This window comes from Sciurus vulgaris (assembly GCF_902686455.1).
Source record: "Sciurus vulgaris genome assembly, chromosome: 14".
NCBI lineage: Eukaryota > Metazoa > Chordata > Mammalia > Rodentia > Sciuridae > Sciurus > Sciurus vulgaris.
Window position 1 is genome coordinate 32,044,507 of NC_136475.1, and position 59,512 is coordinate 32,104,018.

The 59,512-nt window shown below is 35.1% G+C and overlaps 1 protein-coding gene across 1 annotated transcript; it reads right to left on the bottom strand.

The window, feature by feature from the left end:
* Positions 1-4,397: 4,397 nt before the first annotated feature.
* Positions 4,398-47,869, bottom strand: GCFC2 (GC-rich sequence DNA-binding factor 2). Its single transcript, XM_079109579.1, is given in 25 exon segments — positions 4,398-7,786; positions 9,615-9,739; positions 13,451-13,597; positions 15,642-15,708; positions 17,104-17,180; positions 19,835-19,956; positions 22,083-22,233; positions 23,869-24,068; positions 24,799-24,911; positions 25,446-25,527; positions 26,408-26,531; positions 29,689-29,875; positions 33,855-33,970; positions 39,432-39,460; positions 39,463-39,531; positions 40,241-40,271; positions 40,273-40,310; positions 40,313-40,325; positions 40,327-40,356; positions 40,359-40,435; positions 40,438-40,467; positions 43,919-44,047; positions 47,529-47,662; positions 47,664-47,704; positions 47,707-47,869. Coding segments are annotated over 25 exon segments (2,340 nt in total). The 5' UTR covers positions 47,797-47,869; the 3' UTR covers positions 4,398-7,668.
* Between the last annotated feature and the right edge of the window lie 11,643 nt (positions 47,870-59,512).

The following is a 59,512-nucleotide window of genomic DNA, read 5'->3' on the forward strand; positions in this document are numbered from 1 at the left end:
CTGGTATCCACACCTACTACAGTGTAAATGCTATGAAAATAATTGTTATGTCATACTTAGGGAATAATGCAAGGAAAAACAAGTGTACATGTTTAAAACAGATGCTCGCTTATTTATATATTTACTTATGGCACTGGGGATTGAATTCAGGGTGCTCTGAGAAGACCCCAAGCTCTTTTTAAAACACGTTAAAAATTTTGTTCTTTTTAGATATATGTGACGGTGGAGTGTATTTTGACATATTATACATACATGGAGTATAACTTTCCATTCTTGAGGTACATGATGTGGAGTTATACTGGTCGTGTGTTCATAGACGAACATAGGAAAGTTATGTCACATTCATTCTGTCTTTCCTATTCTCATCCCCCTCCCCTTCATTCCTCTTTGTTTAATCCAATGAACTTCTATTCTTCCCTCCCCCCACCCCCCCTTATTGTGTGTTAGCATACACGTACCAGAACATTTGGCCTTTGGTTTGTTGGGGTTGGCTTATTTCACTAGCATGATAGTCTCCACTTTTATCCATTTACCATATACTGATTTTAAGTTCTTTGTGTATATCAAGGAGTGGGATAACTGGGTCAAATGTGGTTCTATTCCAAGTTTTCTGAGGAATCTCCATACTGCTTTCCAGAGTGGTTGCACCAATTTGCAGTCCCACCAACAATGTATGGGTGTACCTTTTCCCCCACATCCTCACTAAAATTTATTGTTACTTGTATTCTTGATAATTGCCATTCTGATTGGAGTAAGATGGAATCTCAGTGTAGTTTTAATTTGCATTTCTCTAATTGCTAGAGATATTGAACATTTTTTCATATATTGACCATTTGTATTCTGTGAAGTGCCTGTTCAGTTCCTTTGCCTATTTATTGATTAGGTTATTTGGTTTTTGGTGTTAAATTTTTTGAGTTCCTTATGTATCCTGGAAATTAATGCTCTATTAGATGCAGGTAGAAGAGATTTTTCTCCCATTCTCTTCACATTCTTGATTGCTTCCTTTGCTGTGAAGATTTTCAGTTTGAATTCATCCTGTTTGTTGACTCTTGATTTTACTTCTTGTGCTTTAGGAATCTTGTTGAGGAAGTCAGTTCCTAAGCTGACACGATGGAAAGTTGGGCCTTCATTTTTTAGTAGGTGCAGGGTCTATGGTCTAATGCCTAGGGCCTTGATCCACTTGAGTTTTGTGCATTGAGGTTTAATTTCATTCTGCTACATATAGATTTACAGTTTTCTCAGTACCTTTGTCTAATATGAGATAACTATATTTATGTGGGTTTGTTTTTGTGTCTTCATTGGTCACATCTGTTTTGGTGCCAATACCAGGCCATTTTTGTTATTATAGCTCTGTAGTATAATATAAGGTCTGGAATTGTGATGCCTTCTGTTTTACTTTTTGTGCTAATGATTACTCTGGCTATTCTGGGCCTCTTATTTTTCCAAATGAATTTTGTGACTGCTTTTTGTGTTTCTGTGAATAACGTCATTGGAATTTTAATAGGAATTACATTAAATCTGTATAACACTTTTGGTAGTATGGCCATTTTGACAATACTAATTTTGCCTATTCAAGAGTGTGGAAGCTCTTCTAAGGTATTCTTCAATTACTTTCTTTAATGTTCTGTAGTTTTTATCATAGAGGTCTTTCACCTATTTTGTTAGATTGATTCCCAAATATTTTATTTTTTTGAGGCTATTGTGAATGGGATAGTTTTCCTAATTTCATTCATTTGAGTCATCATTGACGTAAACAATTGATTTATGGGTGTTAATTTTGTATCCTGCTACTTTGCTGAATTCATTTATGAGTTCTAGGAGTTTTTCTGGTGGAGTTTTTTTGGGTCTTCTAACTATAGAATCATGTTGATGGCAAAGAGGGATAGTTTGAGTTCTTTTCCTATTCATATCCTTTTATTTATTTATTTATTTTTTGCCTAACTGCTCTGGTTTATCTTCTGCTTTTTTTTTTTTTTTTTAAACTTTGAAACAAGGTCTTCCTAAGTTCCAGAAGCTAGCCTTGAATTTGTGATCTTCCTGTCTCAGCCTCCTCAGGATGATTTCTTAAAGAAATTTTTCTGATCTGTCGTTGGTTGAAACCATGGGTAGTAGAACCTGTGGATATAGAGGGCTGAGCACATCTAAATTTTAATTTTTTAGGAATAGGCTCTTTTAAGCCCACTTAGCAAGGCGTCTTTGTGCTGGACACTGCAAGGCATTTCATGTCTCAATGTTTACAACTTGTGAGATAGGTGAGTTATTTACAGTTGTTAGCTTTAAAGAGCACATCTAAAATAAAACTCAGAAATATCTGAGAACTCTTTAAAAACCATTTTTAAAAAAGTGTTGAGATTAATTATATCAGAATCTATGGGAAGATGCAAGTGGGTATTGATATTTTTGAAAGTTCTTCATGTGATTGTAATGTTCTGCTAGGTTTGAGAGCCACTGCACTTAAACATCCCGCCTGCTGTATAAACAGCAGAATGGAAGCTAAGTTCAAGGTTGGTCATTTTGCTCCATGTTAGTTAATTGACCAAAACGCCCAGGGAATGTATTCAACCAAGGCATCAGTGACCAATTGTTGGGGGCTGTGCCATGTGGGCTGCGCCGGGATGGCGCCTGGCAGCCAGCCGCAGGTTGCTTTGATAACATTGGCAGTGAGGAGGTTGAGTAACATAAGCACACCCCGGTGATTTATCATTGGCCGTATTCAATTAAGTCCATGCACACAACGCGTGTACAGGTGTTCCCAAGTGCTCTTGCTCTGGCCTGCTCGTTTTGACCTTTGCCTGTGATGGGGCAGCTGGCTCCTCACCTGATCTCAACTGGTGTGGCCCCACCCTCTGCCTCCTGGAGGGAATATAAGCGGGCAGTAGGCAGAGGGCAAAAAGCAGCAGCTAGCAGGGAAAAGAAGCAGCAAGCAGTAAGCAGCAGGCAGTGGCAGAAGACAGATCGTAGAGCGGAGAACTTAGAACACACCTTTAGGTCATAGATCACAGATAGATAGCACCTCCTTCACAGGATGCGGGACCTACCTCTAAGAAGCAGCAGCAGAACTCTAAGAAGAAATAGATCTCTGATAAGTGTAGAAGCCTCTCTCTCTAAAAACTTCCTTAAAAGCAAAGTCTCTCTTCCTCTAAGCAGTCTCTCTTCCTCTCAAAGCCTCTTTTCATCTCAAATCAAGCAAGCTTTTCTTCCTCAATAAGCTAGGGAATGAGCAAGCAAGCAAGAAAGTAGCACAGGAATAGAAGTAGTTTATTTCTAGTCCACCTCCAAAAAATACCCGCGCAATTGTTGCTGCAGGGGGTATCTGTGGAATTGTTCCCACGGGCAGTGACAACCAACTTTACCTGCTTTACCCAGGACCTTCCCAGTTTTAGCACTGGAGGTTCTTTGTCTTAGGAAATCCCTCAGTCCTGGTTGAACCAGGATGGCTGCTGGGACTACAAAGCAGTTTTTTGTGGAATTTATCTGTTACAACGTTTGACTCTTTAAACATCCTAAATGTGCTTCTAAAAATTAGAGCACAACAGAGGTTTAATGTGCATTTAATGACCTATTTTCAAGTTTGCTTATTTTTTTCATGCAATTCAAATATACTAAGAACTCTACTTGTTTTCATTTCAGCTATTGTAGTTAACTCCTACACTTCTGTTTTGTTCCTTTTTAAAAAACAATTTCTCATTGTTAATACAAAGAGATAATGTTTCTCTTTGTTCTCTATTTGATACAATGCTATTATCTTCCTTTCTTAATCTGAGTTTCATTTAGTTCTGTGAATGTTTGCAACAGTCAGTCTTTTTCTGATACATCTGTCCGGGTTGCTCTGACAGGTCTTTGTGGTGCCTGCTTTTCTACTGGCATTTGGGTCATATTTTCCTGTTTCTTTCCATGCCTCTTTGTATGGCAAGTCAAGGTTTAACCTCAATAAGAACTGATGATTTATCTTCCAAAGTAGTTACTCCATTTTTCACTTTGTCAATATATGTGGCGGGCGAGACCCGGGGCCCAGGGTTATGCCACGTGCATCTAAAGATGGCGACTGGCAGAGCGCAAAAGGCGTCCTGATTATGCCTGGAGAGAGGCAGGAAGCGTTTACAGTTGGCTGTATGATAATCAGTTCAGCGTGGACAGATATACTTTACATGTATGCTTGAGCGAGTGATCGCTTGACCTTTAACAGGATTGGATGGACATATCTGGTTACAATTGCTTATATATTGAAGGTGTTATCTGAATAAAGTGGAAGCTGCTTCATGAACTTCTGAAGAGTACGTGTCTTTTGTCCCGCTGGTCGGGCAGAAAGAGCAAGAAGCGGCTCCAGCGGCTTGAAGCAACCCAGGCTAAGAAGCGGCAGTTTTCGGTAAATATATGAGTTCACATTGTCTTTTTTCAATATTATAGTAGATATGAATATGGTTTATTACTATGGTTTTCATTTTTTCCCCCAGAGATCCTAAGATGCTATAGTTTTGTGAAAATTTCTAATTTTGATGAAGTGTAATTCTTTTTTTAATTTTCCTTTCATGGTAAATTCTTTCTGTGACATGACCAAGAAATTTTTACCTGCTCCCAAATCAAAGATTTGTCTCCTGTTTTTTTTCTAGAAGTCTGTTTCTTAGTTACATTTAGATCTATGGCCCATCTCTATTTTTATGGGGTGTATGTAGGTGTGTGTGTGTGTGTGTGTGTGTGTGTGTAGATGAAAAGGAGTCAAGGCTTTTTTTAGATAGCTAGTTATTCCACCAATATGGGTATGTTTTCCCCATGGAATTCACTTGGCCCCTTACTCAAAAGCTGTGTAAATGCAGGTCTTTTTCCTAGACTCTTTATTCTAGTCTATTGGCATATTCATCTATTCTTATTCTAATACCATAGTGTCTTGATTATTATAGTTTTGTAGAGTCTTGAAAATCAAATATTGCAAATTTTTCACTGTTCAAGATTGCTTACGCTACGCTATTTTAAGGTCTTTGTACTTTGAAACATTAAAATCAACTAGTGTTTCTTTCCTTCTTCCTTTTTACTCCTTCAAAAAAAAAAAAAAAAAAAAGCCTAGCGAGGGCTGGGGATGTGGCTCAGTGGTAGAGTGCTTGCCTAGTATGTGCAAGGCCCTGAGCTCACTTTAAAAAAAAAAAAAAAAAAAGGCTAGTGAAATTTTGGTAGTTAATGCATTAAATATACCAATCAATTTAAGAAGAACAAAAATCTTAAACTAAATGAAGTTTTCCAATTCATGAACATGCTGTATCTCTCCCTCTAGTTTGGCCTTTTGCAAAGTGAAATTTTAAAAACGGCAGGGTACGTAGCTCAGAGGTAGAACACTCCTGGGTTCAATTCCCAGTACTACACATGCATACACACACACACAAATTATTTCAAATTAGATCACTAGTTTCTAATCAAATCACTAGCATGCCCTAGCTTTGATTCTTATAATGATCTTGCTAAATTCACTTTTTAGTTTGGTTGATCTTGTTAAATTCATTTTTAAATTTTTCTTTTCCTCCTTTTTTTTCTTCCTACATAAGATCTTCTACATAAATGGTCATATTGTTTATAAATAATAACTATCATGGCTCCTTTCAATGCAAGTTTCTTTTTCTTGATTGATGGGCTAGAATCTCAATGCTGAACAGAAATGCTGAAAGCAGACATCTTACTTTGTTTATTTTCTTACCATTGTGTTTTTAATGAATGGCCTTTACCAGACCATGTGATTTTTATTTTGAGTTGGCTGAGAGGTTTTTGTATTGTAAGGGGGTGCTGAATTTGTCAGATGATTCTATAATCGAGATGATTAGATCTGTAGTCATCTAGATATGGTTTTTCTCCTTCATTCTGCTTATGGGTTAACTGCACAGATTGGCTCTAAATTTTTTATTTTTTAAAATTGTTTTAGTACTAGGGATGGAACCTAGGAATGGCTCTACCACTGAGTATGTCCTCAACCTTTTATTTTTTTTTTTTTAATTTGATACAGGTTCTCACTAAATTGCCCACATCTTGCCTCAGACTCCCAAGTAGCTGGGATCATAAGGCATGGGGTCTCAATGTTAAATCAAACTTGACTTACTGAAATGAAGTCTGTTTAGCCATGGTGTATTACTTTTATATACACACTGTTAGGATGAGTTTGCTAAGGACTTTTTTCCTGTGTTTAAAAATAAAGTCCTTGATAAATGTTTAATGACTTTACTCGTGATGGATGGATATATTGGACTGATATGTTCTATCTTTCTCAAGTTCTGTATCACATGATATTTCTTAATAAGTCATCTACATACCTAAGTAACATTTTGTCAAGGGCCTAAGAAATGCAAAAATCAATTGTGTTGAGGTGGTTTTTTCATCATGATAAACATAAAAGTCATTTGTCTAACCTACAAAAATTTCACATTCTTTTATTTTTTGCAGTGCTAGGGATTAAACCCAGGGTCTCACACATGCTAGGCAAGTGCTCTACCATTCAGTTACATCCCTCTTCATATTCTTTAAGTGAACAGAAAGCTGTAAAAACCCAGGAAAAGAATTAAGATATGAGATGATTATTCAAATTCATGCCAGTTGTATCCTCTCCATTCCAACCATTTCACAGGAATAGGAAGAAAAAAAAAAAAAAAAAAAAAAACCAGAAGTTTACACTAATGATTAGGTAAGTTCCACAAAAATTTATGAATTACATGATAGATAAAACTTTGAAGTTCAACTCTAGGCATAATGATATTTACTTAAAGACTTAGAATAGTTGAAAGTTCTAATGTATTTCATTCTATGAAAAGCAAGAGAAGTATTTATAATTAAAAATCTTAAGGGAACACATTCAAAATACTTCTAGTTAAAAATACAAAAGTCAGGCTAATTTCCAAATGTACACTTTAATAATAAAAAATTTACACATTTCAAATGCAAAAAAGTCTCTGTCACTTATGCAAAAACAAAACTTTACGTACCTACACATACTTTTATAAGTAGAGAAAAATGTCTGAAAGGATAACATTAAGATGAAAACAGCATTTATTGCTGGGGATAGTCATTGTGTGAGAATGCTAAGTGCTTTTTAGCAATGGTCTGGAAAAAAAAAAAAAAAAAGAGCAGCAACTTGCTAAAAAGAAATGACTTAGCATATCTACCAAAAAACAACTTACACAAAATTAAAAGAAAAGTGACACTTAAAAAAAAAAATCAGTATTTTTTTTTACAACATAAAGGCCTTGAAGCCCATAAGAAAAAAATGAATGGGTATTTCAAAAAGAATTACGAATAGTCAAACCCAACACACGTTCACTCTCTTAACATCTAAAATAAAATAATTACAATTCTTTCTACCTGTCAAATATGCAGTGAATTTAAAAAACATAGTAACTTTCTGCTGTGGAGTCAGTGAAACTCTTATGCTTATTTGGTCTTGGTACAAGAAACTGGTACAAATCTGTGAAGGACATTCTAACTATTAGTTAACCCATAATTCATTCTAATTAAGATTTCCTTTATTATTTATAAACAGGAGTAGTTAAAATAAGTACAATTTAAACACATTACCCTCCATTAGGAGGAATAAAAAGGCACTGGGCTTTTGTTTTTTTCCCAAGCAAAGGAAAAGGAACTGAGTGTACTATATTTTAATATATAAATCTTATTTTAGTATTTTTCTATAAAGCTTACTCAAACTTCTTTAATTAGAGATTTAAGATGGTCTAGGTGATATTCTTCTATGAGGGATTCTGCTTGATTCAAAGCTTTTATTTTCACCAGAATAAGAATTATTTCCTTGACTTCATTCCTGAAAAACAAAACAAACATGGCCCTCTTTAAAAATGTGTCAGGGCTGGGAATGTAGCTCACTGGCAGACTATGCTTAGCCTGCACAAGGTCCTTGTTTCAACTCCCTGAGCAGCACCACGACTACTACCAAAACTACCAAAAAGTGATGTATGAAGGCCCAGTGATCAACTCAGGACCCACTTATTAGTCATTACTCCAAAACAAAAACTTAACCTTAAGTCAATACCTAATACAGCATGAAATACAGAGATGTTGCCTTTTTTGCCTACAGCCATAAACTGCATAATATTTTGATCAATGACAACCTGCTGAAAATTCCATTGCTGAGTGACATTACAGTCATCATAACATCATATTTCAATGCATTACTCGCATGTTTGTGGGGATGCTGGTGTAAACAAACCTGCTGCACTGCTAGTTGTATAAAGTATAGTACATACAATTATGTCGTACACCCGATGATAAACAACTGTTAGTGATTTACGTACTTACTACAATATATACATATTTTTTTTTTAATAGCACTAGGGATTGAACCTAGGGATGCACATTCTTAGCCCTTTCTAAACTTTTTAAAAATTTTGAGAAGGGTCTGGCTGAGTTGCCCAGTTTGGCTTCAAACTCGTGATTCTTCTATTTCAGGCTCCTGAGTGGCTAGGATTATAATAGGCACCATCACATCTGGCCTACTATACTTTTTAGTCATTATATAAGAGTGTATCCCTACCCATTTTTTTTTAAGTTTACAACAAAACAGTATGCTGTTATGCCAGCAACAGCCTCAGACATCTAGTGCTTATTCCATCTCTTGATTGCATCATTTTCTCTGTGCTTAGTCTTATGTTGCTTAGTTTATCGGCTCAAGGAGTGATAAACCATAAAACACACACACACACACACACACACACACACACCATACAGCCCAGGTGTGTAGCAGCTAAAGCATCTATATTTATGCAAATACACTCTATAATGTTTTCACAACAAAATTTCAATGATTCATTTTATAATGAATCTGTCATTAAAAATGTGTAACATTATGGTTCAAATATAGACAAACAGTGGGTGTATTCTGAGAAATTTCAATGTGGATGACTACAAAAAGTAGAAAAGCACAGAAAAAGTTTATCAAACATCTTAGTAGCGCTGAGCAGCCCTGCTATCAAGCTTGTGTGGGCCATTATGGTCGAAGCCACAATGGGAATATTTATTCCAGGCATCAGCAAATATTTCAAATTTGGCTTATTTCATTTAAATATTTTCAAGAGGCAGTTTACCAAAACACTACTATATTTAATTCTGTAAACATCTGATGCTGTGACTGAGACATTCAGAACAGAGATCTAGCAACTGCTGGGTAAACAACAGGATGCACACTTGTACTGAGTGTTGAATTTTTAAAACTGGTCAAGAAAATTAAAAATACATACAAATTGTTTTTCAGGGCTAGAGATCAAATCCACAGTTCCTTGTGTGGTAGGCAAGCAATCTACCACTGAGCTATTTCCCGAGCCCTCATTTAAAATGTTTAATAAGAGGTTTTTGATTTAGAGTTTTGATTCTAAATTCCCATATGTATTTTTTGGAAGTGTTATTTTGGAAGAGATTTTGCATTTAAAAATATGAATATGCATGAGGTGTGACTATAGTGAGCCATTTCAAAGGTAACCATAAAAATATCTACTAATTTTACCATCTTAACAGACTTTTAAAAAGTACAGTAAAAGTACAAATCTTTCTAAAAACTAAAAAATTTCTAAGACTTGCTGAGATCATACGAAATTCTCAAACTATGCTTATAGAAGTTAAAATGAAACGTGACTTACCTGAATTCATCCTTAGACAATTTATGTGCAGACTGCAATAAAAACTGAATGAAATTTTCTAGTTCGGGAATAGATGTCCTCGTAGCACAATTTTTGAACCATTTTTCTGGTAGACATGCTGCTACCTGTTAATCAAAACACATGGCTGGTTTACAATAATGGTAATTATCTAAGGACTCTTGCTAACAATCTCACAGTGATTATGCAAGTTGAGTATTATTCTCCTCATATTATAGTTTATGATTTAATAAAAATTATGAAAAATTTCCCCTCTTTTGTGAAAGGTTATATATATCATTTTAAAAATTCATTCTTTATTACTACAAGTTTGAAACAGACTACTTTTATGAACGTTCTCTAGTAGTGCTTGTAATTCTATCTTGTATATTCCTGGGCCATAGAATAAGAATAAAACATGACTTGTAACTAACAACCATAATGCCTAGAAATAAAATACTTTCAGTCAACCAAACTATATTTCACCTAGTAGTACATGACCTACACAAACAAATTAGAGTTAAGGAATCAAGTGCATGATTCTAAGATACACAGGGTGAAAGAAAAATTGTTCTGATAGTCTACCAATTTCATACATTGCTTTAAATGTCCAAGGAAGTTGGGCTGGGGATATATAGTTCAGTTGGTAGAGTGCCTGCCTCGCATGCACAAGGCCCTAGGTTCAATCCTCAACACCACCACCAAAAAAAAAAAAGACAAGTCCAGGGAAGCAAAATGAGTCAACACAGTGCACTTGATTGTTCTTTTGGAATAAAACAAAACAAAAACAAAAACAAATAGCATTTTATAATCATCCTTCTAAAGATAAAGCATGATTTGGGGGAAAGTTTTAGTGAAGTCAGAAAAATGTTTAAAAAATAAAATGATTCAGGTGTGGCTCAATGGTACAGGCTTGCTTAGCATGAATGAGAAACATCTGAGACTCATAGTAAAAAAGGAATGTATCGAAAACACGTTATGCTACACTTAGGACTGAGATCAATATTTATTGAAAAAAGAAAATTGGGAGAAAAACTAAAGTGAATCAAATATTATAAAATACCTTCAATAAAAATCCCAAAAAGTACTATCTAAAAATAAATATGGTTGGTCAGCATTAAAAACAGTTAAACAAAACAGGTATGTGTGTGCTGAGGGTATAGCTCAGTGGTAGAACACATGCTTCATCAGTGTGAGGCCCTGGGTTTGAATCCCAGGAGCAGCAAAAGTAACAAAAAAAACCAAAAAACTAAAAAACTATGGTTGAGCTAGTAATCTAAAAAAGTATGGTTATAGTCATAATGACCTTCTTTAAATAATTAGAAAAAAAGGAAAACTGTTTGGGATTGAAAAAGGCCGAAGGTCCTATAAAATTTGTTATGCAAACTACCTCTTTTCAAAAGTTTCAAAATCAGCCTTTACTGGTTTGAGATTTAATGTCATTTGTATTTGCTTTCCCCATATCTTGTACCACAAGTATCAACAAAATTCTCATGTAATCAAGAAGTGTGTACATAAATGAGATCAGAACTTGAACACACATTTCATTGGTCTGCTTTTCTAGTCACATATTGTGGAAAGAATGTTTTATAAACATTTCATCTTCTCTACTTCACAATCTTGATAGTTAAAGGGGACTCACTAAACCTGAAACACAGCACAGATGACACTTCAAGTTTTTGATAAGAAATGTCCAAATCTGTATACAATATGAAAACTACAGTCAGAAAAATGATGGTTGGCTAGAAAATGATACATAATTTCACATGCTTTTTTTTTTTTTTTTAGAAAGTACAAAGTATATATTTTCTCATACACTTGAAAATTCTTCAACTACATGACTTTTCTTTTTGGACAGACCAAGAGGTTTTTTGGGACATTTAGGTAGTTTCTGACTATCTTCTACTATAAATAATGCTATAACAACATCCTTTACATTTAAAATCTTTATGTACATCTCTGATTTTTTATTTACGATAAATTCTTAGAAGTCAAAATGTATGACCTTTAAAAGTTTTGAACCCTTCATGCCAAAATATTCCCCATAGGGCTGTGTACCTCCTCCCACCAGTGTGGGAACCTTATAGAACCACTGTGCTGTTCACTCTTGTTATAGTACTTTTGTGTGCTAGCACCATTGCTTCCCACACTTATGCCAACTGGGAATTACAGACAAAATAGAAACAGCAAAAACATGTATCTCCACACTTTTTTTCTTCTTCTTCTTCTTTTTGCAGTACTGGCAACTGTTTCATGCATGTGAGCAAGTGCTCCATCATTGAACTACAACTCTAGTCATTTCTAAAATAATTTGAGACATTTTCTCCCTGAATTGCCCAGGCTGGCCTTGAATTTGTGATCCTCCTGCCTCAGCTTCTAAAGCAGTTGAGATTACAGGTGCACACCACTGAACCTGACTCTAAACAACTTTTACAATAACTGTCTATACAATAATTTTTACTGTTAATCTTTCTCACATATTTGTTGGTTATTTTTACATATCTCTTGGTAAATTGCATATTATTGGGTCATTTTTAATAAGAACATTTGAATTGTTTATTGATTTGCAAAGGGATTTTAAAAAATTAATACAGATCTTAATCCTTGTTATGTGTTACAACTTCTTTCCTACTTTTTTGATTCCCTTTCTTCAAAAATAAACAGGGATATGCACAGCTTTTAATTTTTCAAATGGAGTTTGATTTACCATTATCACAGGAAATGTTTCCATTCACAAAAATCCAGCTAGCTACTTTGACAAAGAGATAGGATAATAGGATACACTAACCACAATTTTGCACAGCTCCTTGCCATTAAACTGAATCAAAATTCATTTTTTCTGGCTGAATAACAAGTTTAGACACACAAGTGCCTGTGTGATGCCTCCCTGACCCCTATGAGTTTGTACATATGAAAGGTAACTCTTTTACTGGCATAGCTTCACAGAGCAAAGTTTAGGGGGGTGGTGGAAAGCTTAAAACATTTCAGTGAAGTTAGAAAGCTGACATAGACTGTTAACAGAAATATTTGTCACTTTTGCTACCCCAAAACAGCCTGAGAACTGACCCCCTATGTCTGGGCCCTTTCTCTGGATATAGGATGTTTGCTGTATTTATAGACTCCTAAGATTTTGAAATCCAGCATCAGGGAGAGAATTAGAATACTGATTGGTGAAATAAAAAAGTTTAGGCATTGTTAAAAATAAACAAACAAACAAACAAACAGGAGAAAGAACAGGGAATGAACATATTCCCCAGTTTTTACAATTATCAATTAATCTCAATGTATTTTCTTATCCACTGAAGTTTTATAATTTTGTCAAATTTATTGCTTTTTCTTGTTTCTTCATTTACCTTTAAGTTTAGAAAGGACTCTCTCACTCTTGATAGTCATTTACCTCTATAGCATATTTTACAATTCCATTTTTTACATTTAATTTTTTATTTCAACTGAAGTTTACTTATTAACTGATCAAGGTACTGGGAATTGAACAAGGCCCTGAATGTGCTAGGCAAATACTCTACCAATGAGCTATACCCCTAGTCCTTGCATGAAATTTTTATTGGTATATAGTGAGAGGTGAGAACCTAGCATTCTTTGTGTAAAGAGCCAGTTGTCCCAAAATTATTTATTAAGAAATTTTCCCTTATTGGTGATATTTCAAACCAGTATACTAATTCTTAAATAAAGAGGGGCTGCTTCTGGGTGTTTACTATTTAATTAATTTACTGATTTATCTATTTTTTTCTGAGCATCACAATTTTATTTATTTTGATACAATTTTAATAGCTATATTTTTTAAAAAATGATAAAATCATAATTGTTCCTACACAACTTACCTGGCTGCACTTTTTCACAACATCTGGTCCAGGTACAGCATTTAGAAGAGCTATAATAAGGTAGCGATTTAGCAGCTTCCCTAGTCCTATCTCTTGCAAGGTTTCATCTGAAAGAAGTTCATTCCAAAGAAGAATATTGCGGAAGAGCTAAAATAAAACATCAAATATCAAATGAATATGCAAGTGTTTTCCTTTTATTTTTTTGGTACCAGAGATTGAACTCAGGGGCACTCAGCCACTGAGTCACATCTCTAGCCCTTTTCAGGTTTTATTTTGAGACAGGGTCTCACTAAGTTGCTTAGAGCCTTTCCAAGTTGCTGAGGCTGGCTTCAAACTTGCAATCCTCCTGCCTCAAACTCCCAAGTCACTGGGATTACAGGTGTGTGCCACTGTACCTGGCTTATGCGTGTTTTTTCTAAGTCTCTGACAAACAAAGTGTCAAACTAACTCTCACTGCAATAATCCTCAGTTACCTCTATTTGTTCATCCCGTTTTCATTTTCTAGTATAATCACCCCAAATCTGTTTCAAATAACTTCAGTAGGGCCTTTCCAGATCACCAATCTCCCTCCTCAATATATCCTATCAGAGCCCAGGGCACTGCATACAAGGCTGCAGGATTCCAGGATTCATAAAGGACCATTGTTAAAGCCCTAGCCACTGTTGCCAAGATGTGACCTTAAGAAGTCATTCAAAGCTGAGAGCTTCAATGCTGATATATAAAGAAAAAAGTAACAACCTGGGCATTTGGTGAAGTTCCCAACACTATAAAATAAATACTAGCTATCTTTCTCTTCTTTAAATCCAGATCATTCTGTGAATTTTATGGCATGCCCCACTATCTTTCCAGTATTTTATTTACTACTCTGAGTGTTGAATGACATGCAGTTTTACTACTGTCATGCTTTCCATCATGACTGATGTTGTATCCTTGACTAGAAAGTCCCTTCTGACTCAACCACATGACAAACATTATTTCACTATTGAAACTATGCTGAAGTGATCTATGTCTTTTTAATTGTTAAATCGAATAAACACTATCAGTCTCTTTCCTAATTTTTCTGGTGGCATTTAACACTCTGGTCTTTCACTTTCATTCTTTTTTTATTTTTGGTAACAGGTATTGAACACAGAAGTGCTTAACCACTGAGCGACAGCCTTTTAATTTTTTCATTTTTAAATTCTGAGACAGGATGTTGCTAAGTTGTTTAGGTCTTTGCTAAGTTGCTGAGGCTGGTTTTGAACTTGCAATCCTCCTGCGTTAGCCTCCTGAGCCACTGAGATTATAGGCATTCGTTGTCACACCTGGTTTGTCCTTCACTTAGCTTCCTTAAAGTCACTGTCTTGTGAGCATTCTAAAGTTTCTTTGAAGACACTAATTTCCCTGTCCCCTCTTCTGTCAATGTTTTCAATGTTCTGTCGATAGCCTCTTCATATTTCACCTTATCTCAAATTGAATTTGTCATTCATGACCATGGCTCTAAATGCTGCCTATTATGTAGTTGACTCGCAAAACCTCAACACAGATCTGTTCCCTGACATTTGGATTCTTATATCAAACTTCCTCCTAGACTTTTGCATTTGTCCCAGAGCTGTGTTCAATTCACTATGTCCAAAAGAGATCTTATCTTCCCTCTCTAGCCTTTTCTTTTTCCTTTGTCTCCTACAATGTTCCCAGAGAATGTAATAAGCCACAAGGTTGCCAAAGTCAGAAACTTGGCTATGACTTTATGTTCCTCACATGTAAATTAACTGAATCCTTTCAGTGTTACATCTCACATGTCTTTTGAACACATCTTCTTACCATTCCTATTACCACTGACTTTGTGTTTACTCTTTAGACCAAGGGTTAGCCAAATATGATCTGGGGGTTAAATTCAACCTACTGCCTCTTTCTGTAGGACCTGTGGACTAGAATAGCTTTTTTTAAAAAACAACAGAATATTTTATAATGTGAAAATTATATGACATTCAAATTTCAATGACTATAAGTAAAGTATTACTGAAATGCAGCCACATTTTTTTGTTTACATATTATCTGTGATTCTTTTGGGTTACAGTAGCAGAGTCCATTATTTCAATGGACACTTTTATGATCCAAAATATTTATGATGTGAGTCACAAGAAAGTCTACCATTCTGTTTTATACTCAACCCTGTTAAAAATAAATCTGCATTTTTATTTTTGCATACCTTTAGAGCTGACCAGAACTGCCTTTCTTGGAACTTTGAATGTGGTGATGTTTCATTTTCTGTAGTGCTAATGTGAAACAACAGAAAGAAAGGAGAAAACGCAAATTACTTTTTCAGAATCAGAATTTTGAAAAATGTTTATTTTAAACAACCATACTAAGCCTTAATGGAGTTTAAATGGCAGTAACTCTTACACGGAGATGATCCGATGACATCTATCAAAAAATTACAAAAGCACCCACACTCTGACCCAACAATTCCATTTTTGAGACTATCTCTCCTACATACATTTTCACATGTACAGAATGATATGCCTACTAGATTATTTGCAATTTCATTGTTCTTAAGTTCAGCACTTTGACGTCTATCAGATATAGTACATCTACATGATGGCCTACTATATGTCACTTAAAAAAAATAAACTTCTCGTGATAACATGAAAAGATCTCAAAGATGTAATATATGAAATAAGAATAAAATTGAATGCAACACTATAATTTACTTTGCTGTAGAAAAAAGGGGAAAGTAAGGTTATGGCATACATAAGTATTTGCTTCTATTTGTATGATGAAAATCTGGAAAGATAAACAAAAACAATTGATCATTGCATGCATGTATGTGGATAAAGGAAGAAAGGCAAAATCTGAGTATACAGAGGGCAGATGGGAGTAAAACTTTTCATTTTAAGTGTAAATAAAAAAAAAAAGCAAATAAATCACATGCAGAAGCACTTACCTCTAAACTTTATAAAATAAACCTTACCAAGGCATAAATTTTTATATGCAGATATCACTTCTTGACTCAAGAAAGACAGAAAGCCAAGAATTCCTTTCCTCCCACTCCACAAACTCTTCCAACCTGTGACTACTTACTGGGTAGCTATAGTTTATAAATCATTGCTATAAATGAAGCCTTCTTAGAAAATATATGGCCACACACCTAATACTACTTGATTCATAAACTAATTCAAAGTAATTTCACAGAATTCAGAGCTGCAGTTTCTGGACATTCAGTGATGTTCTGGGCTTATATTATTCTACCTTTATACAAAACTTGGTTCTGATCTGAGCACGTCTTGCCCTCCTAGGGTTCTGTGAAATAACCACTAACTTTATACTCATTTTACAGGTGAGGACAATGATACACATAAAGAACCAAGATCAAATATGTAGTATGGTTGATCCAACCTCTAGAACCTGTGTTTTTTATCATTGTATGCAACTGCTCATGTTCCTAATGTACATTTAAACAAACAAACAAACAAAAATCCAACGTCCAAGTGCCAAGCATCATATGTGGGATATAGCAGGTGACAGAAATACTTGTTGAAATCTAAATTTGCATCTTAATAGAATATGTACATGTATGTTTTGAGAACACAATAGTTTCTTTTGCACTACATTCTTAAAACTGTATCATATGATGAGCTATTTTAAACAATCCAAAAGATAACAGCTTTTACCTCTTTGGATACAGAGGAATAAAAACATCATCTTCTATCGCCTTTTTCATTCTTGAAGCAATGGAGTTAAGTAAAGCCTATTATTTAAAAATTGGAAAAGTATCGGCAATAGTCATAATTGGAAATATATTTATCAAAAACCATATTTTTCTTTGACTTCTGAGCAGCTTATTCTCAAGTCATGACAGTGTTCAACCAGTTCAACATATAAAGATAAAAGACGTAATAGTAAACATTGGGAGGCATACATTCCCATTCTGAAAGAAGACAAGTTATACACACAGAAAAAATATGCAGCAAATATTAAGGTATTCAAAGTGATTTTTTGACACTTCAGATGTGACATATTTACAAGAAAAGTGTTTAAGTTTCAAAATAATTAAATAATCTCCATAGACTTATAGAAGAATTGAGATAAATACTAGGAGACTCTGACAAACACAAGAACATTTTCCAATGCTATTGAACAAGGGTAGTTCTACAAAAAGTCTCAAAATAGAGTTAATATTTGCCACTATTAAATATATCAAATTACCCGTACCAAAATACGCTAAAATGAACATGCAATGTGGAAGCTATACCATAGAAAACTGCCTCAGGCTCCTGAATATTGCAAACTGTCTATACAAGTTTTCTTAGGTGTGTCTGTGAAAAAGCAACTTTCCTTCCAAGAGGTCATTATAATGAGTAGATAGCAGAAAAGTGTAATTATTTAAAACCTTTTAATTCTTTTTCAAATGTAGGTACAAAAGAGAAAAATCTAAATATAACTTTAAAAAACATTAGCTTATGAATAAAAAAGGTGAGTGGAACATTCCTATGCATAAAACCATAATTTTAATGGTCAAAATTTGTACACATTCACTCAGTTATAAAATAATTACCAATTGGGATCAGAGATACCTATTCATGCAGGCTGTTGCCTGTGGCTGTAGATGGGTCATTTTCGCTGCTGTATTATATTTTGTTGTTTAAATACTACTAGTAGTACGCTTAGATGGTTTCCAGTTAAGGATCTCTTACGAACAATGATGCTAAAAAAGTTCTTGCAGATGTCTTTTAGTATGTATAAGCATACATTTCTAATAGGCACTTATGTAGAAATGGAACTGCTGGAATATGCTCATGACCATATGTACAACTTTGTATAAAATGCCAAATTTTTCTCTAAAATAGTGGTATCCCATTTATATTTCCATGGCTGTGTATGAAACATCCTGTTTCCCTATATCCTTATAAAACTTATTGCCTTTTTTCTAAATGTTTAGAATTCTGGTCATATCCTATTGTGCTTTAATTTTCATTCCCCTGTTGGGTAATGCTGGGCATCTGCTCATATCTTTATTTGCCATAGGAAAGCATTTTTGCAAAGTACCTAGTTGAGCTACTTGGCTATGTTTCTGGATTTTTTTTTTTTGTATTAGGTTCTACATTTTTCTTACTGATTTATAAAACCATTTCATGTACTCCAGCTACAGGTACTTTGTTGGTTTATTTATGTCCTTGATATAGTAAATTCACTTTGGAAAATTAATTTTGTTTGTACACCAAAGATTGCAAATGACCAAAATATTTAATCATGGAATTTTAATGATATCATGTTATATCCATACACTAAATGAAAATATTAGCTGAAGTTTTTGAAGACTGTAGTAACATACAAATATATCCATGTAATGAGATAATGTTAACTGGAAGAAGAAAACATACACATCTTTTGAACTATAACTTTGAGGAAAAAAAGGCTGGGTGAAAATATCCAACAATGGTACTGGTCCTTGATACCATTACTAAGATGAAAAGATGATGGGGAATTTCAAATATTTTTTCAAGTATGAGAAATAGTTCTACAGAGAAATATTGTTCTTAAAGAATCCACATTTGGATCTTTTCTCATTCTTCTGTCTCTCCTCCTTACTTTCTCTATCCTCCTGGCTTTCACACTCTCTCTAGCACACGCCCTTTCTCTTTCCCTTTCTTTTCCTCTCATTTTCTCTCCTACCCTGCAGGGAGATACTTTATTTGCTTAATAAATTCCCTTATGTGAAAAAAAAAAAAAAAAAAAAAAAAAAAAGAATCTATATTTGAATAATGAAATGGCATACTAAACACTAGAATGAAAGTTATTTTTAAGTCAATGACACTATATGCAGCACAAATTAAGCTGTCGCATACCCTATAATAAACTAAAATTATTCATAAATGTAGAATTCAAGCAAATATATATATATATTTTTCATTTTTGTACTGGGGATTGAACTCAGAAGTGCTCAACCACTGAGCCTCATCCCTAGCACTTTTTGTTTGAGACAGGGTCTCACCAAGTTGTTGAGGTTGGTTTGAACTTGTGATCTTCCTGCCTCAGCCTCCCAAGTTGCTGGGATTACAGGCATGCGCCACCACCACACCCAACCATATTTTTTCCAAAGATGTATATCAAACTGAATTTTTATATCTCTCTTGACTTAATTATCCTGAACATATTAATCAAGTAGCTAGATACCATTTATAAAATTAAAAACAAACTCATTTCTTACACATTTTACATTGTTTTAAGAAAAAAATTACTTTCTAGGTAATATCTCCATAAAATAATACCTGAACCTATATAAATTGTTTCATTTCATTTTATTTACTTTTTTTGCAGTCCTGGGGATTGAATTTAGGGCCTTGCACATGCTAGGTAAGTGCTCAACCACTGGGCTATGACTCAGTTTCAATAAATTATTACCTGTTGGCTTTTACTAACTTCATTTTCATAAGAGGAATGTTCTTCAAGAATCACTCTGCAGTGTTTTATTAAACTCGTTGTCTGTGAGGTTGACAATGGATCCCAAATGAATTCTACAAAGTCTGAAACAAAGATTTTTAGTGGTATGCAATTTATTTACTGGGGGAAAAAAAATCACATTAAATTGATGTCCATAAAACTCCAGTGAGTCCTTAATGCTGGTCAGCCATCATATTTTCTGATCCATTTTGCCTAGATGATTATTTCAGACCTTCTCTCCTCACTCTCACTTTTCTCTCAGCTACTTATTTTACGTTCTGATTTGATTAAGAAAAAAAAAAAAAAAAAAAAAAAAAAGGCAATCAGAAGAGAAGCTCCACGATGGCACCCATACATCTACCTGCACCTGTGCCCATATGTTCTGCCTTGTCTCCAATTCCCGTGGATGAAGCACTTCATAACACTCCCAGTTAAGGCCATCTTTTGACTTACACTTGAAATCCCAACTACTTTGGTTTTCTCAAAGATACTATTCTTGAAATTCTGCCTTTACACTTTGGTATTTTTATCACTTCTACTGGATCTTTCTCACCAGCCTACAGAAGCTATTTCTGTTGCGTTAAAAGTGATACCTATCTCGGGCTGGGTCCAGTGTTGCACGCCTGTAATCCCAGCGACTTTTGAGGGAGGACCATAAATTTGAGGTTAGCCTGGGCAACTTAGCCAGATCCTGTCTTATAATAAAAACTAAAAAGATCTGGGAATGTGGCACAGCACCCTGGGTTTAATCCCCAGTACGGGGGCGGGGGGGACTAAACCTCTTAATTATATTACTCCCCTTCCTTTAAAACAAAATTCCTCAAAATTCTGTCTAAGCTTCTATCTCCAATTTTTCTCTTCCATTTTGTTCTTGGATTCCCTTTGCTTAGGCCTTATCTTCCATCATTCTACCTAAACTGCTTTTATCAAATCACAAGGGACATTCACATAGCAAACTCCAATGGCTGACTCTAATCCTTACTTTACTTACTTACTGTCAACAATGACAACAGTTCATTTTTCTTCCTAGAAACCCTTCCTTTACTTGGCTTCTGGGACACAACTCGCCTGGTTTCCTGCTTACTTCTCTGCCTTTGCTGTCTGCTTGTCACCTGACTTCTAAAAGGTAAAAAACCTTAGGATTCATGTCACTTCCTTTTTCTTTCCTATGTACATTCATTCCTTTAGTATTTAGTTATTTTATGGATTAATTGCCATCAATATGCAGATAAATTTCAAATCTATACCTACCTGGACTGCCCTGTTACAACTCATACATTCAACAACATAACTGACACTCTAATTTAGATGTCAGGCAACCCAAACTCAACATGTTTAATATACCTTCCTACCTAGGCATACCCATCTCAGTTATCTCCACTTCAGGAAATGGCAATTTTATTCCTTCAATAACCATAGAATTATCCTTGATTTCTATCTTTCTATTTACTCCATAACCAATCCATTAGAAACATTTGTTAGTACCACCTTTGAAATATATAGAGAATTCAACCACTACAGGAACCCAGCTGGTATTCATTTCTTATAAAGTGATTTATTTGTGGAACTGTTTAATCGTAAGAATTTTAATTTTTCAGAAGAATACTTGGATGGAAAAAAAAATCTTTAAAAATTTAATGGAATTGGCTGAGAAACCATATAAAAGCAATGGCTTTACTTTTTATCAAAAACAGAGTTGCAATCTTTTCTATCAAAATTGATGCTGTGGCATGGTGAAACAGATCCCTGTCAAGTACAATTTTAGGTAAAACAAGTGTCTTCAGACTTTAAAGTCTGAAGTACAGGCATTAATACTAAGTGCTTATAGTTGCAAGTGGCAGATGCACAGGAAATGCAGTAATTTTTTTAATGAAAGGTAAAATACATAAAGAGAAAAACTATAACAGGATAAGTTAAGAAAAAGAAAGATATGTGAAGGATGGATGAAAATGTGTTCCTAACAAATGAGTTTGGGTGTCACAAAAGCAGCAGTAATGTCACAATGCTAAAGGATCAGAGTTTTAGAAGTTTGGTAGCCAACCATTTGCCCAAACAAGCATTTTTTAAACAGTTTAAATTTGGCATCTGTTTATCTTTACTGCATATAGCATTTCCTTTTATTATAAAACTTCTGAAAAAATATGACTGAAGAAGAGAATTTTATACTATCAAAGAGCAAGTTAAGGTTAGTGAGATTAAAAAGGAGTACCTGTAATTCGAGGAATAACTGTCTTGTTGATGACTGAATACAAAATTTTTTTATCGGAACTATTGTCCCTCTTTGCATCTTCCACACTGTTATCCATAAATTCTTCTATACACGTGAACCATGGCATTTGTTTTAAACCTATGGAATCCAACTTAAAAATGGAATTACAAAAGTTCTAAATAAATTCTTAAACAATAGTGTATTTTAAAACAGTTGTTAACTTTTCCAGTAATCACCAGAATTTTTCTAAGGATCAAGGAGAAAATAATTTCACATTTTAACACTATGTATGCAGCCTTAGACCACCACTTGGTAGACAACATGGGTAAGACATGGTGTCTATGCAGTATAACAAAAAGCTGCATTGCCTGCATTCATTCATATAGCACTCAGCAAATGCCCACTGAGTGCCAGAGCCTTCAGAGCCTGTCATATGGCAAATGCTCTCGTAGGAGCAAAATACACATTTGTTTGGCATTTGAAATAACCATAAAACTTGCTTATAAAAATTCATCTACCTCAAGCAGAGTTTGTTTCTGTTTTTTTTTAATCTCATAAGGCTTAAATATATAATTTGCATGCATTTTAGTTTATTAGCAAGTAACAAATGACCAGTTATTATTTGTTGAATATATTAATGAAATTATCTCTGCTAGCCAAATAAGTACCCAATTCAGTTTGAAAGAGTAATGATTAGGCTGTTTCCCAACTGACTACCTAGCACTTGGTTCCTTAATAGTGATGACTGTGCAGTCCTGATCCTAACCTGGAGTCTACAGGTATCATTACTAAGAAAGAGAGTAGAGTGTGGCCTTGGGTTAAGTCCCCAGCATGGTGGTGGCAGGTAGAGACAGGCAAAGAGAAAGGACATGGTTTTATCATTTATTTTCTTAAATCTTTATCTTCAACTCTCCTCTCTTCTAGAACTTCATTTTCTCATTTCTGTTTGCTCAGTAGGCATATCCCCAAGGATGTTCCCTAGTGTTTTATTATTTAAGAAGAAAAAACACTTCTTTAAAATCCTCTTCATTCTTTCTGAGAAGTCCCCACTACTATGCACGAAATGACTATTCTTCTACTATTCCAGGATCCAAAACTTGGAGTTATCTTTGTACGTAGAAGGTTAGGGTTATTCTCTACATTTCACTACTTCTTATTTCATAACACCTCTTATAATCAATTCTTTCCTTCTCTTCCCTTTGTCACTATCACCCTAAATGAGGAATCAGTCACCTTGAACTTGGGTTATAACAATGGCTTTCCACTTCTTATTTCACTTTGATCCAACTAGATAACTATCAGGGCTCCCTAAAACATTACTTTTAATCTGTCGCTCCTCATACTTACCAAAGTAAGTTCTTTTCTCTTAATTTCAGTGTAATCTCTAGCTACTGAACTAATAGTTCTCCCTTTATATCTTGAATCTCCTTCTGTTAAATACTCCTCCTCCATTCAGTTCTCCTACCATCTTTTTCCAATATGTTTTCTCTACCTTCAGAGCCCTTGGAACAGGTCTTTATGTTGAATTTCTCCAAACCTATACTACCTTATACTTTGGAAGGATTTCAAATAATATATAAAAATTTAGTGGTGCTCAGGCTGAAAAATCAAGTCAGAGTCAAGTAAAGAAGAATGTAGCTTAAAAGTACATATTTCCAGACTATTGTTCTAAAACTCTGAATTTTAGCTCCAACTCTTAGGGTAAGGTGTTTTATAGTTAACCTGACAGCAAAGGCATTTAAGTAACTAATGTGACCCAGGATAGTCACATGGTAAGTATAAATACCTTAAGAGGATTCCAATCAAGCAACTGAACTCGTATTAGGGGATTTAAAAGTTTTGGTATGCATAAGCCGATAAAAGCGTCATAATAGGAATCAGGAAACTTTTCTCTCCATTGCTGGAATTTCAATAAAATATTCCGGATGTTACAAAAATCATCATGCACATCTTCAAAAACTTTCTTATGATCCTGTAAAATGTCACCTGTAAAAAAAAAAAAAACTTTAAATTATGCATTTAACTAATTTATTTCCTATAAACATAGCCACGTATGACTATGTAATCAATTGAACTAAAAACTTTCCTTTGATATTAACATATAATTTTTATTAAAAAATCATTTTAGCAACAACAGTGATAATATCAATACCAAAAACAACTACCATTTATTGAGTCCCTGATGTATGCCAAAATACTACAAATACATTGTCTTATCTCATCACCAAGATGGATATAATCTACTCATTTACAAACAAATAATACTGTATTTAGGAGGTCAATGAATTTGCCTATGATCACACAGAATAAAGCCTTTCTTTGAACTCAAGCCTATTGACTCTAAAGCCCTTTAGAATCTCTCAACCACACACACTGAACCTTCTCATGATGTCAATAATAATTTCATTAAATTCAACTGTTTTAAGGTGAAAATAATTTGCACTGGAAGTAGGACTTAAAGAAATGAAACCAAAATATTCATTTGTAACAAAAGAAAGGCTGAGGGAAAAAACCACATAGATGAAAGAATATTCACAATGTTCCTTAGCCATTATTTTCCATTTTTCCAGAGGGTGGAAAAATCTTAAAGGACAAAATCATTTACCATTTTTACTAAGTTTTACCAAATGTTTTCTATAACTTATGTATTTAAGGGCAATCATAGCAAAGCATTTCATACTTCACATAAAGCTATATTAGAAACTTGGTAATTGACCTTGGCTTTTTTGAAAGTCAGTCATCTCTGCAGAAGACAGTTCATCATCACTAGATGTCCCTTCCTGATGGTTACAGCTACCAGAAAGTGCTCTTGCTTGTCTTCTTTGTATCCTATAAATTTGTAATTGTAATGAATCACAAATAAATAAAAAGCAAATAGTTCTTACTGAAATAAATGCTTTAAAATAAAAATAATTAATTTTATAATTTATAGATTATGGCCAGAAACACACCATCATATTAGGATTCAATTTTATGTTACTATTTTTTGACCCTTTTAGCTTTGGAAAGTTTTGTGATGATGGTTCTTCCTTTTTTTCTTATAAGACATTCCTGGTAAGAACATCCCCATGGGCTCATTAGTTTCTGAAGAAGGGGTAACAATATAATCAGGACCTGTTTCTAGTTAAGAATAATTCCCAGCTTGATATATGTCATTTTTTTTTACCCCTTTCTTTCAATGAATTCAAATACGCCAGTATGCCTTTAAAGCAGGTGAGAACTGCTTAACTAAATTTTGGTCTTACAATACTTTCACAAATTAACATGTCAGGTTAGGGTTAATTAGCTCATATAGTTAATTCTATTTAAGTAGTGAAAAGTACTTGCTCAATGATGCTTTAAGTCTTCACATTCTATAGGTACCTTCGAGATTCAATCTCTTCTAAAATATACTGAGTTTTTTCATCTACAGCCAAACTTCCATTTGTTGAAGTCTCAGTTTTGCCTGTTAATGAACAAAATTCATTTGTACTGCAAATTCTCAAAAGAAAAATGGAACACCTTGAAAATAAAGGTAATAACATGATTGTATATACATAGGTATATATATATAAAACACACAAAATATGCTTATATTGCATATTTCATTTTGCAATGAAATCTTCATGTTAACTCCCTATTACAATATTACTAGACATCAAGTTTCCTAGCCTAAAAAAGGTACCTTGGTTGGTATTAGCACTTGAGAATAGCAATATAATTTTATATCCATGTATCTTTTCCTCATATTCTTTTTCAATAATTTTTACTAATTTTCTCCATAGCCAAATACTAGAAATATTTTCATTGCTAATACCTTATTCATATTATTATCTATTTTAGTATAGATCATTATTTATGATTGAAAAAATGTGGTTTAATCCCTTTCACTATTCCCTGATAGCACTCAGAGGAAGACATCTCTGAAAATACAAAACCAGTGTGAGAACTAAAAGAAAGTATACAATCATATACAGTGAAATTTTACAGATGAATCTATACTAAAATTCACCATAACCAGTCTGTTGAATAGTCCTTAAAACTACAAAGTTAGATCTCTGACAGTCTTTAGATTTATATGAACTCGTCTTAAAACATTCATTAAATGGCCATATAAATATTTTGTTTACAATACTAAGGGACTATAAGTTATAATATTTGTTTTTTAACTCTAAATTTATTTTGATATTCTACCTCTAAATGTTTTGTTTTTGGAAAGGTAGGTGAAGAATTAATGGGAAAAAACACAAAAAGTATTTTAAAATAAGAATAAAACCATTTTTATTCTCCAAATGAGAATGTAGCTTCATGAATAATAAACCATATTAAACATAAAAAACACTAACGTGATAACTGTTGTAAGTATGCTGATTCATGTTTTAATTCCTCTTGCCTGCGCTTCATTAAAATCATGGCTTGCTTTAAAAGAAGTGCGTGCATGGATGATTCTATTTCTTGGATGGTGATCATCTGAAATACATATATAAGTAACATTTGCAGGTCACTGATAACAAAGGTATAAAAAAGTAACATTTAGAAGATATGTAACATATGTATATATTAAATTTTCACATGAAGAGACATTTCCAATACCACTGCATTTCAATTATAAAACTATGAGCAAAAGATCTAACTGCAAATACTTTTAATATTAAAAACCAGAAAAAATCATCTTTTTCTACTCAAACAGGTATAATAAGATAATGAAGCCCAAGGAGATGGAGTGAGGAACATGGATGTGCGTGATAGGTAGAGAAAGGAGTCTTTTTTGAGATAGGAGAGCGGGAAGAAATCAGGGTACAGCTGTTTTTCCAAGGCTTCTTCCACTTGAAGAAGCTGGTAAAATCTGAAAAAAATTGGAAAATGAGAAGAGAACTAACCAGGGATGGGCATAAAAGTTGTGATGCAGAAACATAGGCTACTTGAAATTGGAACTCCTATTTCTTGGGCAATAGTTGCATTCCAGTGATGTTCCACATCTGCGGCCATCGTGGGCTGATAAGATTTTAACGGTGTAATTCTTCAAGGATGAATGAAGAAAAAAATTACATTTTAATGAATACATCAGAAAGTAACTACCATGTGGTATATGAAGGTAACCAACTTAAAACAACAGAGGACAAAGCATTTAATTGACATTTTAATGATTTAAGTACTATGGAAAGTAGAGCAATAATTTATTTTTAAGTAATCTACCTTTTTATAAGGATAACTGAAGATCCCAGTGCAAGAACTTATTGTGTATAAAACAAAAACAAAAAGTACAAGATGAAAGATTTATAAATCTGATAATACAAAAATTTCAAAACATGAATATCAAACAACCATGGCAATTTTAAAAGGCAAAACAAGACAGAGAGTTTATATTGAATAGGAAAAGGATTAAAAATTTTAAGATATAAAGTACTGCTCATTTTATCTGGGCATGGTAGGGTGTGTTTGTAATCCTAGTGATTTGGGAAGCTGAGCAGGAGGATAGCAAGTTTGAAGTCAGCCTCAATGACTTAGTAAAACCCTGCCTCAAAATTGAAAAAAAAAAAAGTGGTGCTGATATGGCTCAGGGCTAAAAGACCCCTGGGTACAAGCCTAGGCTACTTCCACTGTCTGTGCCCCCCACCTAAGAGGAATTGCTCAACTTAAGAAAACTAAAGGGTGGGGGAGAAGGGAAAAAATTCCCACCAAGAACCAAAATAATAACAAGGCAAAAGAGATAATTCGCAAGTAGAAAAACTACACATAGCTAATAAAATAAAGGGTTTGAGATCAGAACATAATATAGAAAAACAAAATTCGTTTTTTATTCATTTAGTAAAGTAATAAAACTAACACATCTTTCTAGAGAACAGTTTAGCAATATGTTTCATAAACCTTAAAATATTTGTACTTAATAATTCCTTTTCTTTGAATTGTTTCATTTTCTAGAAATTATTAAACAGATGAAACTTTAATACAAAACTACAATATTTTATACAGTGTTACTTATAGCATCAAAATGAGTGCAAATACCCTCAATGTCCAGCACTAAGGGAATATGTTAAAAACCTATAGGATGAAAAGATAAATAAAATGTGGTATATATACACCATGGAGTTTCATTCATGAAGAAGAATGAAATTGTGTCACTTGCAGGAAAAGTAATGGAATTTGAGAGCAATGTTAAGCAAAATAAACCAAAATCAGAAAGTCAAAGGTCGTTATGTTTTCTCTCACGTGAAGCTAGAGAAAAAAGGAAAAAAAAAAAAAAAGGTGAGGGGAATCTCATGAAAACAGAAGGGAAAGCAGGAGAACAGAGGAAGGGGACCTGTGAGGAAGGGGGAAGGGGAGGTACTGAGGAATGAAATTGACAAATTACATTGTACTGTGCACACATACAAACAGGAAACAACGAAACTTAGTATTATGCATAATTATAATACACCAATAAAAATAATGTAGGAAAGGATATATCAAGAACTCAAAACAACTTAACACCAAATAAATAACCCAATCAATAAATGGGCAAAGGAACTGAACAGGTACTTCACAGAAGAAGAAATACTATCAGTCAACAAATATATGAAAAAATGTTCCACATTCTTAGCAATTAGAGAAATGCAAATTATAACTACACTGAGATTTTTATCTCACTCCAGTCAAAATGGCAATTATCAAGAGTACAAGTAACAATAAATGTTGGTGTGGATGTGGGGGAAAAGGTACACTCATACATTGCTGGTGGGATTGCAACTGGTGCAACCATTCTGGAAAGCAGTATGGAGATTCCTCAGAAAACTTGGAATAGAACCATCATGTAGCCCACTCTTTGGTCTGTACCTGAAGGACTTAAAATCAGTATACTATAGTGATGCAGCCACATCAATGTTTGTAGCAGCTCAATTCACAACAGCTAAGCTATGGAACCAACCTAGGTGCCCTTCAACAGATAAATGAATGAAGAAAACGTGGTACATATATACAATGGAATATTACTTGGCCATAAAGAAGAATGAAATTATAGCATTTGCTGGTAAATGGATGGAGCTGGAGAAAATCATGCTAAGCAAAATAAGCCAATCCCCAAAAACCAAAGGTTGAATGTTCTCTCTGATATGTGGATGCTAATACACAATGGGAGTAGGGAGGTGGGGTACAGAAGTTCAATGGAATAGATAAAGGGGAATGAAGTGAAGGGAGGGGTATGGAAATAGGAAAAAGACAGTAGAATGTATTGGATATAGTTTCCTATGTTCACATATGAATACATGACCAGTGAAACTCCACATCATGTACAAAAACAAAAATGGGAAATTATACCCCATGCATGTATAATATGTGAAAATATAATCCACTGTCATGTATAACCAAAAAGAATAAAAAATTTTAAAAAGTTCCCAACTGCCATAGATGGGACAATTTGAGAAATAAATTAGGTATAATAGTTCTTAACTAGGCAAAGAGTCTGAAAAATAACCTATAACCCCTCATTGATAAATTATTGACTAAATAAAAGGGACAATAGAAAAAAATATGTAGGAAAAATACTTACAGATAATCAAAATCACAACATAAATAGTAAGACTTAGAATATTCTTTAGTTGTATGATAAAGGTGTTTTTCCCAGAAGAGGAAATGATAGATTTATATGTACCTTTTCATTAAGACAGTCAATTATATTTTCCACGTAGATTTTCATGTTTTTATAGAATTTATAATTTACAGCTTGACTTGATGAACTCTCCAGGTTCTCGACTGTACTCTTTGATCTTTTGACATCTTGCATATATTTTTCATATTCTCTCTGATGTGCACGATGAGTATCCTGTAGTAATGTTAGTCTAAATAAATAAAATAAAAATGCTTTATTTTTCAAGCTTTTCTTTGAAGTAGCAGTCTTGCAAACATTTTTAAAGACAATCAAGGGAATTGATAATCTTATAACCTGAGTTATTAGACTTGCTAAGTAAAGGGGCTCATCACAGTTATAGAGCTCTTAAGGGGGAAGGGAATAGAGCACTGATAAGTTTTTTAAATTTAAATTTAATTTTAATTTTTATTTCTAGACATATGTTAATTCTTAATCCTTTCTCCCCAACTTTTAAAAATTGGTGTATTATAGTTGTACAGACACTGCTAAGTTTTTAAAGGTGAGGGCTAATTCATAGACTAGTTTTAGATTAGAAGTTAAAGAGTATGGTTTTAGGCTGTGATTGATAAGAATTTATAAACTACATGAGATCCAGGAACAATCAATCACTTCAGATTCAAACCCAAGGAGGCCATGTGGAGTTACTGTTATATAAGTTTGTGCCAATGGAGGAACAAGAAACACATTTCTTTAAAAACATCTGGGATGTATTTTCCACTAATATTTGCCTCTGCTTTAAAATGAGAATTAACTAAAAATGAAATAATAATTTCACAGTATGTGGACTTGAACCAGGATTAAAATATTTATCTATTCCTGCTAACCTGGTCCATAAAAGACACTCTAGCACTTGCTTAGGCCAAATGTCCTCATCCCCAATTTACCTTTTTTCTTTCAGACTATGTAAAGAACAGTGAGAGTTAAGATATAAATCAATATAATAATGTACAGCATTACATTAATAAAATATTAATGTAATAAAATATTTAGTTAATAAAATAAAATATTAATAAAATAAATATTATTTTAATAAAATATTTTAGTTTTAATAAAAATATAATATTATCAGTTATAGCAGTCAATTTGTAAGTAGGTTTCAATGTGAAAAACTCTAGATATACCAAAAACAGCGTGGTTTCTTTTTTGTATAGCAAAATGGGGACAATATATAAATATATATATATACACCAAGGGGAAACAATTAGCACTGTGAAGAAATAACCTACAAAATGTGAGAAAGTATTTGGTAGGTACTCTTCTGACAAAGGATTAATATCCAGAATAATATAAATAACTCAAAAAACTTAACACCAAAAAAAGAAAAAAAAAACCCAATTAATAAATGGCAAATGAACTAAACAGGCACTTCTCAGAGAAGAAATAAAAATGACCCACAAATATATGAAAAAATGTTCAAAATCATTAGCAATTGGGGAAACGGAAATCAAAACTAAGCACTGAATTTTGATCTCATTCCAGTCACAATGACAGTCCTCAAGAATACAATTAATAAATGCTGGAGAAGATGTGGGGGAAAAAAAAGAACACTTTTACACTGCTGGTGGGACTGTAAATTAGTACAACCACTATGTAAATCAGTGTGAAGGTTGCTCAAAAGACTAGGGATGTCACCACCACATGACTCGGCTATATCCCTCCTAAGATATTAACTAAAGGTCATCACACTACAGTGGTATGTGCATACTCCTGTTTTATAGCAGCACAATTCACCAATAGTCAAACTATGGAACCAGCCTAAGTGCCCATCAACAGATGGATGAATAAAGAAAATGTGGCATAAACACAGCGGAGTTTTATTCAGCCATAAAGAATGTAAATATGTTATTTGCAGGAAAACGGATGAAACTTAAGAATATTATGTTAAAGTGAAATAAACCAGAAATAACTCAGAAAGTCAAGGGTTGTATGCTTTCTCTCAACTGTAGAAGCTAGAAAGGAAAATGGAAAAGAAAGGTTGTTGGGGGGAATCTCATGAAAGTGGAAGGGAGATCAGTAGAATAGAAGGGACCGGGGGAAGGAGGAAGAGAGGGATGGGGGAAATAATGGGGAAGGATATTAGCCAAATTACATTATTATATTTTGTGCTCTTAGGAATATGTAACAATGAATCCTTCCATTACATACAACTATAATACACCAATAAAAAAATAGGAAAAAAATATACATGTATTTGTACAGATACAGACCACTTCTGGAAGGAAACAAGAAACTGGAAGCAACAGTTCTCCTTTCTCTGTATATCTTTTGTACTGGTTGGTTATGTTTTTTAACCATGAAAGGTGTATTTTCTTTTTAAAATACAGAACCTAGTGAATAACAAAATTGAATACAACAATAAATTTAAAGTAAAGTATCCAGATCAAATGAAATGCTAATCTAAACCAGTGATTCCTGTCTTTCTTCTATGTTATCACTCTTGCAAAAACAATTATGAACAACCATAAAGGTTCTGGTTTACATGCAATTCTAGAAGCAAGAGTCATTCTAGCTGTTTTCTTTTAAATAAGGAAATTGTATCAAGATACCAATAAATAATAATGAAGTTATTTTAGAAATATCTTGAATATATAACAGTAATCTCACTTAACATAACTATTTTTATTTATTTATTTATTTTTTTGCAGTGCTGGGGATTGGGGTTTGCAGTACAGGGCCTTGTGCTTGGGAGGCAAGCACTCTACCAACTGAACTATATCCCCAGCCCTTAACATCACTGTTAGAAAAACACTGAGCTGGGCACAGTAGCACATGCCAGCAGCTTGGCAAGCTCAAAGCCCAGTCTCAGCCATTTAGTGAGGCCCTACGCAACTCAGTGAGACCTGTCTCTACATAAAATGCAAAAAAGGGCTAGGAATGTGACTCAGTGGTTAAGTGCCCCAGGGTTCAATCCCTGGTAGCCCCCACCAAAAAAACCCCAAAATAACACCCCCTCAAATACTGATTTAGAATAGGTATTGGCAACTTTTTCTGTACAAGGTCAGAAAATAAATATTTCAGCCTTTTTAAAGGCTAGATGGCTGCTGTTGCAATGTCTACTGCGCTGTACACAAAAGTAGCCACAGACAACATGTAAATATACAAGCAAAACTGTGTTCCAAAAAAACTTACTAACAAAGTAGAAGGAACTGGTAGTTTGCCAATTCTTAGAAAACAGAAATAACTTAATATCTAAAAACTTGTACATGTAAAGATTCTCAATATTTATTTCCCTATAAAATACTACTAAATGTCCTTTCTACATCAAATCTTCATTTAAATGAACAACTATGATCACTGTTTTAGTTGCAATGTAATAAAGGAATGAATCCACTTTAAAGTTGATTTATGGAAAAGATACTGGGAAGGACATTTTGCACTTATTCTTAAGTACAGAAACAAATACACCCTGAAAAGCACTCAAAATGTTCTTTTAAAAGAACCAAATCCTCTCCTTGTATCAAACTGTTAAAGATTAAAACTTACCACATACTTCTCTCACACACCTAATAATGAGCATCACTGGATCTCACAGTACAATATAAAATATTTAAAGCAATACAACATGATGGGGTTTGCCTGAGCTTTAACATAATAACACATTAAGGTTAGTCTATTAAGGAGATAAATATTAATACTGTTAGAATAAAAGATAGCTTGCTTTAGAAAGGCATTTGTACCAAGAGCCATAAAAATATGACCTTTGCCATACTGACTTTGATGGAAAATTCATTTTAAGGGGGAAAAAAAAGTCAGCAAAGCAAAAAGGCTTACAGATACAGTATTCATTATCTGTATTATTATCTGTAATAGAGGAAATTTAGAAATCAAAATGTCCTGCAGAAATACTTAAGTAAATTATGGTATGTTAATTATATGGACAGATAAGATACATTTTTAAAAATTAAGAGTCATGTAGAATAATAATTATAATCATTAAATAAAAACCCAGAATTTAAGAATTACTGATTTTAACTATGTAATATATATCTGTCAAAAGATTAAGAATACAAACATAATCCAAAGCAGGTGTGTTAGTGCAGTTAACAGAAACGGTATTTTTGTCCCGTAAATCTATTTGGTATTAATATTTGATAACCAAAAAGAATACAGTGCTTTTAAACTACTAAGTGTCTAGAACAAATGTAAATTTCAAAATGAATATTACTTACCTGGTATTTAGTCGTTTCTTTATAACTTCTAAATTTACTGGTGGAAATGAAATGGAAGTATCAAACTTCTTCACTGTTTGAGATTTTCTACTGTGGGAAAGGTCTATGTCTCTTCCCTAGAAATAATATTAAAATTTATTAAAAAAAGTGTCACTTACTTTACAAATGTTAATAGCTTAAAAGGAGACTGCATACACCAAGGTCCCTTCCAGCTCAAAAATTCCCTGCCTTTGTAACTTTCATTTTCACAACAGAATGTTTTCTAAATCCTCAGTTTTAAATTTTAAAACTTAAATCTACAAGAGACAAATTTTAAAAATCAAAATTTTCCCAGAAGTTTAGTTCTTAAAGTTTTTAAAGCTAACTTTGGTTACAGTCTAGTGTACTCTGAGTCATATGGTTTTTGAAGAAGCAACAGTCCTTCTTGGAGGAATGCTACCTGGCATGGGACCAGAACAATGTGATAGAAGCAGCCATTTAAATGGAAGTTTGGGGCAAGGTTTCTAGGAAAAACTTTTTTATCTTGCACTGTTATTTGGGTTTTCTGATATTTGCAGAGAAATGCTACTATGGTTTGGGGACATGTTCCCCAAAGACCCTGTTAAAGGCTTGGTTACCAGACTGTGTTACTACTGGGAGATGAGAGAGCTTTTAATAGGTAGAACCTGGTTAAAACTGGAGGCATGCCCCTTGTAAGTGATATTGGGACCATAGTCTTTCTCTTCTCTTTTTCACTTTCTGGCCACCGTGAAATGAATGGGCTTCCTCTGCCACTATGTGCTCCCATGATGATTGTACTATGTCTCCACAAGCCGAAAGCAATGGGGTCATTTGGTTGTGAATGGAAACCTTCAATACTGTGAGCCAAAATAAACCTTTCTTCTTTACAAATTGATTCTCAGGTATTTCTTACAGTAACAGGAGGTTCACACAAATGCATTCTTAGCTAACACATCTTATAATATAGATATCTGGATATGTATTAGTATCCTCTGGCTAATCACAACTCATCACCACAAAGTCTAAAATGTTCAAAGGTTCTGAAGACTCTCTAGATCAGACAAGGGCATGTGAAGAAGTGGATCAGATATTTAGACAACTTGTTAGCTTAATTACTCATTTACATTTATAAGCACCATCATGTCTCAAATCAATTTTCACCAAGCCTTCCATCCACCTCCAACTTACCAGCAAATTCTCAAATCCCCTGATTGAGTTTCAAATCCCTTACATAATAAACATCTTTCAATAATCCCATTTTAAATATCACCACTTCTATAGAGACTTTTCCAGACCTACCTGTTCACCCACTGTTCTATAAATCTGACCACTCCCTTGCTTCTTTGTGCTATTTTTTGCAGTGAGTTCTGGCATAGAACCTGTAAGAGTTCATTGTAATTATTTTGTTTAGCTGTCTCTCTTCCTGCAAAGATTGTGCATCATTCTAAGTGGCTGTAGTAGGTTAATGGAGACCCTATAGGGTAAGTTCACATTCATGTGAATAATATGACAAAACATGTGATTAAGTTAAGGATTTTCAGAACAAGTGCTTATCCTGGATTATGTAGTATCCTCAACAAAAAGATGGAGAGGGAGTTTGGGGACATAAGAGAAGGAGCTAAAGTAAAGATGGCCAAGAGACAGATGTGGCCACAAGTCAAAGAATACTAACTAGAACCTAGAAGAGTGAAGGAGTAGATTCTCTACTACAGCCTCTGGAAGAAATGCAGAGCTACTAACACCTTGATTTCGAACTTCTGTTCTTCAGTAAGGTGGGAGAATAAGCTTCTGTTATTATAAACCACCAACTTTGTGGTAATCTGTTGTGACTATCACAGGAAAGTGATATGAGCACATGGTGAATCTTCAATAAAGAAACCATAAATGTGCTTATATTAGTAATAAAACTGCAAATCAAATAAGTAAGAAATTCCATTTTTGGCAACTATCCTTGCATCTAAAGCTGGCAAGCTGGTGAAACATTCCAAAATCAGTGGTGTTATAAATTGACCTAAAGTTTCTTTAGAAAGCAACAGAGAAAATATACATAAAAATGTTCATCTTGTTCGACTAGTAATAACACTCTTGGCAATTATCTTAAGGAAATAGCTGAAAACCACACATTTGAACAAATGAAAGAAGAAGAGGAAAAAATAAAATATTCAATCATTATTATTTACTAATAGGAAAGTAATTCATACTGCAAATAACTTAGAATGTTCACCAAAATAAGGAATGGTTACAATAATTATTCATTCACTCCACTGAATATTACACAGCTATTAAAATTAGTTATTTTAACTGCATTGAAACAGGGAAGACATTTGTATGTCAATCAGAGAAATGAGAATTGAGCAGGGAGTGGTGACCTGTTGGGGGCTGTGCTATGATGGCGGCGCCGGGATGGCGCCTGATCACATCGGCAGCGAGGAGGTTAATTGACATAAGCACACTCAGGTGATTTTATCGTCCACGCACACAATGTATGCACATGTGTTCTCGAGCACTAATTGCCTGCTAGGAGTGTCTCGCCTAATCTTTGCATAAGAGGCGTGGCCCTGCTCTCCGCCTCCTGGAGGTGATATAAGCGTATGCGGAGCGAGACAGAAAAAGCAGCCAGAAGAAAGAACACAGCAGCAGCCATTAGCAGAAAAGCAGTAGAAGAAGACACACCGCGGGGCAGCAGCCAGAGGGAAAAACACGCTACAGCAGCCATTAGCAGAAAAGCAGTAGAAGAAGACTCAAACACAAAAGCAGCTAGGAAGCGTGGGACGGCAGCTAGTAGGGAAAAGCGGCACAGCAGCGAGTAGGGGCAGCGGCGGAAGGCAGATCGCAGAACGAAGAACTGAGATGCATCAATAAACCACCTTAGGTAGACGGACCCTTAGTTCACAGGATGCAGGACGCACCAGTAAGCAGCAGACCTTAAGTGAGGCGTAGCAAGTCTCTCTTCCTCTAAGCAAAGCCTGTCCTTCTCTGAGGTCTCTCTTAAGCAAAGTTTCTTTTTCTCAGATAAGCAAAGTCTCTCTCTCTCCTCTCAAAGCAAGTAACCTCATTTCCTCTATCCTCTATAAACAACAAACAAGAAAGCAGTGCACTAAAGAGAAAAGATAGAAGTGCCTCAGTTTCCACTCCACCACCCATAAGACCCGTGCAAGTTGTTGCTGCAAGCGGTGACAAATATCCATGGATTTTTGGAACCGCAAAGAGCCAGCGACAGTGACCCACACCTATTAATTCCAGGGACAGGAGGCTGGAAGCAGGAGGATAGCAAGTTCAAGGCCAGTTTTGGCAAATGAGCAAGATCCCCCAGCAATTTGGTGAGATGTTGTCTCAAATTAAAAAATAAAGATGTGATGTGATGTGGCTATGACATCTATTACTCCACTGATCTCCAGGATTGATTCAGTTGATCTGGCTGGCTAGGTGGGTGTTCCCTTCCCCCCTCACCACTCCATGTCCATCTCTCCAGAAGCTCTGTGTTCAGTGGAAGAGGATTATTTTCCCCAAAAGAGGAGAATCATTCTCCTGTTAAAGGTATACAAGTAGCTGCACTTCTCTGCTAGGACCTCCAAACAAGCTCTCAAGATTCACATTAAAAAATAGAAAGGAACAGGAACATAGCTCAGTGGTAAAGTGGGTCCCTGGGTTCAGTCTTCAGCACACAAAACAAAACAAACAATCATAAATTAAAATTGTAGGTAGACTATAGTTCCCAAAGTATGTGAAGGCATCCTAGAGGATTCAAAGGAGTGAGGTATTTTAAGATTTCTAGGGAAACAGAGCAACACTCTATTGAACTGCTACCTCTAATGAGTTCAGTTTGCAACCTCAGACTGTACTACCATTCCTTTTGATGAGTCTATATTTGTGGAGCTGGGTTTTAGGAGGATGCTATGATAAAAAGCAAGTATTGAAGTTTAATATGGAAAAGAGAGAAGCAGTGTCCAAAATGATTCCAAAGTTTGAGAAGTCATGCCAAGTCAAACAGGTGCACACATTCTATCAGTAAGCAACTGTGGGTTATTTAAAAATGAAATAAAAAGATTTTTCTTCAATTTATCTGTATTATTATTCTTAAATGGGTAAGTTGTTAGCACATAAATCTCATAAAGTTTGGACCTAACTATTTAATAAATGCAATTGTTTGTACTTTTTTCACATTTTTAAAAATTTTTACAGATTGTATTTTGATTCATTGTACACAAACGGGATACAACTTCGTTTCTATGGTTGTGCATGATATAGATGTTTGGTACTTCTTTTGATTCAGGATTTCCATGTTAAAATTACTGAGATACTAAGGGCTTCATTATACATAAATTTTGGAACCTCTGATGGACATATGATAGCAATTAGTCTGAAAAAAAAAAAAGGCATAAGAAATACAAAGGAATTATGTAACTGAGCAGGTACAGTAAGGACTGGGATATGGTTTCTTCTGAAATATTTTTAAAATGATGTTGTTAACACTTGATTTTTACCAAAAAAGTAAGGGAAAACATCTAAACCTATTATAATTATAAAAACCGTCTGCTAAATCATTTCTCAGGTTAGAAATTCCAAAATTACAATCACAGGTTAGCTTTATTTAGCTTTATAGTTTAAGAACATGAAAATCTTACAAAACTTTCTAAGTTAAAATAACAAATAACAACCTCTCAAAGAATTCTTAATATAAGACCTTTTATATGTATATTATTATAGTGTTTATAAGCACTTTGACTTGTTATAATTTTGAATCTTACAGTCATCACCTCATCAGGGGTTTAATATTATTATTATTCCCTTTATTATTGAGGAAAAAACCCCTGAGGCTTATAGAAACTTAGTGTTTTACTCGAAGTTCTTTTCAATATTTATCGAGCACCCACATTAGGTGCTGTTGAATACAACCCTGAACAAACTGTTAACAATTCTTCACTCATGAGGATTATATTCTAGCAGGAAGACCTGAACCAAAATCCAGGACTTTTGACCCCAAGGGCAATTTTAGTTTTTTAAATTTTTTGTAGTGCTAGCGATTGAAACTCAGATCTTGTGCATTTTAGGCAAGAAATCACCCCCAGCTCTTTTTTTCTTTTCAGTTTTGTTTTAAATATCACCATATATAATTGGGTTTAACTTTTAAACACCTGTGTTTAGCATAAACTGCTAACAGAAAATTAAGAATGAAAAAATATTTTTAATTTTATTGGAATAAAGGTCTTTGTGGTTATATCCAAATGAAGGATCTTGAGATGAAATCATCCTGGATAATCTGAGTGAACCCTAAATGTAGACAATTGTCCTTACAGGAACCACAAAGTACAGACACTGAGAGGGCATGTGACAGCAGAGGCAGGAAAAGGAGCTACACAGTCACAACTCAAAGAAAACCTGGAACAACCAGAAATTGAAAAGATAAGGAATAATTCCCCTATGGGGCATTTAGAGGGAGCACAGCCCTGCCAACCATCTTGATTAATTTTAGATTTCTGGCCTCCATGATGTAAGAGAATAATTCTGTGTTGTTTTCAGTCACCATGTACAGTAGGCACAGGAATGTAATAATATATGGTATAAAAAAATAATTACCTCTGTGATTTTAACTGCTTTCCTCATTGTTGCTGTTCCCAAATATCTTGATTTTCATCTTCTTCTTGACTGTCTTCACTTGTTTCTTCATTTCTACTTGCTGTCAAAAAAAAAAAAAAAAAAAAAAAAAAAAGTTCACACATCAACACTCAGTATTTTTCCATGCCAGTTGCAGCAGCCAACATTTCTAGGGTGTACTACTATGCCAACTTAGCACTTTACATGTTTATTCTTCTTCATTATAATTTGGGAAGAAGATGTCTCTATTGCCTTCAGTTTACAAATGAGGAAGTTCGCGTAGTAGGGGACACTTAAATTATTTGTCTGAAGGCTATGATGAAGCTTAATCCAGCAAGTTGAGCTCCCAGAACCCTGCACCCAGGTCACGCAATTGTCCCACTCAAGGCAAATCTTTTATCATAAAATAGGGGAAGATTTTAATATGACATCTAAAAGCTCTGTAAATCTTTCCATATTAACAAAAAATAAGTTTATAAAGGTGACAATGATAGCTTGTAATATTTCAAAATTAAAATACTGCACAATTTCTTCAGCCTGCCAAAAAGCAAATAGGGTACAGGTCTTAGCAACATTATTGACACACAACCCTTTAAGAGTAATATTTTGATACAGATACAGCTTTTAGAGGCTTATAGCATTATATGTCATGAACCAAATTGACAATAAATAAAACCAACATAACACTCTCTACAATGTGAAATACTACATTACATTTTTTTATGGAAATTTTATAAAAATATTATAAGGAAGAATGCCTTAAAATTCATAGAATACTAAATAACACATACTTGTTTCTTTAGTCATTCTTTGTCTAAGTGTCTTGAGGCTTTCGGGTAAATGGTATTCTCTTCTCATGTCATCAGGCTCGCTCTCCAGGATCCTCATCACTGGTTCCTCTTCGTATCAAGGGGTGACAGAGTTATGTTTTACATCCAAAGAAAAGATAGTCATCTTGGTCCTGCCAATTCGTGTTTTCCTGCGGCTGCCTGAATAAAAGCTGCAGCGGTGATCTGAACTGAAACAAAAGGAGGAGGATAAAACTAAACACCAACAGAAATACATATTCCTCACATTAACAAGAAAAAAAGCCCTAGGTTCTAAATTTTTCACATATTTGATTATGCATGAGTTTAATAAATGGCTCAGAATCATATCAGTAAAGGAAGAAATTTAATTGATTAATTAATTAATTTAATAGATACTAAATGCAATTTAGAGAAATTAATGCTATCTACGAAGTATCAGGAAATACACTCAACCATCATCTTTTAACTCTCTTACTTATCAGGTTTTGCTGACTTTTGATGAGGGCTAGTTACTTCTTACCTTGTGCAAACTCTTTTGAGTGTCAGGGTAGGACTGTGGAAAAAGCTGAGCCTAGAGTTCAGTCAGTGAGAACTGAAGAAGTTAGAAAGATCTATCACAGACCAGTCCTTACCAATTAAGAAAGAGGTGACACTAGGACACCCTACTTCCCTGTAGACACCAATACAAAAGAGGAAGTGAGAAATGCAACACAATTGGTGCAAAGTTAAACCAGACTGGAGAGTTCTGGGGTAAGTTCCACCTGAATAATTGTAAGAAGTTAAAAAGTGTAAAGGAAATAAGTATTTTTCAACCTGATTAAATGATAACAATTAATAGAGGCTTATTTCATTTTTTTCTTATTTGCACAGAAAAAAATACATTAATATAACACTTCCAATTCAAAACAGGTTTCTTCATTCAAGGTAAGCTAAGCTGAAGTTGATCTTTATTTGATGCTCTAGAAAAAATTTGCTTTTTTTTTTTTTTTTTTTAGTATCGGGATTGAAGACAGGGCTCTTAAACACTGAGCCACATCCCCAGTTCTTTTTTGAGATAGGGTCTCTAAGTTGCTTAGGGCCTTGTTAAGTTGCTGAGGCTGGCTTTGAACTAGCTACCCTCCTGCCTCAGCCTCCAGAGCTGCTGGAATTACAGGTGTGTGTCACTGTGCTTGGTGAAAAAAGTGGTTCCTTAAGAAGATACCACAGTAATAAAATGGGAAGAGAAATTCTCCCCATTCCAAGCACTTGAAAATATTAAAGAGATAACAAGCCCTTAAGGCTCAAGTAAAATTTTCTAAATCTCTCCCATAAATTTGATCCAAATTCTTTGAGGGAGAAAACATGTCACTGGCTTAGAGAGGAACAAATGCTTTGATGTCTGAAATAATGATAAAAAATGATAGATTTCAGAAACTACAGATTGGTCTATAATTACAGACCAGACTGACTGGCAGACATTAGTCCAGGGAAAATAAAAAGTGCTGAATCAATTATGAAACGATACAAGGTGATCACAAGAAATCAATAAATATTCACTGATAATCAGTATACAAAATCAAGTGATTGCTTTTATAGACTAGTATTTATTTATAGACTACTACAGGAGAATGATAAAAGACAGGTGTTTCTATATCCTCACAAAGGATAAAACAGTTCAATTCCTTCCTTGTGGATAATTTTACATGAGGTAAACCAAATAGTTCACTGAATTCTTAACTAGATGAATAACTACTAAGAAAAGAAAAATGCTGATTACAAAGCCAAGTAGGACCTGCTAGAGAACTTTGTATTTTGCCTTGTTTGATTTAATGATTTATTTAATTGATGAAAGAAGACAAGATGACATGTCTTTAAAGCTGAGAAGTACAATGTAATCTAAGGCAGAATTAAGATTTAAAGCCATCACACAGGGTTACATGAGCAATTGCCAACTCTGGCTACACATCAGAATTATCTGGGAAGCTTGATAAACTACTGGTACCCAGGACCCCATCCCAGAGACTTAGGCACAGTTGATCAGAGATAGAGCTCAGTCAATAGTTTGTTTTTACAGCCCTCTTGGGGATTTTAATATGTAGTCAGAAGACAATACATTTAGGTTTGAATATTCAAGTGTTTGAATATGGAAACAGAAATATGTAGGTTGCAAGCAACTTACCTGCAATTAACTTGGCAGGGTTTAAATAATAAATTACAAGAAATGAAACTCACTAGTAAGATACAAGTACTACATAAAGCCAATACTCAAACTACAATAAAGAAGTAAAAGTTCAAGTAAGAGAAAAATATTCTATCTGTCCTGTTTCACCTAGCTCAGTGGTTCCCACAAAGCAGATGCTATGCAGACACAGAATGAATGCATACAGTTAACATCAGGTTGTTACAGAAAACTCAAATAATTATCACATACACCATTCCACCTGACACACAATCATCTAAGATGCAGAGGTCAACCAGCATCTCCCTTTGGTAGCAGTCTCTGCCACAGGGACTATTCCAAGGCAGATACTCCATTACTGATTCATTCTCACAGCTCTACCATAGGAACATTAAAAAAATGCACTCTTGCTACACAAGTCCTTCAAATCATCACATTCCTCCACCTTTTCTTCTCCAAATAGTACATGTCTTCCACTTCCAAATGCTCCTCACAAGCTTAGATTTCAGCTTTTCATCAGCTTTCTCAATGGGGCATTGGGGAGAAGGATAACTGTTCACTGTGCTGAACTGTTCTACTCACGGACATTTATCTCTTGCCTATGGGGCACTACATGACAACAACACCCTGATCACCACAGTTTTCAAAACTATTCCTCACATATCCAAATACTGACTTCTGAGGTGGGGAGTGCTGCCCATGTTTTATATCCACTCCATTACACTGTTTAATCCACCATCGTCCATAGTAGCACAGTTCAATGCAACAGACGCCAGTCATAAATGATCATGTAAATTAAATTTTGCAGTAGTCACATTTCAAGAGGTTGACAGCTACTATAGCCAATGGCTACTGTATTGGACAATGAAGGTACAGAATTTTTCCATCCTAACAGAAAATTCTATTGGACAGTGCTATATCTTGAATCTATATAGTTTTAATTATTTACCAGGCTTCGATTCTTAAATTTGACTTTCTCACTTAATACTTCTCTCTATCTTGTGGATTTGTATAAGAAAAAAAAGGTTACAAGGCTACAGGGAAACTAGTTGATAGGGTTAATAAAGAAGCTCTTTTTATTATAAGACTTTTTTTTGGTGGAGCTGGAGATCAAACTCAGGACCATAAACATGCTAGGTAAGGGTTCAACCACAGTTACATCCCTAGCTGTATAATACAAGACTTTTAAAACACATTTTAATAATTATCTTTCAATGTAGTTTCTTTTATAAAGCTATATATTCTACTTTATTAACTTTCTTAGAAGGTCTTCACTAGAATAAAAAAGGAGTTCAGTCTACAGCACAAAACAAGTTATAACAAGTTAAAGGGCATGATAAATATTACTGATGGCCATTTTTTTCTCTGCTAAGGGAGAGTTGAGAACTGTACAGCTGCACTGGGTTCAATACTGAGCATGCACACGCACATGCATATATACATACATACATATTAATATATATTAAATAAAAGTATTAACTATAATTACAAAAATTACAAACCAATTGATGAAAATTCTTTTTCTTCCGGAGAGCTAAAGTTGTCAGAAGATGAACTCTGATCATCTTTACTTCCTGAGGAACAATGTGCTCCATCCTCTTCATCTGTTGAAAGATCAACTGTTCTGGATTCTAATAGGACATTTTTTAAATACACAAATAAATAAAAATATTGGAATCAATAATTTAAATTCTGACATATGTATTATAAACACATGTATGTAGAATATGGCATTTTAATCCTGTTCCACATATTTAAAGCACACATACAGATCTGTCTTCCAGTCTTTCTGAAACAACTGAACAATCTAACAAAAAATCAAAGACTTACCTTACTTGCATTATTTATATATCTAATAAAATATTCTAAAAGGACACAACAAGAAGAGGGACAGGAACATTGGAGAAAAATAAAAGGACACAAATTGAAGTCATATTTTGAAAAGAAAAACAGTGGTAGTAAATAGAAAAAGAAAAAATATCATTTACTATGTGCCTAGGTACACTGAAACCTGTTTCACATGACTGAATACTCATAATTCTATAAGGTAAATGCTATTACTGGTGAAGTACTAAGGACTGGAGAGTAAATAACATAAACAAGTAAGCAGGGCTTTCAACCTAATAAATCCATTCACCTTTAGAACAAAAGCTGTCTATAACATGTCATGTTTCAATGGCTGGTGGCAAGAAGTTCTATAATGAGTACTCTGGTCAAAATTAAAGCATGGGTCTGTTGTTTCTTTGTGTGATTTGGGAAAGATCAGTTGGTGTGTCAAGTTCAAATATATAAGACAACATTAAAAAAATCCACAGTGGTGCTGTAAGAACTGAATGAGCAAAACAAAAAGGAATTCTTGATGTTAACTGACAATGAAGGATTTTTTAGTTCACAAGACTGCGATCTTTATGAATAACATTAAAATATAAGATTTCCCCTTAATTAAAAGACCTACATGAAGTTTTAAAGTTTGGAGTAAACCCAAACTTAAAAATCTAAAGGAATATAGCTGTGGCTCACATCTTTCCTAACTACTGCAATTTATGATAGCCTTTACCTATTCCCCAAGTGAATTAGGAAAAAAAAAAAAACAAAAAACATGATTCTCAAATCACAGTCTCTCAATCCTTGAGGTTCTTCAAATCTCTTTCAGAAAGTCTGTGAAACAAAACTATTTTAATCTTAATATGAACATGTAGCAACGGTAGGTAAAACTGCTGAATCAAGGTAGTCACACTAACTTTGACAAACATTTTCTCAACAACGAGCCAAGATGTGACTATAATAACTTCAAGAATTAGAGAGTCTAAAGTCCAAACTGGAATTTGGAAAAACACATTCTCCACTGTGAACTTGACAGTTTTTCAATAAAGACTGAGAAGATTGGTGGTAATATTAAGAGTTACTTACTTGCAAGGTAAAAAATTCAGTGAACAAATATTTTCCAAATAATCACTGTAGGACATTATCAATCAGGCATAAATAAAATATCTTCAAGTCTACAAGAGGATTTTAATGTAAAAGTACCACATTTTTCTGACATGATTTAAGATTTCATGTTGCAACTCGCCTTTAAGAAACTATTATTTGTTGAGCTTTGTTGTAATATTAAAGCAGAACACCCTTAATGAGCTAAAGAAGCAATTTAAGTATTCCTCTTAGCCACACATCTGTGAGGGGTTGATTTTCTTTAAATACTTCATCCAAAACAACATAGCACAACAGACTGAATACAGATGCAATTATGAGAATTTAGTTTTCAGTAGACATTAAGGAGATATGCAAATTAAACAATGTCACTTCCAGTTTTTGGAAAGTTATTTTTTTCACAAAATTTTCTTTAAATGAATAAAATTTTCTTTTAATTTCAAATACGGTAAACATTCGTACTGTTATAACCCACAGAACTCTTTGGGATCCTTAGCCACTTTTAAGAGTATAAAGGGAATCCAAAGAATAAAAAAAAAAGTTTGAAAACCAAAAGTTTGAGAACTACTCTGGACGGCAGGAAAAAGGCAACTCTTGTCCTCAATTCTCCCTACTGAAGTTTAAAACCATATTTTAGGGTACAAATAAGAAAAGTCATCAAAACTATAGATAAACAGGTCATAAGAATGACTAGGATCATGAACCTGAAAGACATTTGTTAAGTGAAATAAGTCAAACACAAAAATACAAATATGTGGAATCTAAAAATCTGAGTGGAAATCACAGAAGAGTTGAATATAGTAGATATACAATTTTATCTTATTTATTAACTTATTTTTGTGGTACTAGGGATTGCACCCAGGAGCACTCTACCACTGAGTTACACTCCAAATCTTTTAAAAAATTTGATATAGGGTCTCACTAAATAGCCCAGACTGGCTTCAAACTTATGATCCTCCTGCCTTGACCTCCTCAGTAGCCAGGCATAAGCCACCTTGCTCAGCTCAAAGGATACAAAATTTTAGTTAGAAGAATTAGTTTAACAGACCTACTGGACAAGATGGTAACTATAACAATGTACTGCAACACACTATATAATGTACTTGAAATTGCTGAGAAATTGTAAGTGTTCTGACCAGAAAAAAAATGAGATAATGCATAATTAGGTCAATCTAGCATTCTACAGCATACACATATTTCAAATCATGTTGCATACCATAAGTATGTATAACTTCTCTTTGTAAATAAATAAGTAAATATAATAAATCACTAAACTCACTTTAATGGGACTTAAAATAGTGGGGAGAAAATTCTGGGCCTCAAGACTAACCAAAACTGTATTCCTTGTTAAGCTCTAAACAATTATATGATGCTGAAACTTATTTAAGAACTCAAGCAAGGCAGTGGCACACATCTGTATCTCAGCTACTCCGGAGGCTGAGGCAGGAAGATCGCAGGTTCAGGTCAGCCCTGTCTCAAAAACTAATACATAGATAAATTAATTTTTAAAAGGTGGGGAGAGGGGTGGGGTTTGGCTGATGATGCAGCTCACTGGTAGAGCTTGTCTAGGCACCAGGACCTGAGACAGATCCCTAGTAACTCAAAGATAATTCAAAATGACTACATAGTATTTAATAACATTACTGGTACAGTCCAGTGTTATCAATCTCGATTATGATAGTGATATATATATGATACTTTTAAACTGTTTTTGTAAATAACTGATGAAAGACAAAAACGAGAAGGTTTCAAAACTTGTCTCTTAGATTCTTTTAATATACTCTTTTTAAGTATATTAAAAAAAAAAAAAAAAAAAGAAGAACTGGGCAAGTTTCCAAAAGGTACCTATAACTTTTACCTGACACTGTTAGGATTTAACTCCTTTGGGACGACTTAGTCTTCATAAACATTAATTACTGTACTATAGTTGTACATGGGGAGGGTCATCTGATGGTGCAAGGAGCCACTAAAGAGGACAAGGTTCTTTTAAACGCCCCCTCCCCAAGGAGCCCGATATGTAGATGCAGGCTGTGGGCTTGTGCTGGAAGGGAGCCTGTCCGGCTCACTATCCTGTGACTCTAGCAGCTCGTCAGCAGCAGGTCACAGGAATCCCCCAGAGAGGACCCCGCGGCCCCTTCCCGTCCCTCGCGTCACCTCGGGAGCCCCAGTTCTCCCTCTCTTCACCTTGGTCCCCTGAGCTCTCCGCGCGAGGACCGGCTCTGGCAGCGCGCCGGGAACTCGCCCAGACCGGACCCCGGCCGCGAGGACCTCGGGCCCGGCGGGGCAGTTCCGCCACCTCTGCGCGAACTCCTGAGGGGCGGGCCTTCCTCCTCCGGGCCGGGGGCCGCCGGCTCCCTCGGCGCCCGGATTCAGCGGACGGATCCTCGGCGTCATCGCTATCGCTGGACTGCGCTTGGCGCTGCCGGAAAGTCCGCTTGGGCCTGTGAGCCATGCTCGAGGACCGACCTCCACGCGCGCGTTCGCTTTCTGTGCGTGCCCAACCGGGTCTTCGGCATCCACGGCGGCGCGCGCTCCCGCCTCTGCTTGCTGCCGCCGCGGCCCGCGCCGACCCTCGCGCTTCGCTCTACGCATGCGTGATGTGCTTGCTTGGTTCTGCGCGGGCCGCAGGGCTGTCCTAGGCGCAGGGTTCACCGTGCCAATCTGGTTCTGCGGTCTGTCCAACAGAGGTTCCCGCAGACTCTCAGAGCTGAGTCCCACGAGGAGCAGCCTCCCGTGCAGTGGGATCCTTGTCTTTTTTCCGGAGAGAACTCACACAGCCAAGATTTAAAAACAAACGGGAGTGCACGTGTTGGGTTGAGAGATGCCAGTGAAGCAAACAGTGAAATCTTCACATTCAAAATAAGAGCACAGAGAAGCAATCATCGAATGATTGCTTTTCGGCGATGGGACTTAAGAATAAAGGGTGTATCATTAAAAAAGAAAGAAAAAGCATTACTTAGAAAGATGAACAGAGATAAGACAAATTGTTGAGATAAATTTGGGATAACGGGGATGATACCTGAGATGAGCTCTCTTACCACAAATTGTGTTGTGTCCTCGGCTCTTGCATGAGAGGACTTCAAGCAGTTCACCAGACTTTGTAAAGTATAGCAAAGTTTATTAAAAGGGAAAGAAGCAGGGGAAAAACATTGTTAGGGCAGGCCCAAAATTCCTGCAGTTAAGTTCTAGGCTTCTCCTAGGCTTCGGTGGATTGTTGTTTTTAGTGTGTAGCCAGGGCTGGGAACTGGCTATGTTGTAGTTAGGCAAGGCCAGAAATACTCTGATTCAGGGTGTATATTCAAGGCCATAAACATTAACTTGTGGGCATGGGTTCCCTTAGATGGCCTGTTGGCAGACTTGAGAGCCAATGGGGCCAAATGGGAGCAAAATGAGGATTAAAATGGAACTGGTTGGGAGAAGCTGAAGCTGGAGGTTGGAGGCTGTGGCCACCACTGAATACCTACTATCTTAACTGCATCTTGCATTTTCTTCCACCAGCGCCCAGAACTTTGTTTCCTGTTCCCTAGTCCCTGAATGACAGATGTTCTCAAAACAGGGAGTGAGTCTACTCAGAGGAGACAACTCACTCCTTTGTGAGCTAAGTTTTATTGGATAGGAGGGGAGGTTTCCGGAGAGTGTTCCCCAAGCACTACCTCTAAACTTTTGACTGATGGTAGAATTGTATCTGATTTTTAGGAGTCCCTACTGTGCATCTTTCTATCTAAAGGCAACTCCGCAACTCTCAGTCATTTCAGTCTCTCAGCTTCCATATTTTTGCTGCAACTGATCTAAGGACCCTGCCATTCATGCAGCCTTTCCTCAACATAATCTTTCTCCACCTGCTGCCTCTTTTCTTTCCACTCTTCCCATAATTCTGTCTGAAAACCTTCCACAGTCATCTAACATTTTGTTGTCAAAATAAGAAAGTAAATTATTGTAATGTTTGCTTTTCAATGGTCTTGCAAATCAGGTGGTTCCATGTCTTACTTTCAACAAAATCAGAGTACCAAACCCAAGTGTCAGTGATACTGAGCAAGGGCTCATAGAAGCCAATTCAAAGGAACAAGGGGTTTTGCAAAAGAAAAAGGTTTGTTGTAGAGCTAACCAGCAAGTAGGTCAGGAAAGGTAAACTCAGATCTGCCTCTGCCTGGGGTAGCAGGGCAAAGAGAAGCTGCTTGCTGATTGGCTGGTGAGAAGAGTTTTAGTTTTCTTTTGCACAGGCTAGCCTCTTATCATGGGCTCAATAGGTCTTAGCTGACTTCATCAACTGACAATGCATAATAAATTTTGATGGTGCATTACTGAGATTTTTGCATGTAATTCAGAAGAAGTTCTAAGAATTGACATTGAAAAAAAACCATTTGTGGAGAGCTTTCTTAATGTATACATACATAATATGAATTAGGAATATAATAATATAATTGGCAATGAACAATACACTATTGTATAAATAAGTAATAGCTCTCTAGGACCCATGAATGTGGAGAGGTGTCTGTTTTCATCATCAGGAGATGCATTTCCCCAAAATAATTTTTTTTTTTTTTGTTAAAATAAGTGACATATTTATATTTTCTCCATCAAGGTTATATTCACATAGCAGAAACACACAATATGATGTTGCAGTGCCAGTTTCACCCAAAGACACAAACCTGAATATTAAATCCTGAAAGAACAAAGTCCCTAAGGTTCAAAACCTGAGAATCATTACCTCAATAGATTGAACTGGATACAAAAATTCTGAAATCCAATATGCTGAAAACTGCAATTCCCTTTGAAGGAGAAAAACTTATAAGAGGAGTAGAAAACTGAATTCTGGGGAAAGGATTAATGTGCTTTTGATTGATGAAGAATAGTTACATGATTTTAGATGGAAATAAAAACTAGATACCTGGTAAGCATTACTTTGAGTGTGTCTGGGAGAGCGTTTCTAGAGTTTAGTCTGAGAGAACTGAATGGACAATACCCGTGAATAGATACCATCCAATCTGGAGAGAAGGACAGCAATACAGAAGGCAAATAGTGTCTCTTTGAGAGCTGCAACAGTTTTCTTCTGCTGCATTGAACATCAGAATTTCAGGCTTGGGCCTTTGGGTTCCAGTCCCTAACACAAGCAACCCCCAGGTCATCATTTTTGATAAATCTTATCTGAAGATTTAGGTTGTCCATCAAGGTATTTCCGATGACTGCAGCTGTAAAGCTGGGGGACCTTGTAACAGTGTTATACACGTGTTTGGACATCTGCTCTTAACTGTTATACCCATGACACTGTCTTTAGTATACCTTGAGTGTTTTTGCTTGCAAAGATCTCTTTGTTATTACTACCTATTTTGTTGTATAAAGACCAATGAAGTGTTCTGTCATGCTTTTACATGTTCTCCATCAAATCTCATTTAAGAATGGAAATAATACCTGTTAAAGAAATTTAAAATTACTTTTTCTGGAATTACATTGCTCAGAATTTTGTGTTTTTGGCATTTTAGACTTTAGGGATTTTGATCTTTTGGGATTTTGACATGAGGGATAATGGCATTTGGGATTGTGTCTTTCAGGATTGTTAATTAGATTTCCATCACTTTAACAAATCCTTGAAAAAAAAAATCATATTTTAGGGAGGAAAGGTTTATTTTGTCTTACAGTTTCAGAATTTTCAGTCTGTGATTGAGGCCCATTTCTTTTGGGCCTGTGGTGAGGCCCATGGCAGGGAGCATGTGGAACAGGGCTACTCACATCATGGCTTCGGGGAAGCAAAAAAGGGGGGTCCCAGCATCCCCTTCAGAGGCATGCCTCCTGTGACCTAACTTCCTCCCACTAGTCCCACCATCTACACAGGCTGGAGACCAAGTCTTTTACATATGGCCCTTTGGGGGACGTTCTATTTTTAAACTTCAGCAAGGATTATGGCCCAAACCTCAAATCACCTGGGAATCATGTGGACATATAGATACTGATTAAGCTGTTCTGTGGAAGGAACTGAGATGCTTCCTTTGTAACAAGCTCTCAGGAAGCCAAATGCTGCTTCTGGCATCACACTTTAAATAGCAAGATTCTACAGCAGGTACTAAGAAAAATGATTCACACTTAATAAGTAACGTTATGATCTGGATATGAGGTGTACCCCAAAACTCACGTGTGAGATGATGCAAGAAGGTTCGGAGGAGAAATGATTAGGTTTTTGAGAGTTTTAACATAATCAGTGAATTAATCAATCCCTGATGGGATTAACTGAGTGGTAACTGGAGGCAGGTGGGATGTGGCTGGAGGGTGGTTCATTGGGGGTGAAGTTATGGGTATATATTTTGTATCTGGAGAGGGGAGACTCTCTCTGTTTACTGATCACCATGATGTGAGCTGCTTCCTCTACCACCTTCTCCTACCATGATGTTTAACCTCACCTGAAGCCCTGAGAAATGGAACCGGCCTTTTATGGACTAAGACCTCTGAAACCATGAGCCCTCAAACTTTTCCTCCTTTACAATTGTTCTGGTCAGATCTTTTAGTCCCAGCAGTGAAATAGCTGTCTAAAACAAGTTAAAAAAAAAAAAAGTTTAATATCAAATTGTAACTGCATGTAAATTCCATTAATGTACTTTAAAATCTGGAAACTTAAGTTGTCCTTAAAAAGGAAAACTAATAAGAACCTACTCACAGTGATTGAGATTATCTAAGGATGGCAGTTATTCACTGTGTCTCCAGAATGGTTCACAGCCAGTTTCCGAAATCACTTCAGATGTTTACCTTAGTTTGAAAGATGATCAGTAGGACAGAATTCACTCCCAGTTTTGCTCAAAAAGGATCAGTTTATTTAATGATAGTCTGAATGTGATGCTGGAGTCCCAGAAGACTGTGCTTTCCCTTCAAAAGTAACCAAATCACGAACATGTCCAATGTGAAAACACTAGGTAGAATTCAATAATCTGAGTTCAGAACCGGCAGGGAAAGTTGGCTAGAAACTTACTCTTCTGTTGCAAAATAGCTGATTCCCCAGACAGGGCTCTTCTTTTACTCATCTTGATATCTCCATTCCTGATCTGGTGCACAGTATGCACCGAATTAACAAGAACACAATGAATTAAATATGCAATGGGTAGGCCAGAGTCCAAACATATGTGTTCAATCACAATAATGAAACTTGTAAACAAATCACTTTAACTTGCGGATGCAGGTGAGTGGGCTAGAATGTAACTCAGTGATACACCACTTGCCTAGCATGCACAAGGCCCTGTGTTTGATCCCCAGCACAACAAAAAGAAAGAGAAAGATGCATGCTTGTGAGAAAGAAGTGATGCGCTACTGAGATAGAAAGAAAGCTCTCTGCTGTTTAAAACATCAACCAAATATTTGTTCTAAGGTAGAAAAATAAGAATTGAGTTTCTCTAGGTGCTTGGGTGGGAGAGGATCAAATAAAGAGAAATTATTTAACACAGAAGCAGGAATCCTGAGTTTTCTTCTCTGATCCCAGGAAAGGCAGAGTGGAGGCTATGGGGAAAAATTGCCAGATTTAGAAAAAATACAGGATGCCAAGTTATTTCAGATAAGCAAGGAAATCATTTTTTTTTACTCTAAGTACATCCCATACAGTATTTGGGGTATACTTGTGTGAGACATTTTGGAACTCTAGGGTAAAGAGCGATGTGCAGAATTTAAAATGGTAGAGAAAGACTTCATAATCTGATGTGGAGGGTGGGGTTGGTGGTGGTTCTGGAATCTGTGGAGAAATGATGGTCAGTGAAAAGTTCTCAGCTACAGAGAGTGAAGGGATTAGAGGCTTTTAAGATATAATGGTGTTTTCTTCTAAATCCTGAACAAAACTATGCCCCATATGCAGTCAGTCTAAACTGCTACTGGGAATGAAGGGGTTGGTGGCTGAGGTCAGGGTGTGATATGGAAGGGTGGGTGACTCCATAGTTTTTGAGCTGTGAATTTCAAAGGAGTTGAAGTGGATTATAGGAGAGAAGCAGGCATTGACTCTGGTGTGACTAAGACAAAGCCCCTTTCCTCAAATGTACCAAACAAACAAGCCGGTAATTAAAGGGGAGGTTGCCCCACTTGGTTACCATGGAGACGGGAACAGAGCAGCCAGAGAGCAAGCACTTTTTTCTCCAACAACCTTCTCAGGTACAGTACCCTATTTGTTGCTGCCTTATATAAATTCTTTCTTGTGAATACTAGAACTTTTCCCCCAGGAGGGTAAAGATAATGCCATCTCTTATCTGTCTTATCCTACACTTATTTGCAGGGCTACCTTATTAATCGATTGGCTTGTTATAAGATTTTGCATCATTCATTAATGTAATTTAGAATTACACAGCTTAATATTTGGAGAAAATTGGCATGTCAAAAATTCCCCAACTCTCTGCAAATTCATGTTGTATTTATCCAGATTGTATTCCCCTAAAGTGAAATGACATTTTATGCAAGTTGTCTTGCCATTTATTGGTGGGTGCTGAGCTCCCTCTAGCGAGAAATGTGCTACTTACAGAAGGTTCTTATTAAATAATCTTGGAAATTGCCTCCTTCAATTATAGAGCAATAATTTTTTCATTCTCTTATGAGCAATGGATATATTTTCATTTTTAACCCAGCATATTTTATTACTTTCTCAGAGGACAATTATGTTATCCATAAAATTTAGAACTAATTGATAGAACTAATTGTACTTTCATTTTTTTTCCCCAGAATATATTTTTTCAACATTTCTTACTACATTTAGAAATTCTGTTCCAGAACCAGGAAGTCATAAACCACATGGAGTCTTGATCCAAAAGAAAAAGTACTAGTAGCCAAATTAGGAGATGACTTATTAGAATACTTCATGAAATCCTAGAATCTCAGTATTGAGAATTTTCTCAATTACAGATACAACTTTCAGGATGAGATGAATCTTTAAGCTGCTACTCTTATGTGCCTGGACAAACGTTTTGATTACTGTCCCCAAAACCTCTAGAAACAAACCTATTGATGACACAAAGTTAATAAGATCAACTTCAGTAAGGGAGAACAGACTTCCAAGTGTCTGAAAATGAACAACAGGACCTGCATACACAGGGTTTTAAGGTCTGGGCAGAATGATTTCTATAAATTTTTATTTTATTGTAGTAAGAACACAACATAAGATCTATGCTCTTATTAAATTTTCAAGTGTACGATGTAATTTTGTCAACTATAGGAAAAATGTTGTATAAGCAGGTCTCTAGAACTTACTCATCTTGCATGATAGACTTTATATCCACTGACCGGCAACTCCCCATTTCTCCCTGTTTTTAGTTGACTTATGGTCTTGCTTCTAGAGCAGGCATTGTTCAGTCCCAGTATGTTTTCTGCCGAAATTGTTTAGTACAGTGTCTCCACTAGGGATCATCATTTGAATTGTTTTTCTTACTATGAAATGTAACACACATGCATAAAAGTACACAAATAAAACATACAGTTCAAGAACATATCACAGAATAAATCCCTCTTTAAGCATCACCAAAGTCAAGAAATAGAGCATTCCCAGCATCCCAGGAATCCCCTTATTCCCCCACTTGAGCTGTCACTCTCCTTGACCCCCTAACTAAACATTGTTCTGAATTTTACAGTAATCAATTTCTTTTTTAAAAAATGTTTTTTGACACTTAAGCATGTATATTTAAACACAATGATCTAGGTGCCTCTCTTTTTTAAACTATAAAATGGAAATATACCATGTATACCGTGTTAGTTATGGCATATTTTAGTTTATGTGTATTTGTGTATAATTCCACCTTGTCTGTATATCTGCTGTTTTTATTGCTGTGTGGTATTTCATTATGTTACTACACTATAGTTTATTTACCTATACTTATTGACCTTTGGTTATTTTTAGTTTTTACCATATTACATATGATATATTATGGACATTCCATATCTATCTCCTGGGGTCCTGTGTACACAATTCTGTTGAATATAAACCTGGGATTGGAATTGTTGGGTCCTAGGATATGCATATGTCAACTTCAGTGGAAAAATGCCAGCATCCAAAGTAGTAAATGACTGAATTTACACTCCTATCAATGAGTACTAAAATTTCCACGACTCCTTGTCTTTGCCAACACTTGATATTATTGCCAGTTCTCTTAGCCATCTGGGTGTATTTTCTTGTGTCAAGGTTGAATTACTTGATTACAAATGAGGAGCTTAGGCCTTATCTTCCATCATTCTACCTAAACTGCTTTTATCAAATCACAAGGGACATTCACATAGCAAACTCCAATGGCTGACTCTAATCCTTACTTTACTTACTTACTGTCAACAATGACAACAGTTCATTTTTCTTCCTAGAAACCCTTCCTTTACTTGGCTTCTGGGACACAACTCGCCTGGTTTCCTGCTTACTTCTCTGCCTTTGCTGTCTGCTTGTCACCTGACTTCTAAAAGGTAAAAAACCTTAGGATTCATGTCACTTCCTTTTTCTTTCCTATGTACATTCATTCCTTTAGTATTTAGTTATTTTATGGATTAATTGCCATCAATATGCAGATAAATTTCAAATCTATACCTACCTGGACTGCCCTGTTACAACTCATACATTCAACAACATAACTGACACTCTAATTTAGATGTCAGGCAACCCAAACTCAACATGTTTAATATACCTTCCTACCTAGGCATACCCATCTCAGTTATCTCCACTTCAGGAAATGGCAATTTTATTCCTTCAATAACCATAGAATTATCCTTGATTTCTATCTTTCTATTTACTCCATAACCAATCCATTAGAAACATTTGTTAGTACCACTTTGAAATATATAGAGAATTCAACCACTACAGGAACCCAGCTGGTATTCATTTTCTTATAAAGTGATTTATTTGTGGAACTGTTTAATCGTAAGAATTTAATTTTTCAGAAGAATCCTTGGATGGAAAAAAAAATCTTTAAAATTTAATGGAATTGGCTGAGAAACCATATAAAAGCAATGGCTTTACTTTTTATCAAAAACAGAGTTGCAATCTTTTCTATCAAAATTGATGCTGTGGCATGGTGAAACAGATCCCTGTCAAGTACAATTTTAGGTAAAACAAGTGTCTTCAGACTTTAAAGTCTGAAGTACAGGCATTAATACTAAGTGCTTATAGTTGCAAGTGGCAGATGCACAGGAAATGCAGTAATTTTTTTAATGAAAGGTAAAATACATAAAGAGAAAAAACTATAACAGGATAAGTAAGAAAAAGAAAGATATGTGAAGGATGGATGAAAATGTGTTCCTAACAAATGAGTTTGGGTGTCACAAAAGCAGCAGTAATGTCACAATGCTAAAGGATCAGAGTTTTAGAAGTTTGGTAGCCAACCATTTGCCCAAACAAGCATTTTTTAAACAGTTTAAATTTGGCATCTGTTTATCTTTACTGCATATAGCATTTCCTTTTATTATAAAACTTCTGAAAAAAATATGACTGAAGAAGAGAATTTTATACTATCAAAGAGCAAGTTAAGGTTAGTGAGATTAAAAGGAGTACCTGTAATTCGAGGAATAACTGTCTTGTTGATGACTGAATACAAAATTTTTTTTATCGGAACTATTGTCCCTCTTTGCATCTTCCACACTGTTATCCATAAATTCTTCTATACACGTGAACCATGGCATTTGTTTTAAACCTATGGAATCCAACTTAAAAATGGAATTACAAAAGTTCTAAATAAATTCTTAAACAATAGTGTATTTTAAAACAGTTGTTAACTTTTCCAGTAATCACCAGAATTTTTCTAAGGATCAAGGAGAAAATAATTTCACATTTTAACACTATGTATGCAGCCTTAGACCACCACTTGGTAGACAACATGGGTAAGACATGGTGTCTATGCAGTATAACAAAAAGCTGCATTGCCTGCATTCATTCATATAGCACTCAGCAAATGCCCACTGAGTGCCAGAGCCTTCAGAGCCTGTCATATGGCAAATGCTCTCGTAGGAGCAAAATACACATTTGTTTGGCATTTGAAATAACCATAAAACTTGCTTATAAAAATTCATCTACCTCAAGCAGAGTTTGTTTCTGTTTTTTTTTAATCTCATAAGGCTTAAATATATAATTTGCATGCATTTTTAGTTATTAGCAAGTAACAAATGACCAGTTATTATTTGTTGAATATATTAATGAAATTATCTCTGCTAGCCAAATAAGTACCCAATTCAGTTTGAAAGAGTAATGATTAGGCTGTTTCCCAACTGACTACCTAGCACTTGGTTCCTTAATAGTGATGACTGTGCAGTCCTGATCCTAACCTGGAGTCTACAGGTATCATTACTAAGAAAGAGAGTAGAGTGTGGCCTTGGGTTAAGTCCCCAGCATGGTGGTGGCAGGTAGAGACAGGCAAAGAGAAAGGACATGGTTTTATCATTTATTTTCTTAAATCTTTATCTTCAACTCTCCTCTCTTCTAGAACTTCATTTCTCATTTCTGTTTGCTCAGTAGGCATATCCCCAAGGATGTTCCCTAGTGTTTTATTATTTAAGAAGAAAAAACACTTCTTTAAATCCTCTTCATTCTTTCTGAGAAGTCCCCACTACTATGCACGAATGACTATTCTTCTACTATTCCAGGATCCAAAACTTGGAGTTATCTTTGTACGTAGAAGGTTAGGGTTATTCTCTACATTTCACTACTTCTTATTTCATAACACCTCTTATAATCAATTCTTTCCTTCTCTTCCCTTTGTCACTATCACCCTAAATGAGGAATCAGTCACCTTGAACTTGGGTTATAACAATGGCTTTCCACTTCTTATTTCACTTTGATCCAACTAGATAACTATCAGGGCTCCCTAAAACATTACTTTTAATCTGTCGCTCCTCATACTACCAAAGTAAGTTCTTTTCTCTTAATTTCAGTGTAATCTCTAGCTACTGAACTAATAGTTCTCCCTTTATATCTTGAATCTCCTTCTGTTAAATACTCCTCCTCCATTCAGTTCTCCTACCATCTTTTTTCCAATATGTTTTCTCTACCTTCAGAGCCCTTGGAACAGGTCTTTATGTTGAATTTCTCCAAACCTATACTACCTTATACTTTGGAAGGATTTCAAATAATATATAAAAATTTAGTGGTGCTCAGGCTGAAAAATCAAGTCAGAGTCAAGTAAAGAAGAATGTAGCTTAAAAGTACATATTTCCAGACTATTGTTCTAAAACTCTGAATTTTAGCTCCAACTCTTAGGGTAAGGTGTTTTATAGTTAACCTGACAGCAAAGGCATTTAAGTAACTAATGTGACCCAGGATAGTCACATGGTAAGTATAAATACCTTAAGAGGATTCCAATCAAGCAACTGAACTCGTATTAGGGGATTTAAAAGTTTTGGTATGCATAAGCCGATAAAAGCGTCATAATAGGAATCAGGAAACTTTTCTCTCCATTGCTGGAATTTCAATAAAATATTCCGGATGTTACAAAAATCATCATGCACATCTTCAAAAACTTTCTTATGATCCTGTAAAATGTCACCTGTAAAAAAAAAAAAAACTTTAAATTATGCATTTAACTAATTTATTTCCTATAAACATAGCCACGTATGACTATGTAATCAATTGAACTAAAAACTTTCCTTTGATATTAACATATAATTTTTATTAAAAAATCATTTTAGCAACAACAGTGATAATATCAATACCAAAAACAACTACCATTTATTGAGTCCCTGATGTATGCCAAAATACTACAAATACATTGTCTTATCTCATCACCAAGATGGATATAATCTACTCATTTACAAACAAATAATACTGTATTTAGGAGGTCAATGAATTTGCCTATGATCACACAGAATAAAGCCTTTCTTTGAACTCAAGCCTATTGACTCTAAAGCCCTTTAGAATCTCTCAACCACACACACTGAACCTTCTCATGATGTCAATAATAATTTCATTAAATTCAACTGTTTTAAGGTGAAAATAATTTGCACTGGAAGTAGGACTTAAAGAAATGAAACCAAAATATTCATTTGTAACAAAAGAAAGGCTGAGGGAAAAAACCACATAGATGAAAGAATATTCACAATGTTCCTTAGCCATTATTTTCCATTTTTCCAGAGGGTGGAAAAATCTTAAAGGACAAAATCATTTACCATTTTTACTAAGTTTTACCAAATGTTTTCTATAACTTATGTATTTAAGGGCAATCATAGCAAAGCATTTCATACTTCACATAAAGCTA